This window comes from Rattus norvegicus, chromosome 12 (genome assembly GCF_021556685.1).
Source record: "Rattus norvegicus strain SHRSP/BbbUtx chromosome 12, alternate assembly SHRSP_T2T, whole genome shotgun sequence".
In the NCBI taxonomy this organism is placed as follows: domain Eukaryota; kingdom Metazoa; phylum Chordata; class Mammalia; order Rodentia; family Muridae; genus Rattus; species Rattus norvegicus.
The window spans coordinates 12507166-12568113 of NC_141545.1; the positions used below are offsets into that span (position 1 = coordinate 12507166).

Genomic DNA, 60948 nt, shown 5'->3' on the forward strand with positions numbered 1-60948 from the left:
TTCTTCTGTAGCTCAGGCTTGCCTTAACCTTGAAATCCTCCAGCCTCAGCTTCCGTACCCTGAAGTTTACAGACAAGGGCCACACCTGGTTTAAAAGGAACTCTGGGGGCTGGGGATTTAGCTCAGTGGTAGAGCGCTTACCTAGGAAGCACAAGGTCCTGGGTTCGGTCCCCAGCTCAGTGGTAGAGCGCTTACCTAGGAAGCACAAGGTCCTGGGTTCGGTCCCCAGCTCCGAAAAAAAGAACAAAAAAAAATAAAAATAAAAATAAAAGGAACTCTGGGGTTAAGGAATTTCAGGACTCTGATGGCTCAGCTATCAGAAGTGGGAGGGGTGCTAAGATGAGAGACTTTCAAGTTCAAGGACAGCCTGGGTGACTTTATGGAGAGCCTATCTCAAATCAAAAACCTTTTTACAGAAAGGCTTGGGCTTCTGCTCAATGTGGTAGAGTCCTTGCTAACAAGGAAAAGGTCCTGGGATCTTCACACAACCAACGGGGACAGGGAGAGGGGAGGAAAGATGTCAGGACAGAGTCAGAGCGCTCTCCATGGGTCATTTGAAACACAATGCGAATTCTGCCATGTACAGGAGCCAGGCAGGGGGAGTCCTTCAGAACCATAGGGTTGGTGGCAAAAAAGACACAGCAGAAAGAGGCAACCACTCTCTTTCTATAAGATCCTTGTCCTACCAAAATGTAGGTCTCTGAATAGCCCTGGTTGTCCTGAAACTCCTACATAACTTTGCCTGACCTTGAGCACACAGATCTGCCTGCCGCTGCCTCCTGAGGACTGGGATTAAAGGTGTGCACCATGGGCCAGGACCTCTGATTTTGTGTATGTGAGTGTATGTACGTCACATGCATCAGATACCCTCAAGGGATCAGAAGGGGTACCACTGGGGACTGAGACCCAAATGCAGGTGCTTTTCCTGGGCAGTGATAGCTCTTAAACATGGAGTCACCTCTTCAGCTCCAACTTCCAACTTTTTTGTTTGTTTGTTTGTTTGTTTGTTTGTTTGTTTGTTTGTTTTTCGGAGCTGAGGACCGAACCCAGGGCCTTGCGCTTCCTAGGCAAGCGCTCTACCACTGAGCTAAATCCCCAACCCCAACTTCCAACTTTTAAACACACCTTAAACCAAAGGAAGCACGTGATCACCCGAGGCTGGGAGGCTGCACGTTAGCACTATTTCATCTGACCTTTAGTCACATTTCCCCCCTCTCGGGGTCACCCCAGCTCTCATGACAAACCTCCCAAAGTATCCCTTCAAAGGGGCTCTCTGAAAATTACTTATTTTGTAGCAAATATATAGATTTAAGCCCAGCTCTCAGAACTCCAGTCTTAGGTGAAATTTAAACCTCATGACGACGAGGACCATCGTTTTTCACACAACATCAAATACCAGGAGAACGGGAGGGCAGGCGGTGGGAGAACTGGCAAGTGGAGATCTTGCCGTTCCAGCTTTGACTGCTTGCTTAAACACTCAGGAGACCTGTTTATTCCTTTTTAAGAAACAGCTTCCTTGAGATGTAATTCACGTGCCATACAATTTACCCACTTAGAGTGTGCAGCTCTGTGGTCTGAGGCAGAGTCACAGGCTACGAAGTCATTACTACAATCTAATTATAGAACTCGTCCAGAAGTCGCCCAGAAGAGAACCTCATACCCAGTAGTGGGCACTCCCCTTCCCCGAAAAGCCTGGCAACCACTGGTTTGCTGCTCTGATCTTCTCATAGAAAATCGATCACGTGGTTTGTGTCCTGACTGTCCTTCTACACAACAAAATATTTTCTCATTCGACATTGTATTAGACTTCACTCCTGTGTGTGTATGTGTGTGTGTGTGTGTGTGTGTGTGTGTGTGTGCAACATGTGCACATGGAGGCCAGAGGTCATACTGTGTGTGTATGTATACATGTGCACATAGAGGACAAAGGTCATACTGTGTGTGTATGTATACATGTGCACATAGAGGCCAGAGGTCATACTGTGTGTGTATGTATACATGTGCACATAGAGGCCAGAGGTCATACTGTGTATGTATGTATGTATACATGTGCACATAGAAGTCAGAGGTTATACTGTGTGTGTACATACATGTGCACATAGAGGCCAGAGGTCATACTGTGTGTGTGTGTGTGTATGTATGTATGTATGTATGTACACATGTGCACACAGAGGACAAGGTCTCATGGATGTTCATCAGAAATGTCCTTGTTTTTGGGGCTAGGGTCTCTAGATAGCCTTGCTTACTGATTAGGCTTGGCCAGTTAGCCTAGCAAGCCCCAATTGTGCCCCTGTCCCCAGCACTGGGATTACAACCACAGTCTCCCAGGTTCATCTTTTACACTGGTGAAGTCTGGCCTTCACTGCTGCAAGCCAAGATTTTACAGACTGAGCCGTCCCCCAGGCCTCGTTCCGCTTGACTTCCAGATAACCCTTGACGGTAGTAAGCCTGATAGAAAGACCTATAACCGCAGCTACTCAGAGAGGTGAGCTAGGAGTTTCTTAAATTCAAGGCCAACCTCAGTAAATTCCTGTGTGAGACCTTGTCTCACAAAGCTCACTTTTGTGGGGGGAGGAGGAACAGTTTTGAGACAGGGTCTCTATGTAGTCCTGGCTGTCCTGGAACTCACTCTGTAGACCAGGCTGGCCTCGAACTCCTGGGTGCTGAGATTAAAGGCACGCGACACTACACCTCTTTGCCTCAACATTTTTAAGAGCCTGAGAAAAAGCTCAGTGATAGATCTGTTCCTATGCTTAGAAGCGCCCAGGTTCAGCCTATAGGGAAAAAAAACAAACAACACAGGCGGGTAGCTCACACTTTTAATCTCAGCATTCTGCAGGCAGAGGCAGGGGGATCTCTGTGAGTTTGAGGACAGCCTGGTCTACATAGTGAGCTACAGCATCCAACCAGGCCTTCTTGAAGGCCCTGTCTCAAAAATCAAAAGACGAGCTGGTTGGAGTGGTTAAGAGCACTCGTTCTTACAGAGGCCCTGCCATCCACATAATGTCTCACTGTAACTTTAGTTCCAGGGGATCCAATGCCCTCTTCTGGCCTCTGAGGGCACCAGATACACATGTGCTGTACAGATACACATATAGGTAAAACACATAAAATCTTTTTAAAAACGAGAGTGGGGACACACAAAAATTAAATCTGCTGGGAAAAAAGCTCTGACTGTACTAATAGACCGTATTTTCATTTATCACCTCACTGGGTGATGGGCAGGGGAATTGTGGTCACCTCAGGGTACGTTATAAGAAACAAAAACAAGACAAATAAATGAGCAGTACAAACGACTGCATGAAATTTTTTTAAACTTTATTATTTTATGTATATGAGTACGTCGTTGCTCTGTTCAGACACACCAGAAGAGGGCATTAGATCTCATTACGGTTGGCTGTGAGCCACCATGTGGTTGCTGGAATTTGAACTCAGGACCTCTGGAAGATCAGTCAGTGCTCTTAATTGCGGAGCCATCTCTCCAACCCTGCATGAATGTTTGAATGCACGTTTCTGTGTGGGCCTGTGTATTTCTCCTGGGTATAGGCTTAGGAGAGGAGTTGCCCAGTTCTGCGCTGTGCGTTGAGCCTTATGAGAAACGGGTTTGACTCTTTCCTAAGGTCCCCTTCTTCATTTTCTCTTCCCATCAGCGGATTCAAGTTCCTTCACATGCTCACCCACCCATGCTGGTGTCTCTTTTTTATTATGGCTACCTTGGTATGCAAGCAGTCACTCATTCCAAAAAAAAAAAAAAAAAAAAAAAAAGAAGGTACCGCACTAGGTCCTGACTGAAATATCTGATAGGGACGAGGCATGACAGCTTCGTTGTGACTGGCAGTTCGGCGCTTCTGTCTGCCAGAGAGGGTAGGCCTGTGGGTGGCCTGGCAGTTCCCGAGTTCCGGACTAGAGAAACTGAGGCAGAAGCTGTTCTCATCCTGAGAAGCTCTGCAGCTGAGAGCATGCTGGGATCAGGAGACAGGCTGGACCATCGAAGGCTGGCACCTCAGAGCCCTGTTCCGCGGGCTAGACCCCGCCCCGGAAAGCTTCTACCGTCTCCCAACATGGCAGGCTGAGCGAGCCGTGAACAGACAAGCAAAAGAGAAGCCTGTGGAACCTTTCGGAATCACACCGCAGACAGCGTGGGCACTTGATAAGGAAGCTGCTTTGATCTGTTGATGCGATCCTTCAAGCCTACAAAGAATGAACTTTGCCGAATGTATTATTATTTTATGTCTCATAAAATAAGTAAAATGACATTTTAATTTTGTTCGGGGTGTGTGTTGTGCGCGCGCGCTCGCACACTCCTGGGCTCACTCACGTAGGTATGCTGGTGTAACAGTAACAGTGTGGTGAGTGCAGATCTCAGGATGACCTGCAGGAGTTGGTGCTTCCTTCCACTGTGAGGGTCTAGGAACTGAACTCAGAGTGAGGCTTACACAGTGAATGCTTTTACTCACTCACAAACCCTTCCCTGGCCCTAGGTTACTATTTTATGGGGACTTTTGCCGAGGTCCCTCGCCCAATCCTCATGACCATTGGTCTTGGAATAGCTGTTAGAAATCAGCCCCACCCCCACCTCTCCGCCTGGATCAATACCCTGAAGAAGGAAAGACCCAGGACCAGCAAGATGGTGTGTGGATAAAGGTGCTTGCTGCCAAGTCTGAGGACATGAGTTCGATCCCTGCGCCCCACGGGCAGAAAGAGGACTGACTTAAGCAAGTTGTTCCTTGACCTCCACATGCATGTGCACACACATGTATGAATGAAGAAATGTAGTAAGCCTTTTTTTTTTTCTTTAATTTAAGGCCTGATCTTCGCTCCCTTACTAAGCAGTGGAATGTTGCTCTTCAGGGAGAGTAATAGTATGGCTAGCTATAGTAGGCTTGGTGCTGCCTGCGCCTGATGCCACAGAAGCGTGGGCCTGGATCAAGAGGGCTCCAGGTCTCCCTACCCCTGACCCTCAGGTACTACCCTCCTCTTGTCTCGGGTCTGTCTCTGTGTATCCACTTATTGAAACATCCTTCCATGTTAGCTGTGGTGGCGGTCCCTGCACGAGAGATGGAGCAAAGGCCTCAGGAGCAGGCAGAGGCCAGTATGTGGGGTTTGGACTGGGGGTTGGGAATGGAAGGCAGGGCGGTTGCGTCTAAGCAGGATCACACAGAGTATGGTTTTGACCTTTTTCCTCCCACCTTTGGGGGTAAGCACGTGAATATGTCTAAGTCGGAAAGTTCAAAGTAAATATTAAAACTGGGTATGGTGACATGCACCTTTAATCTTTTTTTTTTTTTTTCCCCCGGAGCTGAGGACCGAACCCAGGGCCTTGCGCTTGTTAGGCAAGCGCTCTACCACTGAGCTAAATCCCCAACCCCTGACATGCACCTTTAATCTTAATGCTAATGGGGTAGGGGTTGGGACTCAAGGCTTACAGATATGGCTTAGTGGTTAAGAGTCCTTCCGCCTCTTACAGAGTTTCACTGGAGCTGGGCTCTTGCTTCCAACACCTAGACAGTAGCTCAAACCCATCTGTAATTCCAGGAGATCTAACATTCTCTTCTGGTCTCATGAGGGGACCAGGGATGTACATGGTGCACAGACACAGATAACACTCAAGCACACACATCAAAAAATAAAAATGATAGCATTTTCTTAAAAGAGAGGGCCTAAAGGGTCTGGAGAGGTGGCTCAGTAGTTAAGAGCACTGGCTGCTCTTCCCGGAAGACCCTGGTTCCATTCCCCAGCACCCATGTGGTGGCTCACGACTATCTGTAACTCCAGTTCCAGGGGATCCACTGGACATCAGGCAAAACGATCACACGGAGAAGCAAGATCTCTGCGTGTTCGAGCCCAGCCTAAAGAGGGAGTTCCAGTGGTCTGGGCTACACAGAGAAACCCTCAAATAAAACAACAACAACAACAACAAAAAGGCAGACAGACAGACAGACAGACAGACAGACAGACAGAGAGACAACAAGGAAAGGAAAGAAAAGAAGGGAGGGAGGGAAGGGATATAAAAATCTTTACTTGGCCAGCAAGTTCTGGAAAGTTTATCATCTCAGCACTTGGGAGTTGGAGGCAGGAGGATCAGGCCCTTCAAGGCCACTCTGCAAACACAAAACACTACCCCACCCCATATACAAATCTCCACATACCAGCCCTTGTTTTGTTTGTGTTTGTTTGTTTGTTTACTTGGTTGGGTTTGCAAGTCAGGGTTTGTCTGTGTAGCCCTGGCTATCCTGGAACTCCCTACTCCATAAAGCAGGCTGGCCTGGAACTCAGAGATCTTCTGCCACTGGGCACTGAGATTAAAAGTGTGGGGGGTTGGGGATTTAGCTCAGTGGTGCGCCAGGCCCTGGGTTCGGTCCCCAGCTCCTAAAAAAAAAAAAAAAAAAAGTGTATACCACTACTCAACTGCGTTTCTAAAAGAGTGACTTCTCCCCCTAATCTTTAGGGAGAGCCTCTGTTCTGTCTCCTTTGTTTGTTTTCACCCTCTGTGTTTTGTTTTGCTTTGTTTTTTCTGTATGTGTGACCTCTTGGCTTTTGTTAATTTTCTGAAATAAGGTATTTAGTAATTAGCATCAAACTTGGGATCCTCCTGCCTCAGCCTCCCCAGAGTGGGGCCTGTGGATGCACATGACCCGTGGGATCTTCAGCTTGTTTGCTTCACAATGTACTGCTCACTGTTCGTGGGGTCTCAGAAACCGACAAAGAAACCAAGAGCTCGCCTTTCCTTTCCTTTCCTTTTTTTTTTTTTTTTTTTAAGATTTATTTATTCTATGAGTATACTGTAGCTGTCTTCAGACACACCAGAAGAGGGCATCAGATCCCATTACAGATGGTTGTGAGCCACCATGTGGTTGCTAGGATTTGAACTCAGGACCTCTGGAAGAGCAGTCAGTGCTCTTAACCGCTGAGCCATCTCTCCAGGCCCAACCCTTGCTCTTAACCACTGAGCCATCTCTCCAGGCCCAACCCTTTCCTTCAGAGCGAAAGCTCCCTTCAGTTAATGGAGCCACTTAGTCCTGTGTCTGAACTCTGCCTCTCCTCCAACCCCCATACCCTGCCCTCATGAAAATTGTGTCAGGACCTTTTTTTTTTTTTTTTTTTAAGGAGACTTTTTTTTTTTTTTCTTTTTTTTCGGAGTTGGGGACTGAACCCAGGGCCTTGTGCTTGCTAGGCAAGTGCTCTACCACTGAGGTAAATCCCCAACCCCTATTTTTTTATTTATTTTATGTATGTAAACACACTGTGTTCAGACACACCAGAAGAGGGCATCAGATCCCATTACATTAAATGGTTGTGAGCCAACATGTGGTTGCTGGGATTTGAACTCAGGACCTCTGGAAGAGCAGTCTGTGCTCTTAACCACTGAGCCATCTCTCCAGCCCCTATTTTTGGTGTTTTGAAACACGATTTCTCTATACAGCCCCAGCTACCCTGGCGCTGATTCTGTAGGTCGGGATGGCTGGCGAATCAGAGACTCCCGTCCTCTGCCTTCGGGGAGCGAGGATCAAAGGTGTGGGCCACCAGGCGGTGCTCTTAAACTCCTATGGTTTTCTGTGACCTGCACAGTTCACTACAGTAAAGGTGCTTCTAGCACAAGCCTGAAAACCTAAATTCCATCCCCAGAGCCTGTGGTGAAGGAAAGCATCTACTCAAGAAAAAATCCTCATCTGGACGAGCAGTGGTAGCACACACCTTTTTAATCCCAACACTCTGGAGGCAGAGGCAGGCGGATCTCTGAGTTTGAGGCCAGCCTGGTCTATAGAGTGAGTCCCAGGACTGCCAGGGCTGCACAGAGAAACCCTGTCTTTGAAAAAAAAAATGAGAGAGAGAAAAGAAGCTGCCTTCTAGCCTCCACTTACAGGCTGTAGTGCACACACACACACACACACACACTAAATGAAAATAAATTAAAAGTAAACGAAATTGTATATGTCCGTTTGCATTAGCTTGCCTCTCACTCTGCCTCTTCATTTTTATTATTTCATGTTTAATTTTATGTGTCTGGATGTTTTGCCGGCATGTGTGTCTGCGTTCTGCATACATACCTGGTACCCTTGCAGGCCACAGGAAGATGTTGGATCCCCTGGAGTTAGAGGTAATCATGAGTTGGTATGTGGGTGCTGGGAATGGAGCCTCAGTCCTCTGGAAGAGCAGCCAGGGGTTTTAACCACTGAGCTTTCTCTTCATGCCAGTGTCTGTCTGTCTGTCCCTCTTCAGCCCAACCTCTGTCTGTCTGTCTATCTATCTATCTATCTATCTATCTATCTATCTATCTATCTATCTGTTTTTGAAAGAGAGGGTGGGTCTCAATGTGTAGCCTTGGCTGGCCTCAAACGTACAGAGGTCAGCCTAACTCTGCTTGCTGACTGCTAAGATTAAAGTTATGCACCCCCACAGCCAGCCCTCATAGCTACCTCACACGAGTGTAACTTAAATTACATGTCAATTAGATTACATTTATTCTCTGTCCCACTATAACAACATATTATTTTTCCCATTCTCCCGCCTTACGGTTTAAAAACACATAAAACTTAGACCCGAAGATGGAAAAGGAAAGTTAAAATAACGCCCAGGAAGTGTCCATTCTGCTTCTAGTTCACTGTTGAACTAGTACCTGCTACAGGCCGAGTAGTGGGTGCCTGGGAGCTCAATGCAAGGTGAGTCTGAGCCCGTAAGAGAGGAGCGGCTTGGGCGGTGCATCTAAACTACAGGTTCAGTATCATGACAGAACATTTTGGGATTGTAAAGGAGGAAAGGCACTTCATCTGTCCTCAGAATATCAAGGAAGGAAACACGATGCAGACTTGTGACGGACACCTGCAATCCTGTCCTGAAGGAGGCAGGAGGATGGAAAGTTTTAGGTCAGCGTGGGCCTCACTGGAGAACCGGTCTCAGACTGACAACAGGAAGGTCTCTAAGTTGTTTGGCCAATGCTGTCATTTGGAATAAATCGCCCAAGAACTAAGTTAAGTATCTATTAATTGGTGGCTTATGTAGAAGGAAAAGGCAGCCATTGAGGTGGAGAGATTCGACCTAAAAATTCTACTGCCGGCTCTATTTTTTATTGTATTCATTTTTAAACGGTGTGTGTGTGTGTGTGTGTGTGTGAATGTGTGTCTCAGTGTGTCTCTGTGTGTGAATGTGTGTGTATGTGTGTGTGATTTGTGTGTCTGTGTGTGTGTCTGTGTGCGAATGTGTGTGTCTCTGTGTGTGTGTCTGTGTGTGTGTGTCTCTGTGTGTGTCTCTGTGTTTGTGTGTGTGTGTATGTCTCTGTGTGTCTCTGTGTGTGTGAATGTGTGTGTTTGTGTGTCTGTGTGTCTGTGTGTATATGTGTGTGTCTGTGTGTGTGTGTCTCTGTCTCTGTGTGTGTCTGTGTGTGTGTCTGTGTGTGTGTCTCTGTCTCTGTGTGTATCTGTGTGTGTCTCTGTGTTTGTGTGTGTGTGTCTGTGTGTGTCTCTGTTTGTGTGTGTGTCTGTGTGTGTCTCTGTGTTTGTGTGTGTGTCTGTGTGTGTCTCTGTGTTTGTGTGTGTGTGTCTGTGTGTGTCTCTGTGTTTGTGTGTGTGTGTCTTTGTTTGTCTCTGTGTGTCTGTGTGTCTGTGTGTCTGTGTGTGTGTGTGTGTGTGCACGTGCATGTGCACCCCTGTACCAGTAGTCCACACGTGTGCTGGGGTTTGAACCCAGGGCCTTGGGAAACTCTCTGCCACTGACCTAAATCTCATCTCGATACAGGAATCAAAATCTCTGCTGGTGGAACTCTGCAAACCTTCCTCTCACTGTGGGATCTTAAAACAGTCCAGCCCCCAGATGAAGTAGAGATTAGTGCTATTTGAGTGGAAGGGAAACAAGGCAAACAGAAAGCTTATCTAGGTTTGCAACCTTGGTAATTAAAATATGAAGAGAAATTCAAGATTAGTTATCCTTGAGACTTTCCAAATTATGGGATGCAAGGAGTCCACAGGATGTAATTTTAAACTGGAAAAAAAAAAGTTTGCTGGGTGGCAGTGGCACACGCCTTCAAACAGAGGCAGGCGGGTGTCTGAGTCCAAGGCCAGCCAGGACTACACCGAGCAACACTGCCTCCAAATCAAACCAAAAGTTCAGTTCTGGCACCTTGCATTCAGGAGCTCAGGAGTTAGAGGTCAACCAGGACTATTCAGGAGAGACCCTGTCACAAAAGGGAAAAAAGAAAAAAACCAGACAGGTGATGGTGGCACATGCCTTTAATCCTACCACTTGGCAGTCAGATCTGAGTTTGAGGCCACCCTGGTCTACAGATCGAGTTCCAGAACAACCAAGGCTACACACACACACACACACACACACACACACACACACACACACACACACACAGAGCCTGTCTCAAAAAAGCAAAAAACAAAACAAAAGAACACGTCACACTATGAGAAAGACGGCAAGTTAGAAGCTAGTTCAGGCTACATAGCAAGACCCTGAATCCAAAAGATAAAATGTAATTCTCCCAATAAGCTTTGGCTGTCTGTTTTGAAGATGAGAAACCTGATGCCCGTGGTTGGTAGATTTGAACCTATGGCTGTTTAACCCCAGCGCCCATTACTTCCTGCCCTACCCAATGCAAACCTCCTGCTTCTTTGTGGGCCATTAACTTACCCTCACAAGAGTAAGCCTAGTCCAGACCACTAGCAGAGTGGGCAGCTGGACCAGAGCCAGTGCTGGAAAGAAACAACAGTGGCACCCTCAGATTGACAGGGCACTTAGTAGTGGGGATACTATTGAAGATAGCTTAATTATTCTGACCTAAGATACACTTGTACATGTATTTTATGTGAACGCATGGGTAGATGTATGCAAGCTGCCATGTGGAGGTTGAGAACTGAACCCAGGCCTTCTGCAAGTGCACACAGCCAGCGGTCTAACCACTGAACCATCTCTCCACCCGGCTATTGAGTATTTTATAAAGAACTAACAATATACAACAGGGCTGAAGTTATGTAATCGCATAAAGTACAAATGTAGTGGGACAGGTTAAGTATATGTAAAGATAACAATTTAAATGTCAACATGTATTTTAAAATATTGGAAGTGCACAACACATGTTTTATATAGTTCTTAATAATAGAGTGGGTCTCTGTTTGGGGGGGGGGGTCTCCTTATGTAGTTCAGGCCTGGAACTCAGTGTGTACACCAGGCTGGTCTAGAACCCACAGAGATCTTCCTCCTGCATGTGGGGTCTAAAGGCCTCCTGCATGTGGGGTCTAAAGGCATTAGCCATTCATCTTCGTTAGGGTTTCTATTTCTGTGACAAAGACACCATGACCAGAAAACAAATTGGGGAAGAAAGGGTTTATTTGGCTTATACTTCCAGATCATAGTCCAACGATGGAGGAAGACAGCACAGGAACTCAAGCAGGGCTGGAACCCGAAGGCAGGAGCTGATGCAGACAGAGGCTGTGGACTTACTCATTTGCTTCCCATGGCTTACTAAGTCTGCTTTCTGATAGAACCCAGGACCACCAGCCCAGAAATCTCCCACCATGGATTGAGCCCATGAGTGTCCCCACTGATCACTAAGTGAGAAAATGCCTTACAGCTGGATCTCATGAAGGCATTTTCTCAACTGAGGCTCCTTCCTCTCTGATGACTCTAACGTGGGTCAAACTGACACACAAAACCAGCCAGTACACCAGTGTGTGTGTGTGTGTGTGTGTGTGTGTGTGTGTGTGTGTGTGTATACATGCCTTTGCATGTGTGTTTGGTGTACTGTTCAGTCACACCAATGATAGTCGCTAGACCAAGAGTGTATTGTTAAAAAATGGCAATGGACCTTAAAGTCACTAGTCAGAAAAGATTATCCGAGCCTATTCCCAGTAAGGACAGTAAAATCAAGCAAATCCATTAAATAATAAAACCCTAGAAGTGCTATAGAAATCTAACCCAATATCTATGACTTGAATGTTTTGACTTGGATTAAGTGCATTTTGGAGGAATTCTTTGTTTATCTGAGAAGTGTCTAAGAGTCAGAATAAAAAGGGGGGGCACATTTGTTTTTAACTGAAGAGAGGTGCTCTGCCCCCCCCAGAAAGATATTAGATCCATCAAGGATTAGTGCAAGCCTGTGGCCTTTAAAACTGGCCTGGCTATTTTCTCTGCAGACTTAAGTGTGAGCAGCCAGCTTGGTGAGTGGGAGAAAGTAGTCCTCTATGGCATCTAATCCTTCAGGTAACAGTAGCCCTAAACGGCTGGTAATCCTAGAGCAGGTACATGTATGCACTAAGTGGTGCGATCGGGGTGAAGATAGCCATCACAAAGATTCATTTGATTCCAACAGTAATCCACACCGAGTCACAGAAAACAGCCTGTGTGTGTGTATGTGTGTGGACGGGGGTGGGGGGACGAGGTCTTTAACGAATTTGCTAATTCTAGTTGGGCCCGCCCAAACATTTCCTGAGAGCAGCCAGTATCAAACCCCAGTGGCTGTGCATTAATTCCCCGGAATAAGGCTTTGGTGTCCGGGAAGTTCAAAACAATGCTTTGTGTTTGACCAAAAGAAAAAAGAGTTGGAGAAGTACTGGGAAACTGGAGCAAAACCAGAAAAAAGGGGTGCAACTGGACGCCTGCTAGTGGGAGCAGCCTAGGCCTCTGGGCAGGGTGGGCACGTTAGGCGGGAGCCCAGGTGAGGGGTGTCTTGTGGTGGGCTGCAACAGCATAGCCGTCCCGGGGCCCACAGAGGCCCCCGCGTTTGGGCCGCAGGCCCCGGAGCAGCCGCCCCACTCCCGGACGCATCCCCAAGCACGGGCCGCGAATCTCAACGGCTCCGGGCCGGAGCGTGGAGCGGGAGGGGGGGCGGGCCTGCGGGAGCCGCTCGGGCCTGAGGACGCCGCGGTGGCTGTGGCAGAGCTGGGCCCTGACCGCGCGCGCCGCGGCTCGGGCGTGGGGCTGGCTCGGGGCAGACGCAGGCACACAGACACCATAGAGCTCCGCTTTCCCGTAGCAGCTGCTGCCTCTGCAGCTGCCTCTCCCGCCTCAGCCTCTCGGCCCGGCACACACTCACACATTCAGATTTGCGCGCTGTTTCAATCCTCGGTGACGTGTCCTCGCAGACAGCCAATGGCGCACGGGCTCTGGTCAGGACAATGGGAGGGAACGGGCCAATGAGCGAGCCCCGTGAGTTGGCGGTAGCCAATAGGAGGCGCGCTGGCTGGAGAGTAATGTTACAGAGCGGAGAGAGTGAGGAGGCTGCGTCTGGCTCCCGCTCTCACAGCCATTGCAGTACATTGAGCTCCATAGAGACAGCGCCGGGGCAAGCGAGAGCCGGACGGGCACTGGGCGACTCTGTGCCTCGCGGAGGGTAAGTGTGGGGCGGCGCAGCGGCGGGGAAAGCGCCTCAGGCAGCCTCGTAGCCCGCGCGGCGACCGGATCCCCGCGGCCCGAAGCCGGCGGGTCAGGCTCCACACAAAGGCAAATGAGGGGGGACCGTGGGGGGAACTGCGCACGGAGCGAGGCTCCGCCGGGCGCCGCGAACGCTGCCCCGAACCGAGCCGCGGGCCTCAGGCGGCCGCCACTTCACACCCGCAGCGCCCTCCGCGCCTCACTGGCGCAAAAAAAATTTTTTTGTGTGTGTTCCGGATTATTTTTAAAAAAATTTTTTTTAAACGTGTTTGTGGCCCCCGGGGCCGAGCGTTTCGGGCAGGCGGCGTGCGCGGAGCGGGCAGCGGCGGCGCTTCCCGGCTGCATGGGCGGCCGCGGCGGGGAGCGCGGGGCGGCGGGCGGGGCGCCGCTGCGGGCGAGGGCGGCGCGGGTGGGCCGGGGGCGGCCGTGCGGGGCGGCTCGGGCCGGGCGAGGCGGCGGGCGAGCGGGCGGCAGTGGGGGGAGCGGCGCCGCTGCTCTCGCTGGAACATGGCTGACTCGGCCCGGCGCTGCTGGCTGTAGAGAAAACAAGGCGGGCGTGCGGGCGGGGGAAGCTGGGCGCAGCAGTTCTGAGGCAACTTTTTTTTTCCCCCCCTCTCCTCTCGCTCCCCTCTCTCCTCTCTTCACAGCCCCGCGTTCTCCGTGCGGGGGCGGCGGGGCGCGCGGAGGGAGACGGCGCGGGGGCCGCGGGGGGAGGGGAGCCGCGCGCCCCCGCCCCTCCCCCGCCGCCATGGCGAGTGCGCCAGCGCCCCGCCCGCCGCGCGCCTCAGTCTCCTCACACACTCACATACACACACACACATACACACACTCACACGCGCGCACACACAAAGGGAAGGAGCCATATTCTCGCCGCGCTCGCCCTCGCGGCGGCGGCGGCGGCGGCGCAGGCGGGGAAGACGCGCAGCGGCCATTCCGTGCGCCGGCCCTGGCGGCCGCGGGCGGAGCCAGCCCCCATTTCGAGCGGGGCTTCTCCTTGCGCCGCGGCCGACAAAATGGGGGCGGCGGCGCGAGCCTGCGGCCTTCCGGGCGCACGTGGCGGCCTCGGGCCCGCCCGGAGCCGCAGCCCCCCTCTACCTCAGGCCAAGTTCGGAGGGCGGGGAATCCTCCCCGCGCGCGCCAGGGTACCCCAACTTTTCACGGGCCCTGTTGGAAAAAAAAGCCCGACACCCCCGTGGTGGCGGAGGGGGGGGCGGCGGCAGGAGTGGCTTTTGTCCCTCATCCTTGTTTACTCGGAGAAACTTCAGACCGGACGTGTTTAGTCAGAGCAGAAACGCATCTCGGGGCCAAAGCGATAGGAAACGGGCGGCCTCTCCCGGCCCTGTCCCAGCGCCGCCTCCGCCCTCCCGAGCAAAGTTTGATGCGAAGACAGGGTGTTCCTAAAGCTGGGTAAACTTTAGGTGCACGAGGGGGATTTATTGTTTTGCTTTTCATCCCCTCCCCCTGCTTTTCTAGGCCTGTAATTCTCTTAAGGTCTACTGGATCATTCCTTGTACACCGCAAAACTCACTAATGGAAAGGGTGGGTTTTTTCTTTTTTTTTTAAATGTTTGTGTTTTGCTGGTTTAAATTTTTTTTAAAGATTTGGACATAGTTTAAACTACCAGTTAGGAGTCATTCAGAACAGACTGGACAGATAGCCAATGCTTGAGTGTATGTGTGCCTACATTTTTGAGATCACACTTTGAGACCTTTTTTTTTTTTTTTTTTTTCTTCCCTGTGTCCCATGCCCTCATCGCTGTGGCTTAACCACTTCTAGGAATTGGCTACGGTTTGCAATGTCCTGCTTGGCTTTTATGGGAGATTGTCGTCACCGCTGTGTTAAATAACACAAATTTTGGTTGTCTTGCCACCCTGAGCAGTTCGAAACTGGTCAGTTTCAGTTTTTTGGTTACTAACAATGAGTGCTTTCTTTCAGAAAATCAACTAAACATGGGCAAAGGAGATCCTAAGAAGCCGAGAGGCAAAATGTCCTCATATGCATTCTTTGTGCAAACCTGCCGGGAGGAGCACAAGAAGAAGCACCCGGATGCTTCTGTCAACTTCTCAGAGTTCTCCAAGAAGTGCTCAGAGAGGTGGAAGGTAAGGGGGCTTTAAAGACACTAACGGCCTTTTAGTTGTAGATTAGGATGAAGGGGCTGGGTGTTCTCCTTACTATTTGACTATTAAAGTGCTTTAGGGTGGCATATTAAACACCTCTATATCAAGTTCACAAATGACTCTTTCTAGACCATGTCTGCTAAAGAAAAGGGGAAATTTGAAGATATGGCAAAGGCTGACAAGGCTCGTTATGAAAGAGAAATGAAAACCTACATCCCCCCCAAAGGGGAGACCAAAAAGAAGTTCAAGGACCCCAATGCCCCCAAGAGGCCTCCGTGAGTATGAGCTTTTATTTTGAGTTGTTTAGAGTGGGTAGGAATTGATTCGGCCACCTTCAGTGTCTAGTACTTGGTACCTTAGCTGAAAATGGCTCAGGTCTTGTATTTTGAGAAGTCATAATGTAACTTAAGTCAGGTAGAATTTTATTAGGGTAAGGCATTTGAACTGAGACACTGATTCCTTTGTACAGTATATCACTACCATTTTTGGTCCTTTTGTATCTTTAGAAATTGCTCGATTTCTAATTGCTCAATTACTAATTTAGAATGTCTTGTATTTATATATATGCCTGAAAGTTGTTAAAATCTGAAAACTACATTTCTGGTTTTAGTTCGGCCTTCTTCTTGTTCTGTTCTGAGTACCGCCCAAAAATCAAAGGCGAGCATCCTGGCTTATCCATTGGTGATGTTGCGAAGAAACTAGGAGAGATGTGGAACAACACTGCTGCGGATGACAAGCAGCCCTATGAAAAGAAGGCCGCCAAGCTGAAGGAGAAGTATGAGAAGGTAAGGAGGATGGCAGGGAACCTCAGATGTGTGAGGGGATTGTACTTGAGAGCTCATCTTAATTTCCTCTTTGTTTGCAGACTTAAATTTTTTTCCATATAGGAAGGGCCAACAGTGTGTTCGTTTTTCCAATAATCTGACTTGAGGCAGGGCATTTAAGCTGTTTTAGTTTTATTTCTTAATATATATCCAAATTTGGGGGAAATTTGTAGTGAGGATGGTTTCTAAGTGGTTATAAGCATATACTACAAAAATAGATTGGGCCAAGTAACTAACTGTACTGCCTACATACAAATACTCATTGTATGTTCACTTTGGATTAAATAAAATTGCTTAAATTTCAAGCTTGCCAAGGTAACTGTCAGTAGAATGGAGGAAAATTATAATTCCAATTCATAAATTAAAATACCTAGAAGCTAATTTTTGTTTAGGTCACATTTTCTGAAAATGTTCGGTTTTTTTAGACATATATCCCCAACTTCCCCTAGTTCCCTTCTATGGATTAAAGTCTGGCTGTGGACCTGTAGAAGGCTGTTTTGTGTTCAGAAGGTGGCAGTATTACCCTTTGATCGGTCTGCCTTCTAGTCCTCATAAACTAGAATTAGGATGTGGTATATAATTCCACCTCAGTGAGGCATAGCAACACAAATGTTACACTGCCATGTCATGAGCTGTGGGTTGGAAATTGTTCGCTTATGTGCCTTTTCCCGTGGTCTTAATTATTTGGGAAGATACAATGGCCTCTGTTCTGGAGACTTTGTGTTAAGTTTTATTTTTTGTCTTTGTTACTCTCCCCTCGCTTTGGAAGGATATTGCTGCCTACAGAGCTAAAGGAAAACCTGATGCAGCGAAAAAGGGGGTGGTCAAGGCTGAGAAGAGCAAGAAAAAGAAGGAAGAGGAAGACGACGAGGAGGATGAAGAGGATGAGGAAGAGGAGGAAGAAGAGGAAGATGAAGATGAAGAAGAAGATGATGATGATGAATAAGTTGGTTCTAGCGCAGTTTTTTTTTTCTTGTCTATAAAGCATTTAACCCCCCTGTACACAACTCACTCCTTTTAAAGAAAAAAATTGAAATGTAAGGCTGTGTAAGATTTGTTTTTAAACTGTACAGTGTCTTTTTTTGTATAGTTAACACACTACCGAATGTGTCTTTAGCTAGCCCTGTCCTGGTGGTATTTTCAATAGCCACTAACCTTGCCTGGTACAGTCTGGGGGTTGTAAATTGGCATGGAAATTAAAGCAGGTTCTTGTTGGTGCACAGCACAAATTAGTTATATATGGGGACAGTAGTTTGGTTTTTGGTTTCTTTTTTTTTTTTGTTTTTGTTTTTTTTCCTTTTGTTTTTTTTTCCATCTTCAGTTGTCTCTGATGCAGCTTATACGAAGGTAATTGTTGTTCTGTTAACTGAATACCACTCTGTAATTGCAAAAAAATGGCGGCTGTTTTGTTGACATTCTGAATGCTTCTAAGTAAATACAATTTTTTTTATTAGTACTGTTGTCCTTTTCATAGGTCTGAAAGTTTTCTTCTCAAGGGGAAGCTAGTCTTTTGCTTTTGCCCATTTTGGGTCACATGGATTATTAGTGTGTATCTTCATATAGTTGGAAAAATCTTTTGTCCACACACCCTGCATATTGTGGTAGGGGTAACATTTTCATCTACAGTTGAAGAATTCTCCAAAATTGTGATCAGTTGGATAAGAGATACTCTACTTAGCAAAGCAAGGAGTGATCAATTCTGTCACACCATGGGATTATTAGATCAAACAGTCTGAAAGTCTGTCCTTGAAGGACTAATAGAAAAGTATGTTCTGCTCCTTACCTGAGGACTCCTTTAACTGCCATTACTGTGTAATGACAGTTATATTTTGCAGTTTCCCCTACTAAAGACCTGAGAATGTATCCCCAAAAGCGTGAGCTTAAAATACAAGACTGCTGTACTATTTGTTGACCTTAGTCCCAGCGAAGGCTATCATGAGAAGCTGGCTGTAATGCCTTTGCCCTTCTATCTAAATACGGATTGCTCAGGAAACTTGACTGTTTAAAGGTATATTTAATTAGTTGAGCCAGCTTTTAAAATTATGCCACATTTAAAATGAAGGGTATATTTTCCTATATTGTGGTTTGTCCCTTTATAAATCAGATACAAGGAAAGCGGATAAACTTTGCATATTAGTACCAGTTGTCTAAGCCATTTGCTTTTTCTTTATAAAGCCCGAACTCATTCATTAATCATGTTTAATCTGCTTAGTTTAGGGAACAATTTGGCAATTTTGTGGGTTTTCTTTTTTTCTTTTTTTCTTTTTCTTTTTTTTTTTTTTTTTTGAGATTATCATTCTCTTAAAGTGCCAGTGTTTTAAAATAGCGTTCTTGTAATTTTCCGCGCTTTTGTGATGGAGTGCTGTTATATCATTTTGACTTGGGTTCTTTACAGTTGCCTTTGTTCTGTAATTTGAGGAGGAATACTGAACATGAGTCCTGGATGATACTAATAAACTAATAATTGCAGAGGTTTTAAATATTAGTTAAATGACTTTCACTGAAGAATAAGCTTTTTGTCACACTTTATAGTAGTGCCTTAGAGTAAACAACTTAAAGGCTTTTCCCCATTAACAACACTTGGTGCTGGGCCCAGTGAGGGAGAGAGTGGGTAAAAAGTGGGTAGAAAGGTGGAAGGAGGGGACCAGCTTCCAAAATGGTTTGACCACACAATCCCTACATTTGTGTACACACAATACATTTAAAAATATGAGGAGCCAAGATCAGAAGGTTAAGGTTAATTTAAAACTTGGCACAGTAAGTGAGAAGTGAGGTTGGTCTCAGATTGCACATCAGTTCTCTTAAGCCCTGGGAGGACCTCGGCAGGCTGTAGTGTTCCTGATTACCAACTTAGGAACAAGTGACTGACTTGGACTGTTGCTTTAGAACTACCATTGTGGACATCTGTTGTTAGTAAGTGATCCATTTAAAAGTGAACTCTGCCTCCAGGAAACGGCTTTGTAACTCTAGTGGGTGTGTCGTGACAGCTACCCTTCTAAAGATGTTAAGAGTGGGAACGGTTTGCCTTGCTTAACCAACTTTAGATGTTCAAGAAATGGAACAAAAAAAAAAAAAACCCTCTTAAATTAGAGAAGTTCTGTTCAGCATCTAAGCAGTATCCTCTGGAACTAACTCTGTGGATTGACTCTTAAATTTGAAATTTACAGGTTTTGGTGTTAGGTTCATAAGGGTCTTGTAGCCCAGGCTTTCCTGAAGCTCACTACGTAGTAGGTTGGATCCTGCCTCTGTCAAGTGCTGTGATTATTGGTATGTGTCACCATGCTTGCTAGTATTTCTCTGTTTTAAAAGTGACACTTGCGGGGCTGGGGATTTAGCTCAGTGGTAGAGCGCTTACCTAGGAAGCGCAAGGCCCTGGGTTCGGTCCCCAGCTCCGAAAAGAACCCCCCCCCCAAAAAAAAAGTGACACTTGCCACTATTTCTGATAATCATTTCTTACCCCCTAGATGTATGCCTGAATGTCCATCCACAGAAGAAGTGAGAAAGTTACTGTCTTCCCCACCCCTAACATTTCATTTCCTAACTTGTGAATTAAAGAAAGAACTTGGCTGGCCTCAAACTCTGTCCTGTCTAGCTTTCAGCTTCCCAACCACTGGAAAGTGTCACCACATTAACAGGGTTTATTTAGAGTGAAATTTGGGCTGGGCATGGTGGTGCATAACCTTTAGTTCTAGCGCTAGAAGAGAGACATCTCTTGAGCTTAGGGCCAGTCTGGTGTAAAGGTAAGAAGCCAGCAGCCATTCAGCATTTGTTAACTTGGTACTTAGGCAAGTATAGCTCTGGTACAGTATGTTGAACTGCACAGGAGAAGGTACCAAGTCTCCTTTTGGCCAAGCACTGCATGTCAGAATCAGTATTCCTGTAAATCTGCAGTCACAGTTTAGGTCCAGACCATTAAGTGAACCATTGGCTGGTGGCTCGGCCCCTTATTAAGGGGACGGTGACAAGCTCCTTAAACTTGTTTTTCCATTTTCATCAATCCCCATGATCCTTGAAATACTGGATACTGGGTAGAAGACAGAAGGGTTTGGATGGCCACATCAGAGAGGTGAGGTACTTCATATCCCTAAGCACAGCAGGGCTAGCAATTTTGGGAAATTCCCTGGGGTTCAGCCAAGTCACTTCCTTGAGTAAAGAGGCAGAATGTTGCTGTGCTCCAGTAATGCAACTCCGGCACATGCTATGCTACAGAAACGTGAACCACATACAACGGTATACCACACGAAGCCCACCGTCTGCCAGGAAGAAACCAGCCCAATCCGCATGGTCACTGGACCCTAAGAGCTGGAGTCTTTTGGACATTGATGGAAAAGGAAGGCAGGATGCCGCTATAGAAAAGCCAAATCCATCTTGGGGTTTGGTGGGCTTGATATGTGGAAACTGGAATTTGTACATATTAGAAATAAACGTCTCAAAGGATTGCTGAGCCAAAAGACGGTTGGATTCAACATTTTGGCAGATAGCAGTAAACTGCCCCACAAAGGTGTGCTTACACTGTTCCAACATTTTAACAAGGACTTTATGACAGCTTTTTATTGGTTCTTTGGAACCATGAAAAAAAAAACTTTAACTTTTGTTTTGCTTGTTTTTGTTTTTTATTTTTTTTGTCTTTTTGACAGTCTCCTTCAGCGCTGGTTTTAAAGGCGTGTGCCATGATGCCGGGCAGAAGCCTTTACTTTTTTTTTTTTTTTTTTTCTTTTTTTTTCGGAGCTGGGGACCAAACCCAGGGCCTTGCGCTTGCTAGGCAAGCGCTCTACCACTGAGCTAAATCCCCAACCCCAGAAGCCTTTACTTTTAAAAAATAAAATCTTAAAATACAATTATCTGTCCATAGTTCTAATCAGAAACACAGGTGGAATCGGAGCTGAATGACTTCTTGGGATGGTTCTGGCTAACTTGCTAGGTGTTTCTGCCATAACTACCTAATCATGCACGGAACTGAGGAGCTTCCCAGTTTTGCATCCTTGGTTTTTTGTTTTTTGTTTTTTGTTTTTTGTTTTTTTTGTTGTTTTGTTTTCTTTTTTGAATTTTTAAAGATTTATTTAATGTATATGAGTACACTGTCACTGTCTTCAGACACACCAGAAGAGGGCATCAGATCCCATTACAGATGGTTGTGAGCCACCATGTGGTGGGAATTGAACTCAGGACCTCTGGAAAAGCATCTAGGGCTCTTAACCACTGAGCCATCTGTCCAGCCCTACGTCCTTGTTCTTAAGTGGAAGTTTCTAGTGTTTCCATGGAGAGGGAGGTTCAATCTTACAAAAGCTGCAGCTTCGTAAAGGTGTTTTGGGCAGGGGTGTGTGAGGTGGGGTAAGGGTGAAGCGGTAGGAGTGTGTAATGGATTCTAGCTGGCAGTGCCTGGGCTTGTTTGTGAAGGTGGAACAGACCGTGAGTATGGCTTCGACAGGATAAAGCTCACCATGTTTCGTTTTCTTTGCAGGGAATGGTACTTTAGGGGTGGTGAACAGCCTTCCAGCACATTCACACAGTCCTAGTTGCAGTGTTTAGGTAGGTAGACTTAGGTACTTAGACTTACATAGAATCACTAGTTAGTGGCTTTTACATCTTTTGGTTATTAATTTCAATGACAGGTCATCTTTTTAAAACTTATATGTGAGGGGTTGGGGATTTAGCTCAGTGGTAGAGCACTTGCCTAGCAAGCGCAAGGCCCTGGGTTCAGTCCCCAGCTCTGAAAAAAAAGAAAAGAAAAAAAAAAGAACAAAAAAAAACCCCCACCAAACTTACATGTGTGTGCATGCACAGAGTCAGGCCAGAGGTCAACTTGTGGGAGTCAGGCCTCTCCTACCATCCCATGGTCCTGGGGGGATTGAATTTAAGCCACCAGACTTTGTAGCAAGAGCCTTTAGTCACTGTGACTTCTCGGTAGCCCAAGGTCCTCTTTTCAAAGTGGTTTAAACATCAAGAGCCTACAAAACCAAAGTAAGTCACTTAGTGGATGTTATTAAGGTAAGGAAAAGACACTCAGGTCTCTTAACTGCTGTGTGTACCCAGAGAGCCTGAAGGGCAAGACCTTGAGGGCTCCATAGAGCTGACGATGCTATTGTCCACCCAGTATCTGTTTTCCGGACTGGCCCCACCATGTGTCATGTGGACTTGTCTGCGTGGGGCTTTGGCATAGGGAACAAACTAGGCACAGGAAGACCCAGATGCAGACTAGATAGCCTCTTTTGACAAGAGGGGAAAATGTCCTTTCTCTGGAGGCCATCGACCTTGAGGCATAGCGCAGCGCTAGTCATGGCATGTTAGACACAAATAGGCTGTAGGGCAACTGGAGTTGAACCTGTGCCTTTTTCCAAAGTAGTAAACAGTGGCCCACGGAGATTTGGAGGTCAGCTCCCCTATCCCCCACCCTCTCACTCCCCCATACCCCTACGCAACTCTCGTGTACGTGCGTGCGCGTGCACACACACACACACTTCCTCGCCCTCACTGCCTGGACTCTCTCTTCCTGATATGCCTTTTTTACTTGATATTTGAGGACAGCAAGCACTGGGGGATCATAGAACGGACGACAGCCACACGCACCACAGAAACTTTTGAACAGTTTTGCCAGGCATGGTGGTGCACGCTTTTAGTGCCAGCACGCAGGAAACAGAGGCAGGAGGAGCTCAATGAATTCAAGGTATCCTGGCCTACCCAGTGAGACTCCATCACAACAAACAAAACAAACCCAGTTGTCCTCACATTGATGGCTAAATTTATTCACACACTCGTGTGCACATACATGCACACGTTTCCAGCTGAAGCGACACACATCATTAAATGGATCTCTTTTTTCACTTTCTCTGTTAAGAACTGAACTCAGGACCGTTCTCCTACTGAGTAAGTGCTCTAACCACCATGCTACACCCTCAACCACTGTTTTAAAAAGGTATACTTATTTTTTTTTTTTATTTTATCCGTATGAGTGTTTTACTTGCACGTAGGTTATGTGCCCTTTCTAAGATGGGAATGTGTTTACATGCTATTCGCAGGCTCCGCTGTGTGCTGTTTTAGGCGTTAGGTGTGGTAGACCAAGGGCCTCACACAGGCTGGGCACGCATTACACCACTGAGCCTGCAGCCAGTACTCACTGTATATTTTTAGTCTGTAATGCATTGTACCTAATGCGTTTGTGACAGTCCATGAAGGAGTTGGAAAAAAGAAAACCAACCACACAGCTCTCTTAGAGAAAATGACAAAGATGGCTAACAGATTTACATTTCCATGTTTCCATTTCCTTTAATAGAGTTCCATGTTCCGGCCAGGTAGCAATTTCATGATGTTTTGATAGAAACAGAACAGAGGGTTATAAGTCAAGACACCTTTTATTCTGACAGGGTCTCACAGTGTAGCCCTGGCTGTCCTGAACTCACTCTGGAGACCAGGCTGACCTCGAACTCACAGAGATTTGCCTGCCTCTGCCTCCCGAGTGCTAGGATTAAAGGTGTGCGCTGCCCATGCCAGGTGAAAACACTTTAAAATTTTTCTGGTGCTGATATTTTCAGGTCACGGCAGAACGGAGGACACTTGGGTTTGGGGCTGGCGGAAGCTAATGCTCCGTTCAGTTAATACATCCCAGAAGGTTTTACCTGATTGCCACAGGCAGCAAGAATGGCTGATAAGGGGGCTGCGGGCAGCCCACGCTAAGTTGTAATTAGGCTCCTGACCTGCAACATCCCAACCTCTCCATAGTCATTGAAGTTCTAAGCAATTGGTCAGCTTCCTAGAAGATCCAGTTTCCTTTCTAGGAACTTTCATTCACAGATTTATTCAGTCCTGTGTTATCAAACATTTAGATAGTTTGTGACTTTAAAAAAAAAAAAGGTTTATTTATTTATTTTATGCATATGAGTACACTGTAGCTGTCTTCAGCCGCACCAGAAGAGGGCATCGGATCCCATTGCAGATGGTTGTGAGCCACCATGTGGTTGCTGGGAATTGAACTCAGGACCCCTGGAAGAGCAGTCCTTTTTTTTTTTTTTTTTTTTTAAACAAAGAGACTACAATGCCTCTCCATTCCTCATACTCACAGGAAGATTTCTCTATTTTGATACAAATATATTTCAAACAATGAAATGTCTGAATCAGAGGATGTAACGTTGGTACTGTCAACTTGGGGAGCGCTGGGATCACCTAGGAGACATGCTTCTGGTCGTCAGTGAAGGTGTTCCAAGACACGGTCAGCTAAGGAAGGAAGATTTGTCCTGAATGTGTGTGTGTGTGTGTGTGTGTGTGTGTGTGTGTGTGTGTGCAAACATCCCGTGGGCTGGGGTTGAGAACTGAGTAAAACCGGAGGAAACCTCCAACATGCAGGCATTCACAGCCCCCTACTTCCTGACTGCAGACTCCGTGTGACCAACTGCCTCCAGCTCCTGCCACCACAGCTGGAGGCTGTCTCTCTTGCGATCCTTATCCACCATGCTGGGCTGAACCTTCAAACCAGGACCCACAACGAATCCTTCCTTCTGTTTGGTAGCTTTTCGTGTGTACTTTTTTTTTTTTAAAGATTTATTCATTTATTATATATAAGTACACTGTAGCTGTCTTCAGATACACCAGAAGAGGGCATTGGATCTCCTTACAGATGGTTGTGAGCCACCATGTGGTTGCTGGGAATTGAACTCAGGACCTCTGGAAGAGTAGTCGGGTGCTCTTAACCGCTGAGCCATCTCTAAAGCCCTTTTTTTTTTTTTTAAAGATTTATTTTATATATAAGTACACTGTAGGGGTTGGGGATTTGGCTCAGTGGTAGAGCGCTTGCCTAGGAAGCGCAAGGTCCTGGGTTCAATCCCCAGCCCTGAAAAATAGAAAAAAGAAAAAAAAGAAAAAAAAAAGTACACTGTAAGTGTCTTCAGACACACCAGAAGAGGGCATCAGATCCCATTACAGATGGTTGTGAGCCACCATGTGGTTGCTGGGATTTGAACTCAGGACCTCTGAAAGAGCAGTCAGAGCTCTTTTTTTTTTTTTTTTTTTTAAAGATTTATTTATTTATTTTAGGCATATGAGTACATTGTCACTGTCCCCAGACACACCAGAAGAGGGCATCAGATCCCATTACAGATGGTTGTGAGCCACCATGTGGTTGCTGGGAATTGAACTCAGGACCTCTGGAAGAACAGTCAGTGCTCTTAACCGCTGAGCCATCTCTCCAGCCCGCAGTCAGAGCTCTTAACCACTGAGCCATCTCTCCAGCCCTTTTTGTGTGTATTTTGCCAAATCAACAAGAAGAACAACTAAAGTCAGAGGCGAGCCATATTGGATGGGTTTCACCAAAATTCCTTTCAAAAATGCACCCAAATGGAAGGTTTAAAAAGACTATTCTGATAATTTTGGGTACAAGGAAACATGAAGCTGTGACTTTCAAACCCAAGCAGATAAATCATGAAAGACGCAGGAAACTTATTAAAAAAAAAAAAAAAAAAGGATCTTCGGCTACACCGCTACCAGTTCCCGAGAGCTGGATCTGCTCGCTCCGGCTGCTACTCTGTCACACGGTCCACAAGCCGCCCTCTCCCTGCTGTCTCCCTACAGAAACTCACTGTATGAAATGGTCATTTGTCTTTACCCTTCATTATTTTACTGCCTTCCAGGTGGAAGATTAACTTGAAGAAAAACCATGCCATATATATATAATATATTATATATATATATATATATTTTTTTTTTTTTCAGCTAATTGAAGAGTCCCTGATACAAGTTGTGGCCAGACAGTTGGAATGGGTAGGAAAACAAGTCTTGCAAAGACAACTTTATTGTGCTCGGTTTGTTTGCTTTATAATTTTTTTTTTTTTTGGTTCTTTTTTTCGGAGCTGGGGACCGAACCCAGGGCCTTGTGCTTCCTAGGTAAGCGCTCTACCACTGAGCTAAATCCCCAGCCCCTATAATTTTTTATAACCTTCATAATATCTAAGTTTTACTAGGAAATCATTATATCGGAATCATTTTCTCTAAACTGTGTGGAGAGCTCAGTGGTTGAGAGCTCAGTGGTTGAGAGCTCAGTGGTTCAGAGCACTGGCTGCTCTTCTAGAGGACCAGGGTTTGATTCCCAACACTTCCGCCTCAGTTCATGACTGCCTGTCACTCCAGTTTCAGGCAGAACTGTAACCTCGGGCTATTCTACCCAGCCTCTGGGTTCTGAGACTCAATTATTGCATGAGTGATGACAGAAGCTTGGACTTGTTCCCCCGACTAGCTCATAACCTAATTCCCCATTTATTCCAGTGTACATTCCGCCCTGTAGTTGGTTACCACTCCTCAGTTTCCTGCGGCCCTCTCCTCAACATTCACAGTCAATCTCCTGCGCCTGACTATTTCCCAGAATTCCCTCTTTCTCTCGCAGATGTTGTACTTTCTTTTTTTTTTTTTTTTTTTTTTTTTCTGGAGCTGGGGACCGAACCCAGGGCCTTGCGCTTGCTAGGCAAGCGCTCTACCACTGAGCTAAATCCCCAACCCCAGATGTTGCATTTTCTAATCCTGCCTCAGCACATTGGCCATAGACTTTTTATTGACAGGCGATGCGGCCAAAGTGAAGAATCTCTACTGGGAACTACCACCCTCTTCTGGCCTCTGTGGGTATTGCACCCACATGGTGCACAAACACACATGCAAACTCTCTCTCTCTCTCTCGTTCTCACACACACACACACCATCCTTTTTAAAAGACAAAAAATTAAATAAAACATGTGCTTTAAATAACAATAAACAATATTTTCATTGTTATTTTATGTGTGGGGGCGTTTTGTCCCTTATACGTATGTGCACCAACGTTCACACCTGGTGGCAAGAGAGATGAGAAAATGGCATCATAGTTCTTGGAATTCGTACTGCAGACTGTTGTGAGCCTCCATGTGGGCTCTGGGAATTGACCTTGGACCCTCTGCAAGAGCAGCCAGCGCTCTAACCAATGAACAACCTCTCCAGTCTCAGCAAGGAATATTTTTTTTTTTTTTCGGAGCTGGGGACCGAACCCAGGGCCTTGCGCTTCCTAGGTAAGCGCTCTACCACTGAGCTAAATCCCCAGCCCCAAGGAGGCAAACTCTTATTCACATAAAATAAAATAAATCTTTAAAAAAGAATACTAAACACGACACTGGGTATGATCATACATGCCTCCAATTCAAGTAGATCTCTTGGAGTCCAAAGCCAGCCTGGTATACATAGGCGTTCCAGGCAAGCTACATTAAAAAAACAAAACAAAACAAAAAAACAAAAAAGTCATTTAAAATAATAAAAAATATTTCTATTGTGTCCTATTGTTAAGTATCTCACTTTGAAAACTAACAGTACAAACCAATTTTTTTGTTTGTTTCCTTTTTTATTAATTTTCCAGGTAGGGTTTCTCCGTGTAACTTTGGCTGTACTGTGTTAGCCCTGGCTGTACTGGACCGGACTTACTTTACTGACCAGGTTGACCTTGGACTCACCGAGATCTGCTTGCTCTGCCTCCCCAGTGCTGGGATTAGAGGCGTGCACTACCACTGTCCAGCGCAAACAGAACTTCAACCTTTATCAGCTTCTGTGCCTCCACAATCAAAGTATTTGTGGAAAAGATACTGAAGAAAAAAAAAAAAGAAAAAGGAAGGAAGGAAGGAAGGGAGGGAGGGAGGAAGGAAGGAAACGAAGGCTGAAGCAGCAAATCTCAAGTCAGTATCATGGCTACGCCTTTGCTCTTTTTACTTCCTTTCATTTAACTCTGTAGGAGGAGAGAGAGCGAAGCGTCAAATAAGCACGTGTGCTTGGCCGGCAGCGTCTACTGTTGGATGAGAGCTGGGCCACATTCTCCAGTCACATTTTTGCAAGTGGAGGGGTGGGACTTTGACCAGGGTGAGCAGCCAGAATGGTCACCAGGGAGACAGGCCCAGCTCCAGGCTGCTGTCCCGTGTAACTGTTCGAAGTGCCTGTTCTGGCAGAATTGGTTTTCTTTAACCACTTAGCATTCCCCCCCCACTCACCCCCATTGCTGGGAGGGATCCACGCAAACCACATTCTTTGAAAGCCCCATTTGGCTGGAAGGAAATCTGAATCTGTGGGGTGTTTCGAGGTTTCATTGCCACGGAGTAGCTTTTTCTGATTTTCAGACGGCCAAAGGGATTTCTAAAAGAGGGATTCTTCTACGAGGGTGTCTGGGATGAGGAGGGTTCCACAGAACGCATTTCCTGCCTGCGGAGTTCCAGGAAAGCATTTAACTGAGTGACAAGAACGTCCAGAAGGTGATCATCTGAAGGAAAAAAAAATAGTTAAAGAATAAACAAAGCAGGATGTGCACTGAGGAAAGGAAAGCTAGCCAAAGCTTCTACAACGAAGATGACATAAGAAACTATTTTTGTTTTGAAGCGCTTCCCCTGCACCCATACCCTGTCCCTCTGTCCCTCCATCCTTCCTTTCTCCTCCCCTGAAGGAGAGGACAATGTAGCCCTGAGGACAATGTAGACCAGATTGGCTGAGACCTGTCTGCCTCTGTGCCCCGCCCCCAACCCCCGCTACTGGGATTAAAAGTGTGCACCATTACCCTTAGCTTCTTTTATACTTTTAAAAAGTATTTTAAAAATATTTTTACTTTTATGTGTATGAGTATTTGTTGGCATATAAGGGCACTGCACACGTGCGTATTGCACATGGAAGCCAGCAGAGGGCGTCAGATGCCCTGGAACTGGAGTTACAGACAGTTTTGAGCTGCCCAGTGTGTGCCAAGAACTGAACCCAGATCTTCTGTGAGAGCAGCCAATGCTCATAATGGCTGAAGCATTTCTTCAACCCCTATTTTAACTTTTTAAAAAGGGATTTTAAAAGGAGAGCTGGTGTGATGCTGCACTATTTGCTGTGTGCTACCTTTTTTTTTTTTTTTTTGGCACAAGTCTCTTCGTTAACCTAAAATATGATCTACATGGTTTATAATATCCATAGATGATAGATAAGACCAAAGCCTCCACCCTGTTTTCCTTGGGAAGGGGAACACATGAAGGAACCCCTCAGGGAACCAATCTGTGGCTTGAGTTCTATGGTAAGTTCTATGGTAAGCTGCACTTCCCTCCCTCACTCCCTCCCTCTCAGATAGGTCATGTGTTTTATTGTTTGGTTGGTTTTATTTATTTAATTAATTAATTAATTAATTAATTAATTAATTTATTTATTGAGACAGGGTTTCTCTGTATCTCCCTGGCTGTCCTGGAACTCACGCTGTAGACCATGCTGGCTGGAACTCACAGAGATCTGCCTGCCTCTGCCTCCCGAGTGCTGGGGTTAAACGTCAGCACCACCACCACCACTGCCCAGCTGTCCCTGTGTGTTCTGCCTAGGACTCAGAGGCCAAGGCCAGGGTTAGGGGTATCGTGCGTGTGCCACAGAGGACAGCAGGGTGACATGCTGAGTCTGCATGTGACTATTTCTTCTTCTCTCTCTTCTCTCACAAATTCTTTCTCTTCTCTTTTCCAAACTGTGTGGGATCATGGGGTCAGGCTCTCTGTGCCTCATCTCTGGGGACACACTGCACTCAAGCAAAGTCTCTGAGCCCTGACTTCAACTTTGCACTCTCTATTAGACCCATAGGGAGTGGGTCTGCTGGGTAGGTTTTATCTACTTGACACAAACTTGGGGATTCTTGGGAGGAGAGGGGAAGGCTCAAGGAGGAACTGCTTCTATCAGACCCGCCTGTAGGCAAATCTGTGGGGGCGTGTTTTTTTTTTTTTGGACTGATAACTGATGTGGGAGGGGCCATGCCTCTGTGGGCGGAGCCACTCCTGGGCAGATGGTCTTGGGTTCCATAAGAAAGGTGACCCTGAGCTGGGAGCGAGCCAGCAAGCTGTGTTCCTCCGGTTTGAACTTTTGTCCCAACTCTCCCCACTGAGGGTCTATAACCTGGGTGATGAACTCCACCCTTTCGTCCCAGGGTTGGTTTTGGGTAGTGCAGCGCGATTCACTTCGTTTGAGTGACGGGTAAATGCTTTCCTAGGTTTTGAATTCCAGCTGTGAGCAGCTGTTACCGCCTGAGGTGGGGCATGTCTGCAATGCAGCACATGGGACACCGAACCAGGAGGATGGTGATTGTGAGGCTAGGCTGGACTTGCAGGCAAACGGTGTCCTGGGAAGAGAGGGAATGAAGGGGGAGACAAAGCTGAGATATTCACCAGGCCTTGAGGCACACATCCTTAGTCCCAGCATTCGGGAGGCAGAGGCGGGCAGATCTCTGTGAGTTCAAGGTCAGCCTCATCTACAAAGAGTTAGTTCCAGGAGAGCTAGCGCTGTTACATAGAGAAACCTGTATCAACAAACAAACAAACAAGCAAAAACAAAACAAAAACAAAGAACAACAACCCCCCCATGAACAAATTAATTTTCTACTTAGAAGCAAACTATATATTTTAACAGTTGCCCTAATCCTGACTGGGAGGGTATAAACACCATTTCTATAAGCTTGAGTTTTCATACTCTGTGACCAGATACCCAGAAGGGTTTGATATGCCACCAAGAATTATGGGCACAGCATTAGAAGTTTAGAGGGGCCAGGACCATGGCAGGAGGGGGAGGGGAGAATGGACTGCTTTGTTCACTGGTGTATCGTCACAATGACTGCAGCTGTGGACCTCAATCCCAGAAATCAGGGTCGCTTTGGTCAGTCCTTTTCTTTTCTTTTCTTTTTTTTAGTCCTTTTCTTTTCTTTTCTTTTTTTTTTTTTTTTTGGTTCTTTTTTTCGGAGCTGGGGACCGAACCCAGGGCCTTGCGCTTCCTAGGCAAGCGCTCTACCACTGAGCTAAATCCCCAGCCCCCAGTCCTTTTCTTTTTTAGGTGAACTTTTAGTACTTTTTTTTTTTTCTTTTTCTTTTTTTCGGAGCTGGGGACCCAGGGCCTTGCGCTTCCTGGGCAAGCGCTCTACCACTGAGCTAAATCCCCAACTTTAGGTGAACTTTTAAAAGTATAGCTTGTTTAATGTTCAGAGACTTTCCCCCTTTCCTTGGTGGTGCGAAGAATCAAATCCAGGGCTGTGGGGCGAGAGGAACCTTGCCATCAGACAAAAATTGGGATGGTTGAACGGATGCAGAAACGCCCAGTATCCTTATCTCTGAGACCGGAAGACATTTCATCTGCTCCGGACCCAGTTCCTGTCCTGGATGGAGCACGTGACCATGACACCCCACGTGAGGAACAGGATCGCTAATCATGGAGCAAAGAGTTCCCCGAGCCAATGAGAAGCCTTCTTCACGCTCCCAGACATTCACCCTAAGCTAAGGCGAAGATTCCCCTCCATCCCCTGGTTTGTCATTGACAGCTCAAAGGGCCCCTGTGTTCAGACTCCTTGCACTTCCCAGCGGTGTCTGGGTGTCTGGGAAAAACCCCACCACAACCACCGCTCATTGCAGGTGTTCGAGGGCCCCCTCTTGCCAACTCCGTGCAGTTTCCAGTGGTGACTGGACGCCTAGGAAATGGGAAACCCCAGTCTCCTCAGCCTCAGACTACTTTGTCACCCCGGTTAGGGTCCCCATCTTAGGCTACTTTGATAGAGGTCGATAGCGTAATGCCTCCCATTTGGTCTGCCCGAGTTGAGTTCACACACATCCCAGTGGCAAGAGAGAATGTGGAACCCACAGGACCACTCCAGCAACTGGGGGGTTGGGGGGGCTGAACTAGGAGAACCACCAATTGAGAGTGGATGGGGGAGGGGCGATGATGGGAAAGGGAGAGGGAAAAAGGGAGGGAGGTATGTGAAAGGGGAGGAAGAAAGGAGAAGGGGGAGGGGAGGGCAGAGAGGAGAAGGAGGAAGGGGGAGGGGAGAGGGAGAGGAGAGGGAGGAGGGGGAGGGGAGAGGGAGAAGAAGAGGAGGAGGAAGAAGAGGAAGAGGAAGAGGAAGAAATAGACAGACAAAAAGAAAACTTTTCCCAGCTGCTGAGAGGCTGGTGGGTAAATACATCTGCCACTAACCCTGAGTTTAGTCCCAGGACCACAAAGTGAAAGGAAAGAACTGGTTTCTATAAGTTGTCCTCTTATCTCTACACATGTGACATGGCAAGCACACCCAAACACACACACCCAAGCACATGCGCGCGCGCGCGCACACACACACACACACACACACACACACAGGGACGAACATCCAAACACACATATACACACCCAAACGTGCACACACACAGGCACACATGCATACCCCAACTCAAGAGTGCTAAATAAGGAAAGGAAGTAAAACAAAATAAACCTTCAGTTCCGTGAAGCCATCAGGAAGTTTCTTTAATGTCGTCCATTCATCTTTCTCGAAGCCCAAATAGACCCATTCGTGAGCCAGTTAGTGGGCCACACTCGTCGCGTCAAACAAGTTTCAAATTTCTTATTCTAACCAGGTTTTAAGTGAAGGTCTTCTAAATTATTATGCTCACGGTTATACTAAGTATAAATCTCTCTACCTACTCTATAATTTACCTTCTCTTCATGACATGAGAGCTCATTAAATAGTGACAAGTGACATACATCATTACCAGAGCCCGTAAAGACCACTTGTATCCAAAGCCTACGCTGGAGGGTGGGAAGATAATCCGCAGGGGAGGAAGCACAAGTAGGGCGCACAAACCTTCAACCAGATCTATAACCTAACACTGTAACCTGTAACACAGGAACTCAGGGGCAGGCAGATCGCTAAGAGTTCAAGGCCTGGCTGGGCTACACAGTAAGACCATGTCTCAAAACTGTAATAATAATAGTAATAATAATAGTAATAATAATAATAATAATGATAAGCTAGAAATATTCTTTATTTTCTACTTATGGGTATATGTGGGTATGTACGTGAGAAGAGGGTGTCAGATCCTCAGGAGCTGGGGCTCCAGGCAGCTATGAGCAGTCAGATGTGGGTTCTGGAAACTGTAGTTGGTCCTCAGGAAGAAAACCAAGTGCTCCTAACTGCTGTACCCCAAGGATGCATTTCTTTTTTCTTTCTAAGACGCGTTTATTTTATGGGTTTCTTACGTGTGTGTGTGTGTGTGTGTGTGTGTGTGTGTGTGTGTGTGTGTGTGTGGTGTGTTTGTGCCTGGTACCCTCAGTGGCCAGAAGAGGGCAACAGATCTCCTGGAACTGGAGTTCCAGGAGGTTGTGAGTCACCATGGGGGAACTGGCAACTGAAGTCGTGTCCACTGGGCCATCTCTTCAGGGCTAGAGACGCATTTCTCCACTCCCAAGTACAACCAGCTCCTTTCAGTAGCTCCATGAAACCACCTTGTCCAAACAGAAGGTTGAAAAACCCAAAGACCGGATGGATAGGCAGTCAACAAGTCTTTTTTTTTTTTTTTTTTTTTTCCGGAGCTGGGGACCGAACCCAGGGCCTTGCTCTTTCTAGGCAAGCGCTCTACCACTGAGCTAAATCCCCAACCCCCAGTCAACAAGTCTTAAACCTTCCTTTAACAGAAGGGCCAGACACTGGGCTTAGCCCCGAGCCAAAGAGACCAACCGTCTCCTATGCAAAGCGTCTATGACCTACCTGATAATTCTACACACAATTAAGAAGGAAACACGTAGATAAAGAGACATTTAGACACTGCTAAAGAATGAAAACAGTAAAGCAAGTGGCTGGTGGGAGCGTCCCTCAGTCTGAAGGGACCTTTCTGAGGGGATACCACGGAGCTGGTTCCTTTTCAAACTTTTCTAGCAGTTCTGACCGAGTACTGACTGTTTCAGTGGCTGGGACAAGAACTGGTCGTTGGCTGAGGTCAAGAACTACTCAGGATCCCAGGCTGCCATCTCCTCAAGCCCCTGCATGTCCGAGCCTAGTTACTTTTTTACCCAGCCCCTTCCTGGGGCCAGGGAGGAGCAGACTCCGCTCAGGACTCTTGTGTTCACGCTCTCCCAGGAGCGAGCCTCAGGAGCCAGCCAGCTCAGGATGTGGAGTGTTGCAAATAACAGTAACAGCTGCAGCTGGAGGTGGCTACCCGGGCAGCGTGCCAGCTGCTGCCACTGTAGGAGCCAAGGCCTCTCTGGCCTCCTGCATGGCCCTGGGAACAGCCCACAGCGATGGGTGGGCGACCGAGGCCAACGCACTAGCTCACTAGCGCAAAGGGTAGCTTTCATTTTCTCATTGTGCACAGTGCTGACAGAGGGCAGGGACGAGAAGGGCGAGACCGCCTCCCGGGTTAGTCAGCAGCAGAAACCTCTTTTGCTGACACTGAGGGAAGAGTAACATGAGTGCCTGGGGAAGCCGGGGAACACAGCACAACCCGCACACACTCACGCCCGCATCCAGCCACCCCCTGCAACTTGGCTCCGTCCTTTTTCTAGATCCTAGGCTTTAGCCCACCCCACACCCTCCAGTCCTGTCAGGCCTTGCATTCTACCATGGAGACACATCCTCAGTCTTTTCTACATTTTCCCCGCACTTTCCTGTGTCTTCTGCCAGTTACAAGAGTCCTGTTCTCCTAGAGCCGGTGTCCCTTAAGTCCTTTAGGGTGTTGATTTCAGGTCCTCCCCAAAGATACAAAAATCCACAGGTGTTCTAGTTCTTTCTATAAAATGAGGATGTTTCCCCAGAACACACACACACACACACATCCTCCTGGGTATTTTAATTCACCCCTAAGTGACTCCAATGCAGATGTTGCGAACGTAGCTGTTATATTGTGTTACTTAGTGATTAATGGTGAGAAAAAGTCTCTACGTGTTCTGTACAGATGTCTTTTCAAAAATGACATAAAACATTTTTGACCCATCAATGGAGAACCTGGGTATAGGAATGTCTTATTTATAAAACACAAAATGTAGGCCAGGTGTAGTAGGCACATCTACGAGCCCAGCACTTAGGAGTCTGAGGTAGGAGGATTGCCAGGAATTTAAGGCCAGCCTGGGCTACATAGTGGCGTTGAGGTCAGTTTGAACTGCACAGCAAGACCCTGTCCCAGAAAGGGAAAACAAAAAAACAAAAAACAAAAAACAAAAAAAACAACAAAAAAAAGGAAGTATAGAGCCAGGCACGGTGGCACTTGTAACCCAGTACTTGAGAAGCTGAGGCAGGAGGGTTGTCACAAGTTCAAGACCAACCTGAGCTACAGAATGAATTCTGGGCTATCTTGATTATAGAGTAAGAACTTGTCTCAAAATAAACAGAAAGAAGGAGGGAGGGAGGGAGGGAGGGAGGGAAGGATAGAGGGAGGAAGGGAGGGAGGGAAGGATAAAGGGAGGAAGGGAGGGAGGGAATAGAAGAAATAAGGAAATGTTAGCATCAGGTAGTTTGGTACTCAACTGTAGTCTCAGCACATAGGAGACAGAGGCAGGAGGATTACATGTTAGGAGACTGCCTGGAATATAGAGAGAGTTCCAGGCCAGTCAGAGCTACACAAGTGGTGGTGGTGATGGAGGAAGAGGGGGATGGGGAGGGGGGAGGAAGAAGGAAAGCGAGGGGAGGAGGTGGGGAGAGGGGAGAAGGGGAGAGGGAAGGAAGCAGCTGTAGACACTAAACCTGGGCCCCTGACAGAAATGGGGACCAGCCCAGGCACCCACACAGTCCCACACAAGGTGAGGGACTTGGCCTGGGGGAGTCTCATAGAGCTAGTGCCCATGGCCTCACCTCTCTGGAAGGCTAAAGTCTTCAGCCCTGGGCAGCAGGTCTGGGGCAGGTGTTTGTTCCTCAGGGAGCACTCACTCACCTCCTGGGTCCTCCCTAGAGGAGGGAGCACCTCTGGGAACATGCTGTTCACCTGGGCTTTAAGGCTGTGTGCCCCTGACCCAGCCCTTTGAGGTACAAGATGGAATTAACCCCTTCCTTTCCCTAACTGGTGAGAATGCCAGGGACCATCTGCCTGAGTATCAAAGGGCTGCTCTTCTGAGGCTGTCATTAGGTATAAAACCCTGGGTGGTCAGCTCTGTGATGCTGGGTCATTGGCCTGACAGTGTCTGTGGTCAGTTTTAGCTTCTCTCTCGGCTCTATGAGACGAAATAAGAAAGAAGCAACAACGGGCTGTCTAACCTGTCTCAGGAGAAGGTTATATCCCTATCCCACCCCAACTCCCACAATTCATAACTTTGTTCTGTTGTCTTGTTTTGTTTTTCCAGACAGGGTTTTTCTGTGGAGCCCTGACTGTCTTGGAACTTGCTCTGTAGACCAGGCTTGCCTCAGATTTACAGAAGCCTGCTTCTGCCTCAGGAGTCCTGGGGTTAAAGTCGCTGCCACCACCAGGTTAAAAAAAAAGTCTTTTTTTATTTACTTAAAAAAAAAGATTTATTTATTACATATGAATACTCTGTCGCTGTCTTCAGACACAGCAGAAGAAGTCATCGGATCTCATTACAGATGGTTGTGAGCCACCATGGGGTTGCTGGGATTTGAACTCTGGAAGAGCAGTCAGTGCTCCTAACCACTGAGCCGTCTCTCCAGCCCCTATTTATTTACTTTTTAAAACAGACTCTATGTGTTTGTAGATCGATGAATCAGTATTTTAGACTGTATTTTGAAATAAGGCTTGTAGAGGGCAGAAAACACAATTATAATCCTGTTCTTTCCTAATTAAATTTTATCTGGTTTGGTTCCAATTAAACCCAACACATTTTTAAATTTATATATTTCATTTTATGGGCGATGAGTGTTTTGCCGGCATGTCTGCCTGTCCAGGTCGGTAAGCACACCTGGGGCTCTAGGAGATGAGAAAAGGGCATTGGGTCTCCTGGAACTGAAGTGACAGGTGGGTGTAGGAGCTGGGGACACGAGCTGGATCCTCCGTGCAAGGAGCAAATGCTTGCAAACCGATGAGCTGTCTCTTTGGACCCCGTGGTTAAATTTTAAATGCTCCAGCAAATAGACGTTTCTTCCAAGTTCGAGCTCTGCTTCTAGGTTCCTTCCTATTGCACACAAATGCTGTAAGACGACCAGAAATGAGAGAGAGAGAGAGAGAGAGAGAGAGAGAGAGAGAGAGAGAGAGATTTAATGTTGAATATGGACTCCTCTGCCTTGCAAGGAGGGAAGGGCAACCTCTCTTTCTCTCTTCCAGAAATTGTTTTCCCATGCATTCTGAGAGGCTCTAACTTCCAGAGACAGGAGAAAGTGAAATAAGCCAGTGCTCCCATTAGGCAAGATAACGAACGAAGTCCTAAAGAAGCTGGAGTCAGATGCCAGCCACTGTCTATCACAAAGATGGCGCCGCAGGCTTCAGAGTACCAGCCTCCTGTCTGACTCCACCTGGGCCACTTGCTATTGGGGTTCTTAGGCAAATCCACAGTTGTCTGTGCCTCAACCTCCCCATTTGTAAAACAGACATAGCTGTCATAACAATTTCTGAAGGTTTGGATGATATGGCTGAGAGATGAATAAAATAATTCACAGTGGCACTTGACACATCCCTGGATCGATGAAAACTCGCTTCCTTAATAACAACAGCAGATTACATAATAGTTACTAGTTCTTAATAATAATTAGCTTATATACATTACTATTATATTTGGGGGGCGAAATTTTGTTTTGTTTTGCTTTTTTTTTTAAAGATTTATTATATATGAGTACATTGTAGCTGCCTTCAGACACCCCAGAAGAGGGCATCAGATCTCATTACAGATGGTTATGAGCCACCATGTGGTTGCTGGGATTTGAACTCAGGACCTCTGGAAGAGCAGTCGGAGCTCTTAACCACTGAACCATCTCTCCAGGCCTAAAGGCAATTTTATTGTTACAAAGACTTGTTCTTCTGTTCATACACAACCTTTGATATGATCTTAGTGCAAAACAAACAAACAAACAAACAAACAAACAACAACAACAACAGCAACAACAACACCAAAAAAAAACCCCCACCCCACCCCCACAAACTTACCATAGTGTTGTTTCTATCTTTTTTTTTTTTTTTTTTTTTTTTAAAGACAGTTTCACTCTGAAGTCTTTGCCGGCTTGGAACTCATTCTGCAGCTCAGCTTGTCCTCAAACTCACAGAGATCCTCCTGCCTCTGCTTCATAAGTGCTGGGATCAAAGGTGTACACCACGACATCTGGCTTATTGTTATTATTATTTTAAATATTTCTTTTACATATGTGTGCCTGTGCCTGAGTGTGTCTGGCTGCATACATTACCTAAGGAGACCAGAAGAGGGCGCTGGACCACGTAGAACTTAAGTTTAAAGCGGTTGTGAGCCTTCATGTGGGTGCTGGAACCACACTGGGTGTCCTCTGTAAGAACAGTAAGGTTGTTGTTGTTTTGTTTGGTTTTAAACTGCGGAGCCATCTCTCCAGCCACTTTATTCGAGAGGGATGGAGGGGTGCTCTTACTGCCTTGCTCGTCATGGCTTGCTCAGCCGACTTATAGAAGCCAGGACAGCCAGCCCCGCGATTACCCACGGTGGGCTGGGCCCTCCCCCATCAATCGCTAAGAACCTGCCCCACAGGCTTGCCTACAGCCCGATCCTTTAGAGGCCTTTTCCCAGTTGAGGTTCTCTCCTCTCAGATGACTTTACTTGTGCCAATTTGACATAAAACTATCTGGCACAGTAGTCCAGGCTGGTCTTGAACTCATAGAGAGCTTCCTGACTCTGAGTACTGGGATTAAAGAACTTGCCACCATGCCTGACCCACGGGAACCATGTCCAGGGTTCTTAGGCTTGTCTGAGTATCGGAATTTCCAGGGAAGACGATGCCTGGATCTCTTCTGGTGGAGTCTTACTGATTTCACCAGGAGAAGCCCGGCACTCAGAAGTGAGATCTCAGAAACAGGCGCTCTGACTCGGACTCTTCCTAAATTGAGAATATCGTAAGCCAGGTGGACTGAGTACCCTAACCTCCTAATATGTACAGTACCCTGCACCGTGTCAGCTGTCTCTTCTCAGAATGGAGCGCTGACTGCGAGATGGTCTGGATGTCACTCTCCAGCACCATGAGGATCCAGCAATCAGTAGACCAGGAAGAGACAAAGCCAAACCTTCATCTTCCTAGTGTCACCCGGTCATGAAGTAGAAAAATCCCATGTTGACCGTTTTTTATATCAAAGACAACCCTCTCCTGCCCTGCCAAAGACCATCTCCAAATTTGGCTGTACAAATGATCATTGGTTTAAGATTTGGGTTAAAAGGGCATAGTTCAGGTCGAATTATATGCAGCTTGAACTAATATCCATTATTAACACATGAATAAGCCAATTTAGCTTTCATTGAGTTAGTAGAATGCTCTATCTATCTATCTATCTATCGCTACCTACCTATCTATCTACCTACCTGTCTATCTATCTATCTATCTATCTATCTATCTATCTATCTATCTATCGCTACCTACCTATCTATCTACCTACCTGTCTATCTATCTATCTATCTATCTATCTATCTATCTATCTATCTATCTATCTATCTTTTTTGAGACAGTGTTTCCCCATACAGCCCTGGTTGTCCTGGAACTCACTTTGTAGACCAGGCTGGCCTCACAGAGATCTGTCTGCCACTGTCTCCCAAGTGCTGGGATTAAAGGCATAGGCCACCACCACCCAGCTCAAGATTTGATAAGTTAAAAAACGTTTATGTATGAGTGTTTGCCTTCACGTGTGCATGTGTATTACATGCATGCAGTGCCCACAGAGGCCAGATTCCATCCCCTGGAACTGGTGCTATATACGCCACGCTGTGGGTGCTGGGAATCAAACCCAGGATCTCCTGAAGGTCAGCCATTGCTCTTAAGCCCCTGAGCAATCTCTCTAGCTCCTTTGGTAAGTCCAACTGATTCAACAAGTCGTTTGATTCCTTAAAATTATGTAGTTACAGCCCTGGGTCAGCTGGGTTTCTGAGGAACCGTGATTTTGTCAGTATTTAGACTCTGACATAATAATCACCCCAGGAATACACATTACTCAATTTCATCCCAAGCAGTTATTAAGAAACTAGTTATTAAATTTAAATGCTGATAGTTTTACATAGGTTTGATTAATTCATCCTATAAAAATTTGATTCCTCAGATTCACGCAGCTACAGCCTAAAGGAAGTCAGAACGGGTTGGGAAGTGACTTCGGTTTTAAACGTAATTTACAGCCTGAGTTTCCACAATGGTGCACATTACTTCATCCCACCCTGCACATTCACCCACAGACCGGTTATTAAGTCAAGATGCTGCTGTTAGAAAGAGAGAGATGCTCACATCTTGGGACTCCATGCAAAGGCATGGATCTGCTGTGTCTACTAAGCCCTTTAGACATTAATGGAGTTTGTGTCCACTTGACACCTTGTGTCACACTGCCCATAAGATGACCTGCCTGTGAGGTGACACACTCAGGCTCCAGTGACTTTCTCTTCACAGTTTTCACTGAGATGCTAGGTTAGAAAAGGTCCCTAGGGTCCCTTTAATCCCAGCACTGGGGAGGCAGAGGCAAGAGGATCTCTGTGAGTTCAAGCCATTTAGCTTGAACTCTGTAGCTCTATAGCTAGATCCTACATGAAGAGAGGGAAGGAAGGAAGGAAGGAAGGGAAGGAGGAAGGAAGGAAGAAGGAAGGAAGGGGGGCTGGGGATTTAGCTCAGTGGTAGAGCGCTTACTTAGGAAGCGCAAGGCCCTGGGTTCGGTCCCCAGCTCCGAAAAAAAGAACCAAAAAAAAAAAAAAAGAAGGAAGGAAGGGAGGGAGGGAGGAAGAAGGAATGAAGAAGGAAGGAAGAAAGGGAGGGAGGAAGGAAGGAGGAAAGAAGGAGGAAGGAAGAAAGAAGGAAGGAGGAAGGAAGGAAGAAGGGGAGGGAGGAAGGAAGGAAGGAAAGAGGGAGGAAGGAAGAAAGGGAGGGAGGAAAGAAGGAAGGAAGGAAGAGGAAGAAAGGAGGAAGGAAGAAAGGGAGGGAGGAAGGAAGGAAGAAAGGGAGGGAGGAAGGAAGGAGGAAAGAAGGAGGAAGGAAGGAAGAAAGAAGGAAGGAGGAAGGAAGGAAGAAGGGGAGGGAGGAAGGAAGGAAGGAAAGAGGGAGGAAGGAAGAAAGGGAGGGAGGAAAGAAGGAAGGAAGGAAGAGGAAGAAAGGAGGAAGGAAGAAAGGGAGGGAGGAAGGAAGGAAGAAAGGGAGGGAGGAAGGAGGAAAGAAGGAGAAAGGAAGGAAGAAAGGGAGGAAGGAAGGAAGAAGGAAGGAAGAAAGGGAGGGAGGAAGGAAGAAGGAAGGAAGGAGGAAAGAAGGAGGGAGGAAGAAGGAAGGAAGGAAGAAAGGGAGGGAGGAAGGAAGGAAGAAAGGGAGGGAGGAAGGAGGAAAGAAGGAGAAAGGAAGGAAGAAAGGGAGGGAGGAAGGAAGAAGGAAGGAAGAAAGGGAGGGAGGAAGGAAGGAAGGAAGAAGGAAGGAAGGAGGAAAGAAGGAGGAAGGAAGGAAGAAGGAAGGAAGAAAGGGAGGGAGGAAGGAAGAAGGAAGGAAGGAGGAAGGAGGAAGGAAGGAAGAAGGAAGGAAGGAAGAAAGGGAGGAAGGAAGAAGGAAGAAAGGGAGGGAGGAAGAAGGAAGGAAGGAGGAAAGGAGGAAGGAAGGAAGAAGGAAGGAAGAAGGAAGGAAGGAAGAAAGGGAGGGAGGGAGGAAGGAAGGAAGGGAGGGAGGAAGGAAGAAGGAAGAAAGAAGGAAGGAAGGAAGGAGGAAAGAAGGAGGAAGGAAGGAGGAAGGAAGGAAGGAAGAAAGGGAGGAAGGAAGGAAGGAAGAAGGAAGGAAGGAGGAAAGAAGGAGGAAGGAAGAAGGAAGGAGGAAAGAAGGAGGAAGGAAGGAAGAAGGAAGGAAGGAAGAAAGGGAGGGAGGAAGGAAGGAAGGAAGGAAGGAAGAAGGAAGAAATGTTGCTAAATTTCCTCCCACAGGAAGATATAAACATTGCCCCCTCATTACCTGTAAGTCCCAACAACAAACCAGGGCGTGACTCTACTCTGTTTACGTGTGTGTGTGTGTGTGTGTGTGTGTGTGTGTGTGTGTGTGTGTGTGTGTGTGTAAGTGCATAAGTGTATAAGTTTTGGGTAAAAAAAATCAACTCAAGGTGTTCAAAAGTCTATACAGCAGATTCCGACCTGGGCCGGTTCACCCCTCCTTAGGCAACCTGGTGGTCCCCCGCTCCCGGGAGGTCACCATATTGATGCCAAACTTAGTGCGGACACCCGATCGGCATAGCGCACTACAGCCCAGAACTCCTGGACTCAAGAGATCCTCCTGTCTCAGCCTCCCGAGTAGCTGGGACTACAGGCGTGCGCCACCGCGCCCAGCTATACAGCAGATTCCATGTCAACCAAGGCCACACAGTGAGACCCTGTGTAAAAGAAAAGGAAAGGAAAAAAATCCCCCAAAACCAAAAAATATTATTGCCAGGTGTGGTGGCACATGTGGAGGCAGAGGTGTGAGGATCTCTGAGTTCCAGAAGAGCCAGAGTCACATAGTAAGACCCTGTCCCCAAACCATGACAGAAACCCATTCTCTACCCAAACCGTTCTTTACTATAACCCCCACCAGAGACTGGCAAGACAACAGGGACCAAAATCCCAACTGCAAATCCAATTTTGGTAACTAAATTGTTTTGGAACAGAACAATCCCATATATTTTGAATTCTCAGAGGCAGAGCCAAGTAGCTGTGAGAGGGACCTGTGGCCCTAAGGCATCTCTCTTTAATGCCGCTGCTAGTGTCTGAAGACACTCATGTTTGATTTGGTTGAAGGATAGCAAAGAGAATGCTGTTCACGGCACCCAACGTAAACAGTTTCTCTGTTTTCCACACGCAGGCACAAGAGTGAAATAGTGCAATTTATAACTGTACGTTTGGGAGGACCTGTAGCTGTGTAGGATCAAAACATAAAACACATTTCTTGGGGCTGGAGAGATGGCTCAGTGGTAGAGAGCACCGACTGCTCTTCCAGAGGTCCTGAGTTCAATTCCCAGCAACCACATGGTGGCTCACGACCATCTGTAATGGGATCCCATGCCCTCTTCTGGTGTGTCTGAAGACAGCTGCAGTGTCCTCAGATAAACATAAATAAATCGGGGTTGGGGATTTAGCTCAGTGGTAGAGCGCTTGCCTAGGAAGCGCAAGGCCCTGGGTTCGGTCCCCAGCTCCGGGAAAAAAAAAAAAGATAAATAAATCTTAAAAAAAAAAAAAACAACCCACTTTTGTTATGCTACTAAATTTTCACTGTTTGGGGAATTCTGGGTGAGCAAAGACAATGGAAGGGGGCTATCACAAGAGACCCCTGTGCTTGTGTGGTTGTTGGTATGATTCTCATCGAGACGCATCTGACTGGTCCAAACTGTCCGCGGAGCACGATGCTTCTGACAGCATCGCAACTTGCTGATTGAGCTGTCACTGCCAGAAAAGTTTCCCTTGAGTTTTAGTGAGACTTCCTTTTCTTTCCCTGGTCACACTACAGATGGTGTATTAGGGTTCTCTAGAGGAACGAAGCCACCAGGATGAATATGTATTAAAAGGGGGCTCACTAGATTGGCTGAAATGATGCCGTGTAGCGTCTCACGCTGGAGAGGCTGCGAACCCGAGGGATAGCTGCTCAGCCCACTAGGCTGGAGGCCCCAGCAGTTCCGGGAGGAGCGCTGTCTTCGGTCCGCGGTGGACGTTTGAAGATGCCGGGACTTATGACAGCAGCAGCGGCAAGAGGCTAACAGGTTGTGGATGAATTTAGCGACATAACATGAAGGCACCACAGGCAAAATCAGGTTTTCTTTCTCAGGCTTACTTTTATCAGGACTGCCACCTGAAGGTGACCCTCCCTCCACGTATTTGGGGGAGGTCTTCCAACTTTAACTGATCAAGAAAATCCTTCATAAATGTGCCCACGGGCTTGCCTGTTGATTCCAAGATGAAGTCAAGCTGACATCCACCCTTAAGTATGGCAGGTGGGACTGGGTCTCATTAGCTACAAAGACAAAGGCGTTCCTCTTCAGCCAAAGGAGCCGGGGATGGGGGGGTGAGGGGTGGGGGAGGTAGGGGTGGAGGTGGGGAAAGCCCCACTCTGATACAAATGTGATCAAATGCATCTCCAGAAAGACCTTCCCCAAGCTCAACTGTGAATCCTGAATGTTTTATTCTACTACTCTTGCAACAGCTATGCCTGTGAGCCAAATACACAGGTAAGCATTGTCTCCTGCTTCTTTTGAGGAATCAGTTGGTATTAAACCTGGAAATAGAAGAAATAAATGGAAATAAGTGACACACACACACACACACACACACACACACACACACACACCATGTGTGGTGGTGCATCCCTTTGCTTCCAGTAGAGTTCTAGCACAACCAGGGCTATTTGAAAGATGCCTTCTCAATAAATAAATACATAAATAAGTACATACATACATACATACATAAATACATACATACATAAATGCATACATACATACATACATAAATACATACATAGAATAAAGTCATCTCACGAGGCTGGTGGAAGGCTCAGTGGTTAGAGTACTTGCTGTCCTTGCAGAGGACCTGGGTTCAGTTCCCAGGACCCATAAGACTCCTCACATCTATTTTTAATCCCAGTTATGAGGGATCTGATATCTTCTTCTGACACCTACCGTTTCCCACACCTACCCAAGCATGGGCGCTCACACGTGCATATAAAATAAAATTTAAAATATGTTTTCATAAATAAAAAGAAAGTCATCCAGTACATGGTAAGTCTTTAACCAGGGTTTTTGTCCATGGCAGGTGCTGAGTGGTTAGCATTATTGTAATTTGATTTTTTGGGAACACTTGTCTTTAAGGACAAGTGACTTCTGTTTATCTGCATGCACACATATTAGCATGTATAAACAGGGAAGGGTTTAACTTTCCTAGTCGCTCAAAACAATCTTTGTTTCTGAATAAAGTCACTGCAGTTCGCTGTTTACTGGGTCACCTGTTCAGACAGTTGGGAGGAGGAACACTAGTTGAGGTTTGAAGAGCCTCGTTGATCCCGGCTAATTATTAAGCTCCAAGACTCCCCGCTGGAATTCTACTCGCGGTAGCGAAGCAACTGTGGCCACGCCTGCATATTTCATCCCTCAACGAAAGGGCCAACAAGCACTAGAGAGCCACCAGCGTCACGGGACGACAGGGTAGGATGCGAAGCAACCTCAGGCTCCGCCCAGACCTTGCCCTCATTCGACAGGGGAAGCTGGAGTTTGAGGAGGTCAGGTGTGTGCACAGTGTGTGCAGGGAACATTAGGTGGGGCATCCCCAAATGGACATTTGCCTTTTTTCCTGGGCTTTACCCATCGCATTCATTATCTGCAGGGAATCTCCCCATCTATGAACCCCCAAATCTACCTGAGGTTTGAGCATTCTGTGTTTTGCACAGGGTGGCCTTGTGAGCCCCTTGAACACCACCACATGTGCCCAAAGCCCATGGAGGCTAGAAGGGGGCGTTGTATTACCTGGCACTGGACAGTATGAGCGGCCACGTGGGTACTGCGAATTGAACCCTGGTCCTCTGCAAGATCAGCAGTGCTGCTGAGCCATCTCTCTAGCCTGTTGATTTCTTTTTAACTTCTTTGCCTGGCTTTAGCCTCTCAGTCCGACTAGTAACTAAACTTGCCCAGTAAGTGGTGGGAAGTACGGACAGAATATGCAGCTTGAAAGATGGGTCCGCACACAGCTGCTTATGGAGACACCCCACCCCCACCTTCCATGTGGTCCAGGAGCAGAAGGCATTCCCATGTGCCGCTGCGCGCGTCCACATGCGTGCGTGCATGAGTGCGTGCGTGCGCATACTCAGTACCCTTGAGGGGCCATACAAGGACATTAAGTATACCTAGTTCTTCCATTTGGAAGTTGACAAAAGGCACAGTCAAGGAGCCTTCTAGAAGCCCGTGCTCATCTCTGTGGTTGAAGCTCCCTGCAGTGCCGCTGTCTTTAGTGAGGAGAGCCTGCATCAGTCCACGCGTTTCTGCCGGTTCAAACACGGAAGTCTCTCTACGAAGCACTGACAGTAAGGTAGCTTCGTATCCACCGTGTTTTCTTTTCTAGGGATGGCAGAACAGAGCACGACTCACCCTGCAGTTCTAAAAAGGACGTGGATTCTTCCTTCCTTAAAATCGTATGTGGAGTTGCCCTGCCTGTGGCTTCACGTACAGAGACAGCTATTTTTGTTTCTGAGCCGAGAAGGTTGTGTGCCTGTGTCTCTGACAAGAGTCAGTCAGTCTCTCTCTCTCTCTCTCTCTCTCTCTCTCTCTCTCTCTCTCTCTCTCTCTCTCTCTGTCGACCTAGATCCCCACCCCCCAGGCATTTAAAAATTTTGGGCTGTAACTTTGCAACATCATCTTTTCCCAGTTCCCCAAGGCACCATCATGAGTTGGAGAGAGGAAAAAATACCATCTAAGAGCCCAAGTGAAGGCCAAGCAACCCGACCAGAGCCACATGGTGACTCCGATTCCCGGCTGAGGCGGTTTCTGAGTCTGCTGAAAGGTAGCCAGACATATTTGTTCTTTTTGGAAATCTCTTAAGCTGTTTCTAATAGCAGCGTGCTCACTTAGCCTGCGTGGGGTTCTTCATCCAATCCTCAGGACTGAAGTAAATACATACATACATACATACATACATACATACATACATACATACATACATACATACAACCAGTCAGGCTAGGGGTACAGCTCTGGTGACACAGTGTTATCTAGCATGCTCAAAGCTCCGGATGCCATTCTCATTGTCACGTAAAGGGAAGTGGTGGCTTCAGTCTGTCATCCCAGCACTGGAGAGATAGATGCAGGGTGGGGGGGGGGTGTCAGGAACTGGAGATCATCTTGGGCTATAAAGTGAATTCAGTCAACCGACCATCAATCAATCACTGGTCAACATTGGATTAAAGAGGGATATCACCTAGTTTTCATTCACTATTCTGAATCAATAAGATGAAGATATGCCTAAGAACTGGGACATGGTATAATCAATGTGTCACCTTGGGACTCAGGAGGCAGAGAAGACGTACAAACGGCAGGAGGTGAGAGAGATGAGTGTCTTAGGGTCTTACTGCTGTGAACAGACGCCGTGACCAAAGCAACTCATATAAGGACAGCATTTAACTGGGGCTGGCTTACAGGTTCAGAAATTCAGTACATTATCATCAAGACAGGAGCTTGATAGCGTCCAGGCAAGCATGGTGCAGGAGGGGCTGAGAGTTCTACATCTTCAAGACTGACTTCCATGAAGCTAGGACAAGGGTCTTAAGCCCACACCACACCTATTTCAACAAGGCCACACCTCCAAATAGTGCCACTCCCTGGGCCAAGCATATTCACCCCCACCACAATGAGGTTATCAAATTCAAGGTCAACTTGGGACAGATCAGTAAGTTATAGGCCAGCCCGTGCTACTTGATCAGCTCCCCTCTCAAAAACCAACCAATCAACATAAACAAAGTATGAATGTGTGTAGGACTTTTTTCTGTACAATAAATCTAGAGAAGGCCATTATTAAGCAAAAGAAGCCTACTTGAAGCTGTCCCGAGCTTTTGAAGTTACTTAAATGAAGTTGGTCTGTGTCCTCATGACAACCATATTTTTCCTGCCCCAACAGTGTCCCCAGAAGAACAATGTCTGAGAGTAGTTACGCCAAGCCTGATATTTTTCTACTTGATATTTTTCACAATTTATATTGAACATGCCTTTCCAAATCTCATTTGCAGTTTTGATATGGAGGTCTATTGCAGAAAGGTATGAAAGGACCCCAGAGGCAATGGACCCGCTTCCATTTACCAGCAGCAAAAGCTACCACGTATGGCCAGTTGTCCATCCGTCAAGTACACCCTTGATATTCTGCTGTGTGGAAACTCACAGGCTTTGAGTCCATGAAAGTATCTTAGAAGATGCTCTTGCACAGGCATTTGGGCATTAACCTTCCCATGATGAATAATCTCGGATCTTTATTCTTTTCCCATCTCCGTGTGTGTGTGTGTGTGTGTGTGTGTGTGTGTGTGTGTGTGTGTGTGTATGTGTGTGCGTGCGCGCGCGCATGCACGCGCTCACGCACATCCCTTGCCTGACAGGACAACTTTCAGGGGTCAGTTCTCTCCTTCCTTCTACCATGTATGCTCTGGGGGTTGAACTCAAATAATGAGGATTGGCCTCAAATGCTTCTCCCTCAGTTGGTGTCTTGTAAGCTATGCATTATTAGCACATGAAGTCATGTAAGGGTTTCTCCAGCCACATCCTACAGCAGATTCAGCTCTGAGACACGGAACATTTAATATCCTGACAGTTAAACGGCGAGAGAGGTAATACAGTGATGAAATAAAAACGTGTCTCCCAAGACATGACTGACAGGAAGAAAACCCCCAGAATTCTTAGCAACATGGTGCTTTATAATTACTTCCGGTGTAAGCTAATGAGCTACGAGAGCCCCTCCCAGCTCCAGCACAGAAAGCGAACCTGACAAGAGCTGGGGGTGTAGCTCAATGGTTGAGTGCTTGCCTACTATGTGTCAGGCTCTGGATTCTACAATCCCTACCACATCCTACCAAAAAGGGTAGAGAAAAAGGAAGAGGCGGGAGTCGTTGTTGAGACAGGGTCTCATTGTTGTAGGCCTGACACTACGTGGACCAGACTGGCCTCGAACTCACAGAGTGCCTGCCTGTGCCTCCTGAGTGCTGGGAGTAAAGGCGTGCACCACACCTAGCTTTCACTTTTTTCCCTCATTTTAGTTTTTTAGTGAATTGTTGGGTTCCTCTCTCCATGGTCTCTTCCTGCCTTAGCTTCCCAGATACTGGACTGGTAGGTGTGCAGGCTACCATGTTGTGGTTAACAAAATCTCAGTTGTTTGGTTTTACCAATGAAGACCCAGGAGCCAGATGCTGGGGTGAAACGCTGCAAGAGCAGAATAGAGAAAGCACCCGTTGACCTTCCTCCTCAGCTGACATCCCAGCACCTTCTCTCGTGCAGTCTCAAAATACCTCCTTCCAGTGGACTGTCCCTCCCTTTCCATCCATCCTCCTATGCCCCCTCTCTCTAATAATCCTCTGTCCACTTCCTGTCAACCAGTTGCTCGCTCCGCCTCTTGACCTACAGTCGACTTTATTTAATCCAGTTTACAATATTCAAGCAGAAAACTCTCAAGTGAAAGGCGTGTGCGAAGGCTGAGCCCCACCACAACTAGAAACGGGTTGTTTTTTTTCTTCAGTGAATGACACAATCTCTTGGTTCACAGTGCGATCAAAAATCCTTCAGCACCGTCACATGCCAGCCTAACCCCATCTTATGATGTGTTCGCTCTCATCCTAAAATGAAGACCTCTGCAGTCTACGTATTTTGATCTAAAAATCACTGAAGGGAAAGTATCCAAGAAAGCGAAGGTGAATTCCCCACATGTTCTTGTTGAGCAGTGATTGTGATTTGTGGAGGCCCTAACTTCCATTTTGTTACCCTTATACCTGAACTTGTGAGGGGAAAAAAAAAAAACTACAGCAAGGGACAGAAAATGCGAAACTTCTAAACCTCTTGTTCTATTACATTAGTTAGACCTTTTTGTTTATTTGTTTTGTTTGTTTGTTTGTTTTTTTAAGACAGGGTTTCTCTATAGCATTGGCTATCCTGGAACTCGCTCTGTAGACCAGGCTGGCCTCAAACTTCTAGAGAGATCTGCCTGACTTTTTGTTTCCCAAGTGCTGGGAATTAAAGGCATCTGCTACTGTTGGGGTCTGGAAATCACCACACAAATCACTCAAACACCAATTTCAGTCAAATAGAAATGGTTTATTGAGGGGTCGGGGATTTAGCTCAGTGGTAGAGCACTTGCCTAGCAAGCGCAAGGCCCTGGGTTCGGTCCCCAGCTCAAAAAAAAAAAAAAAAAAAAGAAAAGAAAAGAAATGGTTTATTGAATGCTGTACCTCATGACTGATCAGGGTCACATTCCAGGCTTGAGAGCTGAACTGTGACCCCAAGTTAAGGTTCTACAGGGCTTTTTAAGCCTGAGAGCTACAAAGATCTATGCCAAGTTACTTCACCAATTAGGATTTAGGAACATGTCTTTGTTGTACATGTATCCTGCTCCCATTGGTTGAGGTATTCAACTGTGGTAGGGATCTTGCCCTGTGTGGTGGTTTGAATATGCTTGGCCCAGGGAGTAGCATTACTGGGAGGTGTGGCCTTGTTGGAGGAAGTGTGTCACTGGGGGGCGGGCTTAGAGAGACCTTCCTCTTAGCTGCCTGGAAATCAATCTTCCCTCACTTGCTCTCAGAACAAGATGTAGAACAATCAGCTCCTCTAGCACCATGCTTCCCTGGGTACTGCCATGCTCCCGCCTTGATGATAATGGACTGAACTTCTGAACTGTAAGCCAGACTCAGTTAAATGCTGTACTTTATAAGAGTTGCCTTGGTCATGGTGTCTCTTCATAGCAATGGAGACCCTAAGACACTTTGTCTAACATTCATGTCAAGGTCAACAAGGATGGGACTTGTCTAACATTCGTGCCTTAACTTGCCATCCAGGATGTCAGTTACCCACGTACATGTCTCTTTCTGCCAACTAGGATGTCAATTCCTGGGTAGGTCTTGGGAGTTTTGACCCCTACTCAAATTGGAAGTCTTATTCGAAATAGTGTCTTATCTCTCTTATGTTGGGGGTCCATCACAGAGGTGGCTTCTAAAAGCTCATAGACAGATGCAGGAAGTGCTGTTGGGTGGTTGGTTCCAGTACAGGCTTATTGTGGGTAACTAGACAAAGCAGTTCTACTGACTTCTATCATGATTGGTTTCCAAGGGCACAGAAAATAACAGAATATGTACTCAACTTGGGCATGAGGAAGTTTCCTAGCAATAGCAGAAACATAGGAGAAAGTTTCCTTATAATGGCAGGTGAGTCAGGTAACAGTCACCTAGGACTCGACATCCCATCTAGGCCTTGATGTTTTACCTAGGCCTTAACAGCCACCACTGCCAGACTAGAGTTTTGAAAAGATTTATGTTTTGATTTTATGTGTCTGAGTGTTTTTGCCTGCTTGGGCACCCTGTGCCTGCAGAGGTTAGAAGAGGACATCAGATGTCCAAGAATCTGATGCCGCCTTCTTGTTTCTATGGGCGCTGCATGCACAGAGTACACATACATACCACGAAGGCCAAACACCATATACCCAGACGACGACGACAACAACAACAACAACAATTGGGACTGGGTGTGGTGATGCGTTCTATAATCCCAGCACTCAGGAAGCAGAGGCAGGCAGATCTTTGTGACTTGGAGGCCAGCCTGGTCTACAAAGTGAGTTCTAGGGCAGCCATGGCTACATAGTGATATCCTGTTTCAAAACAGACAGACAAATTGGGGGCAGGGTGCTGGCGAGATGGCTCAGTGTTTATGAGCACTTGTCACATCTACTGTGCATAGATTTTTGCCTACAGACTTGAGGTGTCCGGTGGCTAGGTAGAGTCTTGCTTCAAAGACACCAAGAGCAGCTTCCCTTGAGAAAAGTCAGTTTGGAAATTGTCATCACTAAATTCAAAATTTAAACAAACAAACCCACTAGACAATGGGTCGGGCCCAGCAATGGGGAGGCAGACACAGGTGAGTCTTAATAAAACAAGCCAACCAACACACCAGAAAAACAGCAAACCCAGTCAATACCACCCCTGGAGCTCCTGCACACAACCTCTGAGAGAGAGGGCAGGGTCCCAGGGCATCAAGCTATAAGGCTGATTGGGACATAGCTTAGCGGAGCTCTGGTTTTCTCCTGCAGAGCTCACCTTATGAAGGCCTCACTAGTTGGTACTGTTCATTTAATGAAACAGGCATAGCTTTTCCTTTTTTTATTTCGGATGTGGATAAGATGTGGCAAGAAGCACTTTAAAAAATTGTTTTTGGGGGTTGGGGATTTAGCTCAGTGGTAGAGCGCTTGCCTAGGAAGCGCAAGGCCCTGGGTTCAGTCCCCAGCTCCGAAAAAAAGAACCAAAAAAAAAATTGTTTTTGATTGTGCCTATTAATTTTCCTTATCATTCAGGGCTGTCTTATTCTGGGATGGTCTTTGGGCCAGTGCTAAGCGTGTGATTATCTGGTCTTTGAGCTAATTTAAAAGAATATAACAACAACAACAACAACAACAATAATAGCATTTGAGGATATTCCTACGTTGGGTTTGCCTGTTCTGAAGTGTCAACGCTGTTTTAGATCAGAAATGATCGCTCTCATTGCAGGACGTTCAGATGTACACATGTACACACTAAGATCTACACACGACATGTGAGATTTACTAGCCCACAACATGATAAATATCCTAAGGCGAGAAGTTTGCCAGTCTCTAGGCTTTCCCGCTGGTGTGGTTTTATCGAATTGCTTTATGCAGAACGGCTATAGGCTAGCTAGACGTTATTATTATTTCCAGCATCAACACTCCACTCTGAGAGAACTGGCACCGTGTTCGGGGATGTTGACTTAACTAATTACTAGCAAAGTTAAAGATAACCTCTCCTTTTAAGTCAGTCTCTCTCTCTCTCTCTCTCTCTCTCTCTCTCTCTCTCTCTCTGCAACGTCATCGAGCGAGGCAATGTTAACCCACCACAAGGGAAACCGATCAAAGTCAGCGAAGAGTCGCGGTTTCACCCGTGGAGCACGCAGGAGCAGAGAAGCTTAAAGCACAGCGGGGTACGGGGCTCAGACCACGGCAGCCTGTAGGACCCGGGCTGTGGCTCAGAGCTGTGTGATATCTGGACTCTGCCTTGGGAATTGGAGTTCTCCAGAGTAAAACCCAGGAAGAGCACCACCGGAGGCTGCGGAATCCCGGGAAGCCCTGCTCCCCGGGAGCCCACGGAGCCTTCCAGGAGCGTGTGATTGATGGACAGACTGACAGGCAGCAAAGACCAGGCTCTGGAAGGTCTAGGATTCCGTGGCTGCCCCGCCTCCCCCTTAACCTCCCTCTTCCATGCCCGACTACCTGAGGCTCTGAGACTTCCCGCTTCCTGGTACAGACTCCTTGGATGTTCGCTTCCGCTCTCTCCCCTCCAACGACTACCCTCCCTTCTACCCCCTCTCCTCCCCCTCGCTTCTCCCCTCCCCTTTCCTCCCTTTTCACCCCTCCCTCTATCCTCTCCCCACTTCATCTCCCTTTCTTCCTTCCCCACTCCTCTCCATCTTTCCCTCACTTTTCCACTCCCCTCCCCCTCCCTTTCCTCCCCTTACCACCCCTTCCTCACCTTTTCTCAGTCCCCTCCCTCCTCTCTTTCCCCTTTCCCTCGCTCTCCCTCTCTTCCTCTCTCCTGCCGGGCTGCTTAGCTGCGGCTGGGTTTCGCTCATACACACTTGGGCACAATGTGGTTCTTAGGGTTTGGTCTCGTGCGGCTCCCCTTCGCGTCCCCGGCCCTGCAGACCCGTGTCTAGGTCCCAGCTCGCCTGCTGCCTCGTTTCTGTGTCTGCATTGTGAGGCGGCGCCGGGCAGCCACGCGTTTTATTTTGAAGAAAGGGACCGAGGGAGGCGGGAAAGCTGCCCTTACAGCCGAGTCTGGTATTTGCATAGCTGTGCACAAGGTGGATGTAAGGTGTCCTCAATAAAAGTCAAGGTGAGACCGCCCAGGGAAGAAAGTGGGTGGTATTTCGGCTCTTAAGATTGATAGCGACTTTTTTGGTCTTCAGGGATCCACTGTCCCAACTCGGATGCTTGGAACCTGGGTGCGATGAGGGCCAGCTGGGTCTCACAGCCGGCACGCAGTAAAAACTAGCTGACATGCCAGGCACCCAGCTAACCGCCTCTCGGACTTTACTGGCATCTATCTTAGTAACAATGTATGCATCTCCTTTAGTCCCAGTTTGGCTAGACTGATGTGTGGGTAAGCTAAGGGGACTTGGCCACGGCCGCACAACTCTTCCTGGTTCTCTGGGTCTCAAATCTGACTCCAACATCGCAGCTACAACTTAAGTGTCTGGGAGGCTTTGGGCAACCTGGTCTGGCCCCAGACAAGCTGAACAACACCTAGTTGAGAGTACAGGCCAAGTTAGAGATTTACAATGGACACACTCAGCTCAGCTGCCTCGTCAACCCCCAGGGTGCTGCCACAGCCAAGTGTGTGATTGGCTGCAGAACTCACGGCACCCTGCGGTATCTGAGGGAATTTCCCAGGGCGCTAGACTAGTATCCCTGTGCAAAATGACTGCATTGTCCAACAAGGTTTTAAAAGTCGCCCAAACGCTCACATTCAGTAAAGACAGTACTGGAGATTGAGGGGTCCATCCAGCTAAAGTCTTAAAGGTTTACCAGACATCTCTGATGTACTCTAGACAGACAAGGTCTTGGAACAAACGGAGATTTTTGACCCTGAGGCTATTTTTCTAGGTGTTTGCTTTGGAGATGAGGAAGGTAGGTGCTTGGGAGGAGACAAGATGACAGGGCCGTTTAAGGTCCAACATGAATGTTTGCCTTTTTCTGTTTTACTCCAGCGCGTAGAAAACATCTGTGTAGTGGTGCATGCCTTAATCCCAGCACTTGGGAGGCAGAGGCAGGCGGATCTCTGAGGTAGAGGTCAGTCTGGTCCACAGAGTGAGTTTGAGGACAGCCAGGGCTACACAGAGAAACCCTGTCTCAAAAACAAAACAAAACAACAACAACAAAAACAAAAAAAAAAAAAAAAGAAAGAAAAAAAGGGGTTGGGGATTTAGCTCAGTGTCCACACATGTTCCAACAGAGGGCAGAGGGAAGTGTTCAGTTAGAGTAGCACTTCAGGGTGCACAAAGGTGGCTTACTTATTTTTTATTTATTTTTTTGGAGACAGTCTATGTGGTCTTGCTGAGCCTGGAACTTTCCATGTAAACCCGATTGGCCTCAAACTCACTATAATCCTCCTGCCTCTGACTACAGAGTGGGAGCTGCCATGCTATGCCTTTCTAGGGATGCTGGGAAGTTCTCTTGGCCTTTAGTCCCTCTCCATTATTTTACATTAAGAACTGAAGCCATCAGTCAGGACCCTTACTGTACCTTGATACCCAAGCCTTGGTAGTGGGAGGCAGAGGCCTATCTGTAGCTTCTTACATAGATAATCAAGTAAAGAAGGAAATGGGTTCCGTGTACCAGCGCTTCAACTATGGAAGGGGCCTCTGGACCGTTTTACGACAAAGTTGGCCATTTCCTCCAGGGGTGGTCAGCTTTTCCTTGATTTCATTGTATTTAAAAAATATATATATTTTTATGTGTATGGGTTTTTGCCCGCATGCATGTCTGTGTACCATGTGGATACTTGGCGCCTATGGAGGCAAGAAGGCTTCTAATGCCTTGGAACTGGGGTTACAGACAGTTGTGGGCCTCATGTGGGTGCTGAAGACTGACCTCTCAGCAAATGGTTTTAATTGCCTCGCCGTCTCTCCAGTGCCTGCTCCAGCCCCCATTGCTTTTTAACTGCATTTCTCACCTCTAACTTCAGGACATTTTCTGTCTTAGGGTTTTATTGCTGTGAAGAGTCATCACGACCACAGCAACTCTGATGAAGGCAAACATTTAACTGGGGCCAGAGGGTCAGTCCATTATCATCTCGGCAGGAAACATGGCAGCGTCCAGGCAGCCATGGTGCTGGAAGAGCAGCCTCCTGATCTGCAGGCAGCCAGGAGGAGGCTCTCTTTTCCGCACTGGGTGGAGCTTGAGCATAGGACCTCAAAGCCCGCCTACACAGTGACACACTTCCTGCAACAAGGCCACCCCTCTTAATGGCGCTGCTACCGATGGGCCAAGCATATTCAAACCACCACATTCTCCATTCACGAGGACCTGGTTCTCATGACCCAATCACTTCTCAGTAGGCCCGGACTGAGCATTACTATATGGGCCTTTGAGAATCTGAGTCACGGTGCCACAGCAAGGTTAGAACCCTAGAGGGTGGTCAGACTTTGTTTTCGCTAGGTAGTGCGCTGGAGAGATGAACAAGGGAGGCAATGAACTACCACGTGTGGAGTCCTTCCCTCTGCAAGCACTGAGGCTCAAAGCCACGTCCCCACCTAGCGCCTGCTGCTCTCTGTGCTGGTAACTGGCCTGGGTACCCTTGCTGATGCCTTAGGCCCATTTTTCACTGTGGGGCCCTGGACCCCGCACCTTGCCTGGTGGGTGGGTGTTTCTCTGGATGCTGCTTAGTGTCATTCCCAGGATGCTCAGAGGCTCTGCAAAAACCACAGGCCACACAGACAATGCCTTTGGCCCTGGGTGGATGTGGGACAGAGGAGCTACAGGCCAGCTATGGCGGAGCGCTAGGGGAGCCCCTTCAGGTTTTCAGTACCGCTCACTTCTGTATGCACGGCCCTGGTGGAAGACAACTGATGAATAATGAAACCAAGACTAAGCTCCCTGTAAATCTCCACAGCTCCCAAAGCCGGAGATGGAAGGGACATGAAACATGATGTCATTTTACCTCTTCGTTTTGCAGCTGTGAAAACTGAGGCCCAGGGAGGGGGCCTTGGGAAACCTGCCATAGCTCGGCTGCCTGGGTGGAGAGGTCCTCCCTTCTGCACGGCCCCTATGCCACTATGCCCACCATTTTCCCACCTCTGAAAACAGGTATGGAGAAATATCAGTCCTCCAAGCGTCTTCCTCTCCCACTATGCTTACTGCCTCCAGCTGGTTAAATTGGTCCTATCAATAGTTAGTGGCTCCTCTAGCCACAGAGGGTCACCCCTCCTGGTGGTGCTGATCCAGAGGAGAGAAGAGGCAGGTGATGCTTAGAAGCAAAATTACCAGTCTCACCCTTGGCAACCTGGCGGCTTCTGTGACTCCACTCCCTGGGTGTGTGCCCTCACTAAATACTACCCTGTGGAGGCAACTGCTAAAGGCAGTGAACCATGCACTTGCCCTCTGGGGCTGGAAAGCCCTGCAAATGCTGTTTTCTGATTCCGCTGGCCTTGGAATACAATGTTGCCTTTGCCTGCGGAAGCGTTCTGAGGGCGGATACTGTGTGTTCCGATCCTGCAAAGCCCTCCAGAATTCTGTGAACAGTGGCTACGGAAAAACTCTTGGAACCATGCTGGTGACACAGGCCCGAAACTCCCAGCTACTTGGGAAGCTGAGGCAGAGGATTGCAAGTTCAAGGCCCGAGTGGCTGACAGAGGGAGTTCAAGGGCAGCCTGGGAAATTTAGTGAGACCCTGTCCCAAAATACAAAGCAGAGAAGGTTAGAGCCATAGCTCAGTGATCGGGTCCTTGCATGGTGTGCGTGTGGTCCCAAGCAAACTCCTCATTACAGAGAAATGACAACAAAACCTCTCATAGAAGCCTTAGGCTCTAGACCAGGCTGCCCTTGAACTCACAGAGATCCACATGCCTCTGCCTCCTGAGTGCAGGGATTAAAGGCGTGCTCTACCACGCTAGTCTGTGTCTTTTTATTATTGTTAAGCTAAAGCGCCGTGAGTAGATGGAACAGAGTGGCTTACACTTCCAGAGGGACAGTCCATGTGGTGGGCAGGCGTGGTAGCAAGAGCAGAGAGAGAGAGGGCGTGGAAAGCAAACCGGAAGTGGGGTGAAGCTATGGACTCCAAAGCTCCTCCTCCAATGATGTAATTCCTCCCTCAAGGCCACACCACCACCGTAAACAGCATCCCAACTCAATACCATGTACTCAAATTCCTGAGCCTACGTGGGACGTTTTCCATTCAAACCATCGTAACCTTTCAGGTGACCCAAGTGTGGTGGCCATAGCCAATCCCAGCACTTGGCTGTCTCAGGCAGGAGGCTCCTGAGTTCAAGGCCAGCCTGAACTGCAGAGCGGGATCTCCTCTTAAGACAGAAAACGCCAGCAAAATGAAGTGCAATCAACTGATCTGGAGAACGTTCGTTTAGATCCTGCCTCTTGAAACGCAAGATGGCTTTGACATAGTCGGGAAGCTTCAAGACAGCCAGGACCCCTGCCCGAGTTCCACAGAGTGAGTTTTAAGCCACCCAGGATGACATAGTGAGACCCTGTCTTAAAACAAACAAACAAATAAATCAGTTCATTATGTGGATGTAGGGTTGACTTGTTATTCTTTTTTTAAATTTTTTTTTCTTTTCTTTTTTTTCGGAGCTGGGGACCGAACCCAGGGCCTTGCGTTTGCTAGGCAAGCGCTCTACCGCTGAGCTAAATCCCCAACCCCAACTTGTTATTCTAAATAAGTCGGTACATACTTGATTTTCATTTTGCTTTCTGTGGTAGGCATTAGTAGTCTGTTTTCAACACGATCTCTTGGGGGTTCGCAAAGGTTTTTAATCGTGAGGTACTGAGATCAAAATGTTTGAAAACTGCCAATCAAGACTATTTTCCGACTTAAATATCTTGGTTGCTGCTATAATTTGGATCTTGAATGTCTCTCAGGCCTTGGTTAAAGAGGCATTAGAGAGTGATGGGAGAGCTCTTTTGAGGGCCTAGTGGGCAGAAGGTAGGGTTCCTTTCTCTTTCCAGGCTGCTGTGATGTGGGCAGCCCTGCCTACATCCTCCCTGTCATCATATTCTGCCTTACCCCAGCATCAGTGTCACAGGTCAACTGGCAAGGACTCAGGGACACAGTGAGGCTGAAGTACTCTTCCCTCAGTAACTCTGTGTATCTCAAGTGTCTGTTACAGGAATGAAAAGCTGTTTGATACAGATGGTGATTCAACCCCTCCCCTCAAATTCCCTTCCAGAAGGCTCTGGTGAGGCTGCATTTGCCCTTCGGCACTGGGTTTGTCAATCCTAGATGAAGTCACCTTTGTGCACTCGTACTTTTTTTTTTTTTTTTTTTTTTTTCATTTCTCAGGCAGGAGCTCCTGCCCCACCGAGTGTATATATACCGTGGTTTACTCTGGGGCAGTGTGGAGTGAAGGGGGAGACAAACATGGCTCCTGTTCTCAAACAGCTTTCCATCTGGCTTGCCAACAAGCAACATTAATGACTAAGAATAGCCCCAAATCAACTGACCATTGCAAAACGATTTCAGGACTGTGGAGATGGCTCGAGGTTAAGAGCACTTACTGAGTTCACAGAGGGCCTGGGTTCGGTTCCCAAGGCATTAGGTGACTCCTCAGTGCTTGTTACTCAACTTTGAGCGGATCCAGTGCTTCTCTGGCAGGCATCTGTGCATATGGTATTCACAAACTCATGCACATACACACATTTAAAAATTTTTTTAAAAAATGCTTTTGTTTGCCTCCATACAAACTATCAAAAAACAAACAAACGAGCAAACCTTCATTTGAAGGTGGAGGTAAAGGAATTTCTAGGCACAAGGACATGTCCTAGGCTTTGGATTTATTGGTGTTTAGCTCACAACTCCCCTAGTTTCTTATAGCTTGAAAGGTGTACGGTATGTCTGAGAAAACAGAAGAAGTGCAGAATAAAAGTCTGCATTTGAAAGCATTCCATTGCTTTCTGGACCTTTCTGGAGAGGAGGTGCCATAATAATGCCTGCTGACATTTGCCACAAGGACTGAAAGGTTCCGCTAACAAGCCCAAGATCCAGGACATCTGCCTGCGGCTGTTCGGCAAGCTGTGCAGGGAGGGTTCTGGCCAATTGGACCAACTCCACCTTCAATCAGGTTGCGCTGAAAAGGTTATTTATGAGCCGCACTAACCGGCCACTTCACTAACCGGCCATTTCTGTCCCTGTCCCGAATGATCCGGAAGATGAAGCTTCCTGGCTGGGAGAACAAAACCGCTATGGTTGTGGGGACGATCACGGATGATGTGCGGATTCTGGAAGTGCCGGAGCTGAAGGCATGGGCACCGCGGGTGAGCAGCTGCCCCGAAGTCGGATCCTCAAGCTTGGGGGTAAGAGCCTCACCTTCATCCAGCTAGCCCTGGAGTCTCCCAAGGGCCGAGGCACTGTGCTCCCGTCTGGTCCTAGGAAGGACCAAGAGGTGTACCGACACTTTGGCCAGGCCCCGGGAATTCAACACAGCCACACCAAACCCTATGTCTGTTCCAAGGGCCGGAAGTTCGAGCGTGACAGAGGCTGGAAGGGCCAGCCCAGGCTACAAAAACTAAGCCTGGATCTTACTGCTTATAAAAAAGTTTTGGGGGGTTGGGGATTTAGCTCAGCGGTAGAGCGCAGGCCCTGGGTTCGGTCCCCAGTTCCGAAAAAAAGAAAAAGAAAAAAAAAGTTTTGGATGTTGAAAGAAAGGAAGAAAGAAAGAAAGAAAGAAAGAAAGAAAGAAAGAAAGAAAGAAAGAGAGAAAGAGAGAAAGAAAGAAAGGAAGAAAGGAAGGGAGAGGAAGAAAGAAAAGCAAGCATTCCATTTTAAAGACCATTTTCTTCTTAAATTTTAATTATGACTTCTGCATGTGAGTACAGTTGATGGTCAAAAGGCCATCAGATCACCCGGAGTTACTAGCTGTTGAGCTGTCTAATGTGGGTACTGGGATTCAAACTCCTGTCCTCTGTAAGAGGAGTTTGTGCTCTTAACCACTGAGCCAAGTCTCCAGCCCTGGAATGTGTTACATTTGCATAGCAAAAGGATTCTACAGTTTGAAAGTATCTAGCTGATAGGGTGGGGAGGTTTGGGGGGTGAGCGGAGTGGAGGGGGGTGGGGTTTGACCAATCCCTGTAGCAACTGAATGACTGAGCAGTTGAATGAACTCTGAAGCTACCACTCAGATGATCCTAACACATTTCCAGAAGTGTGTAATTCACTTAGGAAACTTGTCACACAGTCAAAAGCAGGTGATGGTGACCTCCAGGATGGGATGGAAAATCCAGGATTGGCAAAGGAGCAGCAACCCCCAAAATGAGACGTAAGCAGAACTGAACGTAATAAACAAATATAATGGGATGGAAGAGCAAGATAGTCCATAAATTTCAATAATACCGATAATAAGACAGAG

General features: G+C 47.2%; 1 protein-coding gene, 1 long non-coding RNA gene and 2 pseudogenes across 10 annotated transcripts in view; 2 read left to right on the forward strand and 2 right to left on the reverse strand.

The window, feature by feature from the left end:
* The window catches only part of Hmgb1 (high mobility group box 1), a 129301-nt gene extending 109415 nt beyond the window's left edge, over positions 1-19886 (forward strand). The window contains exons 1-6 of one of the 9 annotated variants that reach the window (XM_087577784.1): positions 13187-13327; positions 14842-14907; positions 15304-15467; positions 15615-15760; positions 16096-16270; positions 17079-17762. In XM_087577784.1, the coding sequence (XP_087433910.1) occupies positions 15318-15467; positions 15615-15760; positions 16096-16270; positions 17079-17255 (648 nt within the window). In that variant the 5' untranslated portion in view covers positions 13187-13327; positions 14842-14907; positions 15304-15317 and the 3' untranslated portion in view covers positions 17256-17762. 9 annotated transcript variants of the gene reach the window in all.
* Positions 19887-36494: 16608 nt separating this feature from the next.
* On the reverse strand, positions 36495-53162 carry LOC134481148 (uncharacterized). Its single transcript, XR_015634584.1, has 3 exons — positions 53087-53162; positions 38358-38453; positions 36495-37154 (listed from the first exon to the last, which is right to left on the reverse strand). It is a non-coding gene; the product is annotated as an uncharacterized LOC134481148 (long non-coding RNA).
* On the reverse strand, positions 42181-42449 carry LOC148002171 (signal recognition particle RNA; annotated as a pseudogene).
* Positions 53163-56649: 3487 nt separating the features above from the next.
* On the forward strand, positions 56650-60112 carry Rpl18-ps15 (ribosomal protein L18, pseudogene 15; annotated as a pseudogene).
* The last annotated feature ends 836 nt before the right edge of the window (positions 60113-60948 follow it).